This window comes from Bufo gargarizans, chromosome 6, assembly GCF_014858855.1.
Source record: "Bufo gargarizans isolate SCDJY-AF-19 chromosome 6, ASM1485885v1, whole genome shotgun sequence".
Taxonomy (NCBI): domain Eukaryota; kingdom Metazoa; phylum Chordata; class Amphibia; order Anura; family Bufonidae; genus Bufo; species Bufo gargarizans.
This window is the reverse complement of record NC_058085.1, coordinates 387,825,703-387,888,839: the sequence shown is the minus strand read 5'-3', so window position 1 is coordinate 387,888,839 and position 63,137 is coordinate 387,825,703. Positions and strand designations below refer to the sequence as shown.

General features: G+C 46.9%; 2 protein-coding genes and 3 non-coding genes across 6 annotated transcripts; 4 read left to right on the top strand and 1 right to left on the bottom strand.

The window, feature by feature from the left end:
- Positions 1-8,717: 8,717 nt before the first annotated feature.
- On the bottom strand, positions 8,718-41,735 carry LOC122940713 (phosphatidylinositol 4-kinase type 2-alpha-like). Its single transcript, XM_044297424.1, has 9 exons — positions 41,266-41,735; positions 27,888-28,088; positions 25,624-25,755; positions 24,069-24,222; positions 20,121-20,182; positions 19,936-20,035; positions 17,051-17,184; positions 12,144-12,203; positions 8,718-9,799 (listed from the first exon to the last, which is right to left on the bottom strand). The coding sequence occupies exons 1-9, from the start codon at positions 41,629-41,631 to the stop codon at positions 9,638-9,640; spliced, it is 1,371 nt and encodes a 456-aa protein (XP_044153359.1). The 5' UTR covers positions 41,632-41,735; the 3' UTR covers positions 8,718-9,637.
- An 820-nt stretch (positions 41,736-42,555) lies between these two features.
- On the top strand, positions 42,556-59,360 carry MORN4 (MORN repeat containing 4). 2 transcript variants are annotated; one of them, XM_044298711.1, is made up of 5 exons: positions 42,556-42,639; positions 50,014-50,111; positions 54,154-54,268; positions 56,421-56,530; positions 58,968-59,360. In XM_044298711.1, the coding sequence occupies exons 2-5, from the start codon at positions 50,045-50,047 to the stop codon at positions 59,123-59,125; spliced, it is 450 nt and encodes a 149-aa protein (XP_044154646.1). In that variant the 5' UTR covers positions 42,556-42,639; positions 50,014-50,044; the 3' UTR covers positions 59,126-59,360. The 2 variants fall into 2 exon arrangements, with proteins under 2 accessions (XP_044154646.1, XP_044154648.1); XM_044298713.1 differs by lacking the exon at positions 42,556-42,639 and adding an exon at positions 42,727-42,849.
- On the top strand, positions 47,146-47,218 carry TRNAA-AGC. The gene has a single exon. It is a non-coding gene; the product is annotated as a tRNA-Ala (tRNA).
- TRNAG-UCC lies at positions 47,528-47,599 on the top strand. The gene has a single exon. It is a non-coding gene; the product is annotated as a tRNA-Gly (tRNA).
- Positions 47,898-47,983, top strand: TRNAY-GUA. Its single transcript is given in 2 exon segments — positions 47,898-47,934; positions 47,948-47,983. It is a non-coding gene; the product is annotated as a tRNA-Tyr (tRNA).
- Positions 59,361-63,137: the final 3,777 nt, after the last annotated feature.

Below are 63,137 nucleotides of genomic sequence, written 5' to 3'. Positions count from 1 at the left end.
GACCTCCTGCAGATACAACGCTCTTCCGCACCAACGGGGATGAGCTCGCGGATGAACGAGCTCAGATCATCTACAACTACGCCGGAGACAGGCACGTTGCAGACGCCTTGATCAGCTCCGGAGAAAGAAGAGGAACAAGGGCTTTCGTTTATCGCATCAGAAACGGAGCGGTGATGGGATCGGAGGACTGTCTGTGCAAAACTTCAGTAAACTCTGGTAAGGGTCCTTTCTGTTGTCAGCCAGAATATCGTCTCTCTCTCCATTGTATCCTATGAAAGATATGGGAACAGTCGAGCAATAGAGGGACTGTACAAAACCAGCCAGGCACCCTTAGATCGGTGGGGTGATTTTAAAGGGGTTGTCTCACTAAGGCTACTTTCACATTCGCGTTTTGGCTTTCCATTTGCGAGATCCGTTCAGGGCTCTCACAAGCGGTCCAAAACGGATCAGTTTTGCCCTAATGCATTCTGAATGGATAAGGATCCGCTCAGAATGCATTAGTTTGCCTCCGTTCAGTCTCCATTCCGCTCTGGAGGCTGCCTGCAGCGTTTTGCTGTCCGCTTGACTAGACTAACCAAACGGATCCGTCCTGGCACACAATGTAAGTCGATGGAGGATGGATCTGTTTTCTATGACACATCTGGCACAATAGAAAAAAACGGATCCGTCCTCTATTGACTTTTAATGGTGTTCAAGACTGTCTTGGCTATGTTAAAGATAATACAATTGATCCGTTCTGAACGGATGCAGACGTTTGTATTATCTGAACGTATCAGTCTGTGTAGATCCATGACGGATCCGCAACAACGCGAGTGTGAAAGTAGCCTAACACTACCCTGATCCTATACGGGCTCTGGCAGACTCGGTCCATCACTGAATAAGACTACTTTCACATCTGCGTCGTCTTGTTCAGGATTTGAGATCCGATAAAGGATCTGAAACCTAAATTACATGGTTAGTATTCATCCATTATGTCCTGCCGCTGGATACAAAACCATTGCAAGCAGTGTTTTTGTGTCCGGTTTGCAAATGCAACTAACCAGATCTGGCATGAAAATCATTGAGTCAGTGGTGCCAGATCAGCATCTTTTGTTTTGTTTGGGGGGGGGGGGATAAAAACTAGACTTGTATTATGACGGAGCAAAACAGAATGCCTCTTACAGCCTTCCGTTTTGCATTCCGTCATAGAATTCCTGTTTAAAAGCAATCGATAACTGGATTCCTCCACTGCCCGACTGCCGAACCCATAAAGTTCAGGTTCGCTCATCTCTACTGATCACCAGGGGTTCCTGAAGCTGGACCTGTGGTCGATTTAACTTTCTAACCACCAGGAATTGTTCAAAAGCGGAGAAACTTTCTAAAAGCATTCTAACCTTGGGCATTTATAGAATAGCCCCAGGATATGCTGTTAACGTCTGGTAGATGCAGAAAGCTTCGGGACCAGAATTTTTGGAGACAACAAGGTTTCCCGGCCTGCCTGGTGAGGGGGCTGAGGATAAATGGAAAGGCGGGCCCCCATGTCTTTGTCGCTCTCCACACTTGTTCTACTGTTTTGTGTAAATCCCATAAAGTGAATGGAGGGGCCGCACACATGAAGCTGCTATCTCTCCCTTCATTCTCTGCCTATCCAGCTGGGTCACCCTCAACAGACATTTATGGCATATATCCTGTGGATGGATTTGTCATAAAGTAGGAATACCCCTTTTAATATTCATGATTGAACTGTGTGTTTTTTTTTGTTTTTTTTGTTTATTCCTCTCTCCTGAGAAGGGCTGACAGTCATTTTCTAATTCCCTTACAGCATTAAAGAAGATGGGAATTCTGGAGAGGAGGATCCCCCTCAGCCCGTCGGTGATGCTCAAGAGAGGCCAGCACTCTGCGGGGCCAAGAAATCCTCTGGAATCCACAGACAAAAGAATAAACTAAGACTGCACCAGAAGAGGCAGATCCCAGACTACCTGCACCAAATCAGGCGATGAACTGTGCAAGGTCCTGGGACGGTTGTCCCCGCTGCTGCTTCACAAACTGGAAACCTATGCAAGAACCAGCAGCTGGACGGCGACCACGACTGCTGCCTCTTATGTAATTCTGCACTACTGACACTAAATCCTTAGGTAACACTCCAAATGAGTAACTTTACATGGTGAAGATGTGGAACCATCCTGGCCGTTATTTATGGTATTTATTACAGGCAGCTATAGGGGAGCTGCGCCAGAGAAACACTATGTACCATTGATTATGGGCAACCTTCGAATTGCTGTCTATTGATCTCTAGGAAAGTTCTCATGGCCGAGTCTTTATAGTCCGATTGGGATCTGTCTACAGTGTTGTCCACCGCCGATATGATATCAGAGGTGCGATATCTCGCAGGAAGATATTTATTCAAAAGACAGGGATAAGTCTGTAGTCTGCTCATCCGAACAAAGATCCATGCTGAAGCTTAGTTATTACCGTAGATGGCGGCAAGTAAATAACCTTGGGAAAACCTCATCTCTGCTCGGACAATAAAAAGTAAAAGCATTGTCGCGTGTCTGACATTTTACTGCAAACCCTGTGTGAATGCATTAGGCCGTGTTCAGTAGAAATTTCTGCTGCAGATCCTTGAATGTTTATGTTGCTGCAGACTTACTAGGACTGCTGTTACACACGGGCCGCGTCTGGTGTTATACCGTTACACAGTTGGTCTGATGAGCTCATGGTGCGGTATCAGATACACTACTGAAACCACCCACTGAGCTGACTTGATTCTAGCCTAACCCAGTGGTCACACCGCCGCCGATCAGACACTATCCTGTGGCTGGGGGATAAGTTCTGGAAATGGGACAACCCCTTTAAATGACTCAACACAACTAATATAACAAGTTGTTTCTCAAAGTCCACACAATGTCACTTGGATTACTATAATCTCAGAATGATTCAACCCCTTCATGACTGTCTTTAGCACAGCCCCCTGCTTTTATGACCTTCTGCAAATATGATGTATAGCCAGACGCCAGCTCCTAGCAGTGTTCATGAGGACTCTTGGCCCATTTTTCATAGTTCACTAATATTCTTAAAGCTACATGCACACGACCGTATGTGTTTTGCGGATCTGCAAAAAACAGATGACATCCGTGTTTTTTTTTTTTTTTTTTGCACGGCTCCATTATAACAATGCCTAAAACGGACAATAGGACATGTTCTAAATTATTATTTTTTTGCGGGGCTACGGAACGGACATACGGATGCGGACCCATTGAAATGAATGGGTCTGAATCCTATCCGCAAAAAAAATGGAACGGACACTGAAACAAAATAAGTTCGTGTGCATGAGGCCTATTTCAGGTGAGCGCGTGCAGTGCAGGACTCGTGCGTGTGATCTTGATCCTCCATTCTGGACGCTGCTAGTCTTGCAGGAGCGCACTGCATTATACTGATTTATAATGCTGTGTGCTCTGCAGCACCTTACTGATACAGAATCATACTGACATAAAGCTGTCCCTCTGATCCTGTAGAAGTAAGGTCATGCAGAGGCACACAGCTTTATAAATCAGTATACGGCCGTGAGCGGTCCGTGGAACCGCGGCCTGGATTCCTGCTGAGAGCAGGAGTGCACAGCGTCATTGGTTGCTATGACGCCGTGCGCTCCCTGCTGCCGCCACAGTACAGTAATACACTGGTATAGATCATACCACTGTATTGGTGAGTGGCTTATTACGCTTTGGCCAAAATGTACACCAATGCCTTATTCAACATCCAGCATAAAGGCAGGGCAGAGTGCTGGTTGCAGTGTGCTATTGCATTGTGTTTTTGCGTTTGTATCTGTATTTCGCCATAGCACTCTGCACCTGCTAGGGGTTGTGCGGGCTGAATCCCCCATTATACTGTATTGCGGCAGCAGGGAGCGCACGGAGTCATAGCAACCAATGACGCCGTTCGCTCCTGCTCTCAGCAGGAATCCAGGCCGCGGTTCTACGGACCGTTCGCGGCCGTGAAAAACAGCCGTGTGCATTCGGCCTAAGGCCGTGAGCTCCTGCAAGACGAGCGGCATCCAGAACGGAGGATCACGGAGCGTGTGAAAGGGCCTTTAGGTTTGCATGCTGCAGCTGCCTTCTTCAACTCCCACCAAAGCTGTGGGTTCAAATCAGGTGCTTGTGACTCCTCTACAGAATCTTCTAGGACTTCTCCTGAATTCAAGCTTTGGTGGACTTTGAGGACTGCCTGGAATCGCTGTGCTATTGGAAGGTCCAATGACGCCCAAACTTTAGTTTCCTCACAGAAGGCTAGTTAGAATTTTCTTTTAGTAAGATTTCCTCATACTTGATTGAATCCATCTTGCAGGTTTCCAGTGTCACAGGAAGCAAAGTAGCCCCAGAGCCTCGTCATGTCACTGCAAGCAGCAAATGCTTCATTTTTCCTCCTCCAGGCATAGATAGATAGATCTGTAGGTCCAAAAGGTTCCCATTTAGTTTCATTGCTCCACAGAACATAATCCCAAACCTTTTGTGGCTTATTCATATGGCTTTGAGCATGTTGAAGCTGACTTTTCTTGAGGTTTTGGGGCAGTAGATGTGTACGTCTTGGAATTCAAGGATGGAGACCGTTGTTTAGTATTTGCCTCTTGCACATGACTGGATCAGTATTGAAGTCCACAAAATGCACATACTGTCTTTTCTCACTATAAGGCCTCTTTCATATGACTTATTTTTTTTCGTTTATGGGCCGTTTTTTGCATTCTGTATATGGAACCATTCGTTTCAATGGTTCCGCAAAAAAACTGAATATGCATTCAGTTTCCGTTGAAAGAACGTGTCCTATTATTGCCTTCAAGTCAATGGGTCAGCAAAAAAAAAACAGAACACATACGGAAATGTATCCGTTCCTGTGGAACCATCTATTGAAAATGTTTATGCCCTGTCCAATTTTTTTTTTCTATGTAATCACTGTATACGCCAAACGGAACCATGAAAAACGGACCACAAAACACTGAAAGCCATACGGTCGTGTGAAAGAGGCCTAATTGCAGATCCGCAATACACGGGTACCATTCCATGGGCATTCCGCATCATGGATGCGGACCCATTCACTTGAATGGGTCCGGAGATGCGGAACGGAACTACTACGGAGTGCTTCCGTGGGGTTTCGTCCCGCAAAAAGATAGGACATGTTCTATCTTTTTGCAGAATAGCCGGATCGCAGACCTATTAAAGTGAATGGGTCAGCGATCCCCTGCGGCTGCCCCACGGACAGTGTTCGTGCATTGCGGGCCGCAGCACAACCACAGGGCGCACACGTTTGTGTGCAGGAGGCCTAAATGCTCTTTGCAAAATGAACAGGAATAAGACCTGTTCTATAATTTGCGGGACGGTGACAAGGATGCAGATGGCACCTAGAGTGTGCAGTGTTTTTTTTGTTTTTTTTTTGGGAGGGGGGGGGGGAGAGACCCCATAGAAATGAATAGAACAGTGTCCCACCTGCAAAAATTGGGTATAGAACATGGATCTCAAATGTGGTTGTGTGAATGTGGCCTTACTGTTCAAACTGAAACCTCAGCGCCTGCTGTTAGCAAATCTTGCTGCTGGATTTTTGCAGTTACTTAAGGGTCTCTGACCACTTGCCTCCTCAGGAATCTGCCAACAGCCTCTGATAGCGTCCTCTTTCTGTCACGTCCAGGTAGTGTAGATAGTGGGGGTCATTTACTAACTCAAATGGCATATAAAGAGTTGCAAGACACACGTTTTCCAACTTAAATGCCCGTGCAACAATACTTTGTCACGTGCTGAGTTTTTATGCTGTCCTTGCCACTTGGGTGTAGCAGGGGCGCAGGGCAAGTTTGCTGGTACTTTATTAGGCCCCTTTCACACGGGCGAGAATTCCCCGCGGGTGCAATGCGCGAGGTGAAGGCATTGCACCCACACTGAATCTGGAGCCATTCACTCCAATGGGGCTGTGCACATGAGCGGTGATTTTCACGCAACACAGGCCCCATAGAAGTGAATTATTTTCACACATGGTTGCTAGGAGATAATCAGGATGGGGACCCGATCTTTATTATTTCCCCTTATAACATGGTTAAGGGAAAATACAGAATGCTAAGTAAATTGGGGATGGAGGGGTTCAAAAAATAAAATAAAAATTTAACTCGCCTCATCCAGTGGATGAGGGGAGTCTAATATTAAATTATATATATATATATATATATATATATATATAAAATTTAATATTAGACTCCCCTCATCCACTGGATGAGGCGAGTTAAATTTTTATTTTTTGAACCCCTCCATCCCCAATTTACTTAGCATTCTGAATTAAGAATGCTATTTTTCCGTATAACCATGTTATAAGGGAAAATAATAAAATCTACACAACGCCACTACCAAACCCGAACTTCTGTGAAGAAGTCTGGGTACCAAACATGCCGATTTTTCTCACACGCGATTAAAGCACTTTGCACTCGCGCAGAAAAATCACGCATTTTCCCGCAACGCCCGTGTGAACCCAGCCTTAGGCCCCATGCACACGGCCGTGTTTCACAGCCGTGTGCGGGCCGTGGAACCGCGGCCTGGATCCCTCCTGAGAGCAGGAGCGCACGGCGTCACTGGTTGCTATGACGCCGTGCGCTCCCTGCACAGTACAGTAATACACTGGTATAGATCATACCAGTGTATTACTGTATTGCGGCGGCAGCAGGGAGCGCACGGCGTCATAGCAACCAGTGACGCCGTGCGCTCCTGCTCTCAGGAGGGATCCAGGCCGCGGTTCCACGGCCCGCACATGGCTGTGAAACACGGCCGTGTGCATGGGGCCTTACACTGTGGGTTTTTCTGCAGGAGAATCTGCAATGGGTGCAGGTACCATTAGGGTACGACCACACGGTCAGGTTTCCCGATATCGTTTTGGAAACCAAAACCAGTATCGAATTAAAAAAAGAGGAGATGTTGGATCGGTTCTGTTTACTCTCCCTCTCCTTTTATGATCCGTTCCTGATTTTGGCTTTAAAAACTGCATAAAAGTTTTTTGGGGGGCGAAATCCAGCTTGCAGCGCTGAAGATAGGTTTATCAGCCAAATACAGGTCCTTTTAAAAAAAATTGCATATTGTGATAAAGTTCATTATTTTCTGTAATGTACTGATAAACATTAGACTTTCATATATTTTAGATTCATTACACACAACTGAAGTAGTTCAAGCCTTTTATTGTTTTAATATTGATGATTTTGGCATACAGCTCATGAAAACCCAAAATTCCTATCTCAAAAAATGTGCATATCATGAAAAGGTTCTCTAAACGAGCTATTAACCTAATCATCTGAATCAACTAATTAACTGTAAACACCTGCAAAAGATTCCTGAGGCTTTTAAAAACTCCCAGCCTGGTTCATTACTCAAAACCGCAATCATGGGTAAGACTGCCGACCTGACTGCTGTCCAGAAGGCCATCATTGACACCCGCAAGCAAGAGGGTAAGACACAGAAAGAAATGTCTGAACGAATAGGCTGTTCCCAGAGTGCTGTATCAAGGCACCTCAGTGGGAAGTCTGTGGGAAGGAAAAAGTGTGGCAGAAAACGCTGCACAACGAGAAGAGGTGACCGGACCCTGAGGAAGATTGTGGAGAAGGACCGATTCCAGACCTTGGGGGACCTGCGGAAGCAGTGGACTGAGTCTGGAGTAGAAACATCCAGAGCCACCGTGTGCAGGCGTGTGCAGGAAATGGGCTACAGGTGCCGCATTCCCCAGGTCAAGCCACTTTTGAACCAGAAACAGCGGCAGAAGCGCCTGACCTGGGCTACAGAGAAGCAGCACTGGACTGTTGCATGTCATTCGGAAATCAAGGTGCCAGAGTCTGGAGGAAGACTGGGGAGAGGGAAATGCCAAAATGCCTGAAGTCCAGTGTCAAGTCCCCACAGTCAGTGATGGTCTGGGGTGCCATGTCAGCTGCTGGTGTTGGTCCACTGTGTTTTATCAAGGGCAGGGTCAATGCAGCTAGCTATCAGGAGATTTTGGAGCACTTCATGCTTCCATCTGCTGAAAAGCTTTATGGAGATGAAGATTTCCTTTTTCAGCACGACCTGGCACCTGCTCACAGTGCCAAAACCACTGGTAAATGGTTTACTGACCATGGTATTACTGTGCTCAATTGGCCTGCCAACTCTCCTGACCTGAACCCCATAGAGAATCTGTGGGATATTGGGAAGAGAAAGTTGAGAGACGCAAGACCCAACACTCTGGATGAGCTTAAGGCCGCTATCGAAGCATCCTGGGCCTCCATAACACCTCAGCAGTGCCACAGGCTGATTGCCTCCATGCCACGCCGCATTGAAGCAGTCATTTCTGCAAAAGGATTCCCGACCAAGTATTGAGTGCAGAACTGAACATAATTATTTGAAGGTTGACTTTTTTTGTATTAAAAACACTTTTCTTTTATTGGTCGGATGAAATATGCTAATTTTTTTAGATAGGAATTCTGGGTTTTCATGAGCTGTATGCCAAAATCATCAATATTAAAACAATAAAAGGCTTGAACTACTTCAGTTGGTGTGTAATGAATCAAAAATATATGAAAGTCTAATGTTTATCAGTACATTACAGAAAATAATGAACTTTATCACAATATGCTAATTTTTTTAGAAGGACCTGTATGTAATGGGGGTTGAATAATTCTGTTTGCAGCTGCACACTCGCTAGTGGTTTGTGGAAAATTCCCAAGGCACGTAGTCAATGAACACAGATAACAGCAGGACCTTTAACTGGTTAACATTTATTTTATCTGCCATAGGGTTTGTGTTTAAAAAAAAAATTGTTTGTTTTTTTAACAGCCAGTTTTCCTTTCTGAACAAATCCACAAAGATTTGCCGAAATTATAAATAGCAGATTTTATGGAGAAGGCTAAAACACAACCGATGCTATCTGTACCTTTAAAAAATATAATACAACCCTCACTGAGGGTTTTGTAACTTAAACTTTGGAGCATGTGCAGGGATCACGAGCGTGTCACTGTGTGTATATCCCCTATACACACACACACGGAGCAAGAGGCTGGGAAAACAAGTTCCCCCACTGCCTTCATACAGACTGTACAACTACCAGTGCATGCAATACCACTGGCATCCATTAGGTGGCAGTCTGTACGATGCACTGTCCAGTAATCTAGAACATGCACATGTCATACCTATGCGGTACCTCTAGTTCTAGAAATTTCGTTGCAAGGCTGGCGTGCATGACTAGGTTATTTTAAAATCAGGTTTATGGAAGAGCCAGATCCGTGGAACTACAACTTCCAGCAATCTGCTCTAGGAGAAAGTGCACAGGTACTATATGTAGTAGTATCAGGTAGTGTGGACGTTTTACTGCTGGCTAGCATTTCTTGGATGGATTCGGTAATAATACAATTAAAGGGTAAAGCTTCATCTTGGCTTGAATTCTGTGATTACACGCGGTGTCGTATTGCATCCCTAATGCCGCATGCATGCACCCGGAATGGATTTAGTTTAGTATATATTCCATGGCAGTGAATTAGTCAATTATAATAGCGCTCCAAAAATCCAGACTAAGTTCTCTCCACTTGTCAGTTTTCATCTCGTTTGATGTCCAAGTAGTGGCTTTACAGCTGCAGACTGACACCTTTCTGGTGTTTCCGAAGCAAGTGGTTGTCTGTGTGTTACCACCAGGAAAAGAATGGCTTGCGGCTCTGGAAGCTCTGTGTATAGGACTCGCTGGTGCTCTTCTGATGGGACCGCGCCGTTTCCACTATGACAGGCGGAGTCTGGACCAACTGCAATGGGCTCTTTTCATCTTTAAGAGCTTGAGTCAAGTTGAGGATCTGGGGGGAAAAAAAAAAATTTAGGATCACATCTCATTTACAGAAAATAAAATTTTTTCTAAACATTCTTCCTATTATATATAAAATTTTACTCCCATCATGCCTCAGGATGGAGCACAGAATTCATAACTGCTAATGCAGCCCCCTGCATTTTGAATGTGATATGAAATGCAGTGGGGAAGGGAAGTGACAACTCCACTATAATATTGACACTAAAAATACTATAATACTGGTAGTATAAATTATAATGCTCGCACTAAATACTGCTACAAAATATTACAGTGTAAAATGTTAACTGCTAAATACTAGCGCAATAGTGAAACAATACTATAATTCTGTCACTAAATACTATAAAACTGCTAATAAATATGATAATGCCGCTGCTAAATACAATACTACTGGCACTAAATACTATAATACTGCTAATAAAAATTATAATACTGGCACTCAATACTAAAGATACTGCTACTAAATATTACAATGCCACTGCTAAACACTAATACCGCCACTAAAACACTATAATACTGGTACTAAATACTACCATGCTGTCACAAAAAATTATAATGCTGTAATACTGGCACTAAATTGATAAATACAGCTAGTAAAAATTATAATACTGGCACTAAAATACTAAGATACTGTTACTAAATATTTGAATTCCACTGCTAAATACTATAATAGTGCCACGAAATACTATAATACTGGTACTAACTATATTAATGCCGTTGCTAAATACCATAATAATATCATTAGCACTATAATGCTGTCCCCTATGCAGAAGGGTAATGCATTTTGAATATTAAAAGAAGAATTGTTGACTACACGCATCCAAAATGTAATGTACAAAGCAAATGACATCTTCTTGGCTTCCTCCGCCATCAAGTGACGTTTCGGGGGACTCGGCCCACCCTTACTCTTATAATTAACAGAGGCACACCCATACATAAATATATCCTTTCTCCGCGGGGGTGCAGGAGGCCAAGAAGATGATGTTGGGATCTGCGTCCTTCACATATTGGAATTTACCCGTGTAACCAGTGATTTTGTATGAAAGAGGACACGGGTCGGGAGTACAATATAATAGCATCAATTTCATGGTTGAAGTCCGCATGACTGAATCGCTGTGATTTGGGGGAGAGTGGAGCTCCTGGTGTGGCTATTTTGGACTGTGTTCATCCTTTCGTTATCTACAATTTTAGGGCCTCATCCACACAGCTGTTGTTCGGCCGTTCCGTGCAATTTGCGGTCCCCAATGCATAAGCAAAATCTCTGCGGATTCCACAGACAGGTCCAGACCCATTCACTGCTATGGGAGCGTGATCAACTATTTTTGGAAATCCCATAGTGGTGAATGGGGAGCACACTACACACGCATGGCCAACTCTCCATTCACTGCTATGGGACTGCCGGAAATAGCGGAGCGCTTTCACATGCGTGGTGTGCTCTCCTTCATTTAAAGGACCCTGTTCTGGAGATAGGAGTAGTTCCCATCTATCCTAGTGATATGCCATCAATGTCTAACAAGGGAATGCCCCTTTAAAGGGGTTTTCTGAGATATTTTTACTGATGACCTATACTCTGGATAGATTATCAGTATCTGATTGACACCCAGGACCCCGCTGTTTGAGAAGGCACCAGCACTCGCAGTAGCTTTTCCTAGGCCAGTGATGTCACGTTTATTGGTCACACGGCAAGCATAGCCACTGTACAATTGACAGCGCTGTACTTGGTGAGCTGAGAAAATGCAGCAGCGCTACTGCAAGCGCCGCTGCCTTCTCAAACAGCCTATTGGCGGGTCCCTGGGTGTCTGTCCCTCTCACATCAGATACCGATGACTTATCCAGAGAATAGATCATCAGTAAAAATATCTCGGAAAACCTTTTTAATTATCTGTACAAAAGCCACGCACACGATTACACATCTGCAGATCAGTGACAGCACTCAAAAGAAGACAGATAACATCATTATGCAGGTTTCCCAAAAAAAAAGCTGCTCCAGCACATAGCAGGTCCTATCAATTTTTTTCGGAAGATATGAAAATGTGTAATGACACAAACAATCCTCGATTGGTGGTCCACCTAAATAAAAGAATATGCAGACAGACCCCCCCCTAACTTAAGCTGCAATTGCACCCACTGAAAGACACCTTACAACAATACTACATGCCTTGTGGCCGAATGGCTGAGGGAGACCACGTGGCCGCATCAGTGGCACCTCTCTTAAGTAGGTCCAGGAGACGCGGCCATGGTCCCAATATGCCAAGTGGTCAGGTTATTACATACACAGCAAGTATATGCACCAGCGAGGACTGAAGGAGATGTACGAAGAAAGGTAAATCACTTACCTGCCCCCTCATAACGGCTATCTGCTTGTGGAACTGTCCTCGATCAAACCCCGGATCTTTCTACAGAAAACAGACATAAATAATGGGTTATTATGGCGCCCTCTTGATGAGGCTAAAGTCATATCCGTAATTACAATGCAGATGTCCAATGCAGAGTTCCTAGAGTAAAGATAAGAAGGGACAGGAGAAAATTTAAAAAAGGTGGTTCCGGAGAGGGGGCTTAGTCTGTCTGAGACCCCAACTAAAAGACATCAAGTGAGCATCATCTGCCACAGTGTACAGTCGTGGCCAAAAGTTTTGAGAATTACATAAATATTGGACATTGGAAAAGTTGCTGCTCAAGTTTTTATAATAGCAATTTGCATATACTCCAGAATGTTATGAAGAGTGATCAGATGAATTGCATAGTCCTTCTTTGCCATGAAAATTAACTTAATCCCCAAAAAACCTTTCCACTGCATTTCATTGCTGTCATTAAAGGACCTGCTGAGATCATTTCAGTAATCGTCTTGTTAACTCAGGTGAGAATGTTGACGAGCACAAGGCTGGAGATCATTATGTCAGGCTGATTGGGTTAAAATGGCAGACTTGACCTGTTAAAAGGAGGGTGATGCTTGAAATCATTGTTCTTCCATTGTTAACCATGGTGACCTGCAAAGAAACGCGTGCAGCCATCATTGCGTTGCATAAAAATGGCTTCACAGGCAAGGATATTGTAGCTACTAAGATTGCACCTCAATCAACAATTTATAGGATCATCAAGAACTTCAAGGAAAGAGGTTCAATTCTTGTTAAGATGGCTTCAGGGCGTCCAAGAAAGTCCAGCAAGCGCCAGGATCGTCTCCTAAAGAGGATTCAGCTGCGAGATCGGAGTGCCACCAGTGCAGAGCTTGCTCAGGAATGGCAGCAGGCAGGTGTGAGCGCATCTGCACGCACAGTGAGGCGAAGACTTTTGGAAGATGGCCTGGTGTCAAGAAGGGCAGCAAAGAAGCCACTTCTCTCCAAAAAAAACATCAGGGACAGATTGATCTTCTGCAGAAAATATGGTGAATGGACTGCTGAGGACTGGGGCAAAGTCATATTCTCAGATGAAGCCTCTTTCCGATTGTTTGGGGCATCAGGAAAAAGGCTTGTCCGGAGAAGAAAAGGTGAGCGCTACCATCAGTCCTGTGTCATGCCAATAGTAAAGCATCCTGAGACCATTCATATGTGGGGTTGCTTCTCATCCAAGGGAGTGGGCTCACTCACAATTTTGCCCAAAAACAGAGCCATGAATAAAGAATGGCACCAAAACACCCTCCAACAGCAACTTCTTCCAACAATGATTTGATGAAGAACAATGCATTTTCCAGCACGATGGAGCACCGTGCCATAATGCAAAAGTGATAACTAAGTGGCTCGGGGACCAAAACGTTGACATTTTGGGTCCATGGCCTGGAAACTCCCGAGATTTTAATCCCATTGAGAACTTGTGGTCAATCCTCAAGAGGCGGGTGGACAAACAAAAACCCACTAATTCTGACAAACTCCAAGAAGTGATTATGAAAGAATGGGTTGCTATCAGTCAGGAATTGGCCCAGAAGTTGATTGAGAGCATGCCCAGTCGAATTGCAGAGGTCCTGAAAAAGAAGGGCCAACACTGCAAATACTGACTCTGCATAAATGTCATGCAATTGTCGATAAAAGCCTTTAAAACGTATGAAGTGCGAGTAATTATATTTCACTACATCACAGAAACAACTGAAACAAAGATCTAAAAGCAGTTTAGCAGCAAACTTTGTGAAAACTAATATTTGTGTCATTCTCAAAACTTTTGGCCACGACTGTACACCTATAACACTGGGGTCCCTAAAAAGGATGTTAGGGGAGCAAATAGTATAGAAGATGGAGTATCCATCTCTCCATTGCCATCAGCTCCTCCTGTCTCAGGATAAAAAAGCCTTAAACGGAACCCGTCACCGGGATTTTGGGTATAGAGCTGAGGACATGGGTTGCTAGATGGCCGCTAGCACATCCAGAATACAGAGTCCCCATAGCTCTGTGTGCTTTTATTGTGTAAAAAACGGATTTGATACATATGCAAATTAACATAACAGTCATATCTTACTTGTGTGACCAGAGAAGAGTCATATTTTCAAGCTCTGACTCATCTCAGGTTAATTTGCATATGTATAAAATCAGATTTTATACACAATAAAAGCACACAGAGCTATGGGGACTGGGTATTGCGGATGTGCTAGCGGCCATCTAGCAACCCATGTCCTCAGCTCTATACCCAAAATCCCAGTGACAGGTTCCCTTTAAATTAAGGGGGGCGCCCAATTGTGTTCAATGACTGGCAATTGTCTACTACACAGCCTCCAGAAAATGTCTTAAAAAGGACATTCTTGACCCCCCCAGAGAGAGAAGTTCAAGAAGCTGCCCATGACCCTGCCAGAGGCAGCCAAAATGTAAAAAACATATCTGGGCATTTGCACCAAATATATACAGTCAGGCGCCCTGGCAATGCCAGCAAAAAGGAGAAACTAGTGCAGGAGATCTCGGCACCACTAACCACCATATTACCTTGAAATTCAGAAACCAAAAAGGAATAGATTACAGTATATATTCTGCTGCAACCACCTGTGAGACCGTACAGGCACTTGACCCCAACACACAATGCACACTAGGGTCAATTTTGTAGGTAGCCAATTTACCTACTTGTAACTGGAGTATCTGGAAAACCCAGGCAAACACGGGGAGAACACAAACTCCGGGCAGATGTCCCTGGTTAGACCCAGGACCCCAGCGCTGCAGGGACCACTGCTAATCACTGAATCTTTCATTCCCGCCCAAGGCCGTGTTCAGACCGACTCCTACAGATCTGTTTTACTGCTGCTTCTTTTCTTGTTGACGAACCACAAACGCTCATGAATTTTCACTGTAAACCACGGCAAATTGTATAAAGCGTGGGAAGGAATGTGACACACGAGTAACAGAGGCTCGTATTGTTACCCCGAACAAACACTTTCTTCATAACTTCTGGATTCTGCGTCACGTGTCTGACCCACAAACCCCGACCACTTCACATTACCTCTCATTCAATCCCCTCCCCCCAAAAAAAAAAACAAAAAAAAAAAAACTGGTTGTCTAAGATCACCTATCCCATGTGGTACATTAGGTCTATGGGTGTCCTAGAGGTGCGCTAATGTTCAGGAAACCCCTCTCTAATGCAGAGTAGTACCTCCTGGCCCATCCATGCGAATGCCTGACGTGTAGACACTACATATCTGTGCTGCACATGTTCGGCACATGTTTGGCCGGCTGCAGCTTCCAGTGCATCGAGGGAACATCTGATTGCTGGGAGTTCCAGAAGCTGAAAATGGGGCAAACCGATGACCCCTAGTTTTTTTTCATGATTAGACAACTTCTATAATATAAAGATACAAAACCAGGCGCGTTATATATGATATGTACCGTATTTTTCACCCCATAAGACACAACTTTTTCTCCCCAAAGTGAGGGCGAATAGTAACGAGTGCTCCCATTATGGGAGCGCTCATTAGTACGGGAGGATCGGGAAGCGGTGAATACAGCGCTCCTCGGGCTCTGCACTCACCACTTCCTGCTCCCCTGCTGCCGGCTGTACTGTGGCTGCGCACAATTTATATTGGGCTCTTATCTGAGGTCTGATTGGGGGGGCATTCACATTGGGGTCTGAGCTGAGGTCCGATTGTGGATCTGAGGTCTTATTAACATTGGGGTCTGATTGAGGGTCTTATTAATATTGGGGGTCTGATAAGTATGCTTGGGTGGAGGATTGTGTCTATGTGAAAGTTATTTGCTACAAGAAGAAATAAAGTGCAACAAAGTTTTATTGCGAGTGCTGGAACCGCTTCTTCCGGGTCTGACTGGTAGTCTGATCTAAAGTCTAATGAAAAATATATTTTCTTCCTATTGCCCTCCTCTAGCTGCGTCTTATGGGCCGGTAAATTCTATAGGGCGAAAAATATGTTAATTAAAGCGGCTGTCTGGGATTTTGATACTGATGGCCTATCCTCAGGATAAGTCATCAATATCTAAATCGATGGGGGTCTGACTCTTGGCACCCCATCGATCAGCTGCTTGAAGAGACAGTGGTGCTCTGGTGAGCGCTGCAGTCTTTTCCTTGGCCAATGCTGTCACGTTCATCAGTCACATCAGTAAATGGGACTGGGCTACAATACCAAGCACTGCCGCTATACAATGAATAGTGCGGTGCTTTGTAAGCAGTGAGGAGGCCGTAGCACTCACCAAAGTGCCACAGCCTCTTCAAACAGCTAAACAGCACAGGTGCCGGGAATCGGAACCCCACCAATCAGGTAATGATGACCTATCCCAGGCATCCTCAAACTGCGGCCCTTCAGCTGTTGTAAAACGACAACTCCCATAATGCCCTGCTGTAGGTTGATACCTGTAGGCTGTTCGGGCATGCTGGGAGTTGTAGTTTTGCAACAGCTGGAGGGCCGGCAGTTTGAGAATGCCTGCCCTATCCTCGGGGCGGGCCACGAATATCAAAACCCTGGACAAACCCTTTAAGGGTTTCTAGATCTATAGGAGGACAGCAGGGTGGCTGATATCAGTAGCACTTAAGCTTGCTGTATAGACAATGAAAGCTCCTGGCGTACATGTCAAACGTATCTATGGGGTTTCATTCAACAGATGGAGGTCAAAATACCTATTTCCCCCCCCCCTATATAGAAAAGCATAGCCGACCACGCTATGCTGGGAGTCAAAAAGTGACCTATACCACCGATGGAGTCTTATGTCAGAGGCAGTTCTCCCAATGTCTATATCTGATGGAAGGCTCAGACGGGGTGCAAACAGAGCCCTATGTATGTAAATGTATCTGGAGGTTCTCAGAAGTGGAGATATGCAAGATATCCAACCTTAAAAAGCTCATAGAGATCTTCCTCTAAATCTTTCACAAAATTGGGGTCTGAGATTTTCGGGAGGATGAGTTCTTTGATCTCCTGTGAAAATGGAACTTTGGCTTGTGGTAACCAGGCCCAGTAGAAAGGATCTAAGGAAGAGGGGGAAAAAAACAAAAACTAAATGGTCCAATATGTATCAGCAGCCAAAAGGGTAATGTTAGGAGCCGCAGTTAATATAGGAAGCCGCTCACGTAAGAGAACATCTAGAAAAGCCACAAAGAGGAGTCCCAGTATCATATCATTACCCATATTGGTCATGACCAGCACTTGGCTCCAGCGGCACCACAGCACAGGACACTAGATTTTCATTTTTTGCCTGCACTTAGCCCATAAAAGCTATGGACACCATTGACATATAAGATATGATTTTTACATGTTAGTGGTTACCTTGATTTAAAGAGGACCTTTCATGGGTTTTTAATGAATGAGATTATACCCCCCCCCCCTGCTAATTCTGCCACCCTGCTGATTCTGCACCCCACTGTGGCGGGGGGCAGGAGCGATATTTTAAAAAATAAGGCAGGGTGGCCGAATCAGCCACAAGTAAAAGGTATTTATCTCAATTAATAAAAAAAAAAATTGCACAAAATTTCAGTTTGCAATGTTCATTTCTTCATTCATTTTCAGACCCCCTGATATTCAGTTTTGCACCCTGCTCCTATGTCAGACTTTTCTCAAGTGGATGTTTCCCTCCCAATAATACATGTCTAATTAGTGTGTCCAGGATGCTGCTGCTTTCCCCTGCAAACTGCCCTATATCGGTTTTTGTTCCTACTCACAGCCCGTGTGATCTTCCACCCTTGGATCGTCACCCTCTCCACACTCCGATCTGCCCTATATAACCTCCTGCTGCTATCTCTCTATAGGTCCTCCATACACATTAGTGTATTATTGGATGAACCTGATGATGTTGGGGGAGAGAAGGATCGAGCAAAGTGAATTTGTTCGCACAATCCTTTTGTTCTCCCTGAAGGTAAGCTGCCACCAGAAGTGTATGGCAGCGGCTTTCGTTCGCCCTCTGCCCGATGAATACACATATACATTCGGCCAAACCGAACCTGTATGTATAAGGGTTAGTAGGAAGAGATATCTGTTGGATAAACCAAGCTATGCATCTGAGAGCTATTGAATGTCCATGGCAGCCTTAAAGGGGTATTCTGGGATCTTTATATCGGTGATCTATCCTCAGGATAGGTCATCAATATGAAAATCGGCAGGGTCCGACATCTGGCACCTCTGCTGATCAGCTATATAAAGAGTCTGTGGCACTCCGTGAACGCTTAGCCCTCCTAGGACATGTGACAGTCATATGGCCTAGGTCAGCTCAGTCACATTCTAAGGGGCTGAGCTGCGATACCAATACCAGCATTGTGTTTGGTAAACTGCGAGAAGGCCACTGTGCTCACCGCTGCTCTGGTGAGCGCCCTGGCGTCCTCCCGGGTATGCCGAGAGTCGGAACCCCATGATCTCATACTGATGACCTATTCTGAGGAATAAAATCTCTTTAAAGGGGTTGCGCAACGCTACAATATTGAGGTCTATCCTCAGGATAGGTCATCAATATCAGATCGGCGGGGGTCACGACTCGCGGCACCCCCGCCGATCAACTGTTTGAAGTGTCAAGAGGTGCCCAAATTACACTGCGCCGCCTCTACAAGTGAGATGACATGCAGGTAATTACACTACTATTGCTTCAAACAGCAGATTGGCCTGGGTGCCGGGAGTTGGACCCCCTGCCAATATAATATTGATCACCTATCCTGAGGATAGGTCCTCAATACTATAGCGCTGCACCACCCCTTTAACACAGAGAAGGAGAACTGAGAGAGACATCAGAAATAGGATCAGTCATGGCAGATTTATGTCAAATTCAGCAGGATCGACAGCCAGGTGAAGGACTCTGCAGATTTAAAATGGAAGAAATCTCTAAAGAAAACTATTTAGAAAGTTACTTAAAGGGAGTCTGTCATCAACATGTCACCTTTGTAACCCTTCCCATAGCTTTCTAGCAGCCTTACAGTTAATAAAAACGTTACCTTTATGATCAATCCTGGACTCATAAAACCGGCAAAAAACATCTTTGTAGCATATGCAAATGAGGTCTTGCAAGTGCCCAGGGGCGGAGTTACCCTCGTAGGTGCCCTGCTAGCTCAGCCTTTTCTTCGCTTCCCCCCGCCCCTTCCCTCTGACCGCCTATCTACTAACTTCTTGTTTCGCCGAGATCCCGCGCATGCGCACTCAGTCCAACGGCCGGCGCATGCGCACTGCGATTCCCATTCCTTGAACGGCATCACAGTAACTATTGCGCATGCGCCGGCTAACGGCGCGAAGACACAACAAAGGAGGCGGTCCATCGGCGCATGCGCATTAATTACTGTGATGCCGTACAAGGAATTGGCATCGCAGTGCGCATGCGCCGGCCGACGGACCGAGTGCGCAGGCGAGGGATGTCGGCAAAACAAGTTAGTAGATAGGCGGTCAGAGGGAAGGAAGGGGCGGGGGAAGCGAAGAAAAGGCTGAGCTAGCAGGGCACCTACGAGGGTAACGCCGCCCCTGCGAGACCTCATTTGCATATGCTACAAAGATGTTTTTTGCCGGTTTTATGAGTCCAGGATTGATCATAAAGGTAATGTTTTTATTAACTGTAAGGCTGCTAGAAAGCTATGGGAAGGGTTACAAAGGTGAAATGTTGATGACAGACTCCCTTTAATTGTGCGTTTAGGAAGCAAATAAACAAAAAAGTCAGTGAAAAGGTATTCTTAGAAAAACAATGACGGCCTATACGTAGGGCCCCTACTAATTGTTTGGCAATAAAGAAGATAGTTGGAGTACAGACATACAGGCTCTCCAGGAATCGGGATGCTTGAGCGGGAAGGCCAAACCATTGTCAATAGCAGCGATCTTGATGATGGGTTCTCTTACTAAGATCCAATCTGAATCCTAAGGAGAAGCAAATGGTTCAAAAACTCCTTATGACAGCTTTGATAGATGTTAGAACTGTCCCTAAAACCCTGCGAATACTGACCCTGGACGCTGCATTCTCCATGGGGTAGTCGTACTTTATCAGCCAGTTGTCATTGCCTCGATCTGAGGAAACAAGCGAATGCAGAAGTTTCAGTAAGTCGCATAATCCAACATCTACACATGTTTTATATGTAATTAGGCTTTGCCGTGCCTTCCTATATCATCCAGATGGAGGCCAAAGAACGCTCTTAAGGCCTCAGTCTGATGAATGGAGCCCTATGGATACTGTTGATGTATATGGTCGCCCACATGAGCATTTCTACAGGGATACCGGAGAATAAAAACTGATTTCAATGGAGTATAGGCCATGTACGGCCATGACGTGACTTGTAGCTGGAAAATCTTCCTGTAGGATTGGGTTACAGATGTCACATTTATAAATGTAAGAAACAAACAAACAGTATTATTGTCTTCTCTACCTCGAGTCGTTTTTCTCAGCACATTCTGCATTTTAATAGGATAATAGGATCAGGTGGCAATCTAATAACATCTTTGGGACCTGCCTGAGGCTCCACCAACGAGATGTGGAATTTTAACCCGTATGATACAATTGTTTTCCAGAGAAAAGTGGCACCACGGTTTGGGGGGGGGGGGGGGGGACTCGTGACCTCTTAAAGGGATTGAATGTGAGGGATCGGTCATGTCAAACAAATTTAATCAGTTTCTATGAGGAGGTAAGTTCTAGACTTGACAGCGGCGAATCAATGGATGTCGTATATCTTGACTTCTCCAAAGCATTTGACACTGTACAGCATGGAAGGTTAGTATATAAAATGAGAATGCTCGGACTGGGAGAAAACGTCTGTATGTGGGTAAGTAACTGGCTGAGTGATAGAACACAGAGGTGGTTATTAACGGTACACACTCAGATTGGGTCACTGTCACTAGTGGAGTACCTCAGGGGTCAGTATTGGGCCCTATTCTCTTCAATATATTTATTAATGATCTTGTAGAAGGCTTGCATAGTAAAATATCAATTTTCGCAGATGACACTAAACTGTGTAAAGTAATTTACACTGATGAGGACAGTATACTACTACAGAGGGATCTGGATAGATTGGAGGCTTGGGCAGATAAGTGGCAGATGAGGTTTTACACTGACAAATGTAAGGTTATGCACATGGGAAGGAATAATGCAAGTCACCCGTACATACTAAATGGTAAAACAATCGGTAACACTGACATGGAAAAGGATCTAGAAATTTTAAAAAACAGCAAACTAAGCTGTAGAAACCAGTGTCAGGCAGCTGCTGCTAAGACCAATAAGATAATGGGTTGCATCAAAAGGGGCATAGATACCGTGATGAGAACATAGTCCTACCACTTTACAAATCACTAGTCAGACCACACATGGAGTACTGTGTACAGTTCTGGGCTCCTGTGAACAAGGCAGACATAGCAGAGCTGGAGAGGGTCCAGAGGAGGGCAACTAAAGTAATAACTGGAATGGGGCAACTACAGTACCCAGAAAGATTATCAACATTAGGGTTATTCACTTTAGAAAAAAGACGACTGAGGGGAGAGCTAATTACTATGTATAAATATATCAGGGGTCAGTACAGAGATCTCTCCCATCATCTATTTATTCCCAGGACTGTGACTGTGACGAGGGGACATCCTCTGCGTCTGGAGGAAAGAAGGTTTGTACACAAACATAGAAGAGGATTCTTTACGGTAAGAGCAGTGAGACTATGGAGCTCTCTGCCGGAGGAGGTGGTGATGGTGAGGACAATAAAGGAATTCAAGAGGGGCCTGGATGTATTTCTGGAGTGTAATAATATTACAGGCTATAGCTACTAGAGAGGGATCGTTGATCCAGGGAGTTATTCTGATGCCTGATTGGAGTCGGGAAGGAATTTTTTATTCCCCTAAAGTGGGGAAAATTGGCTTCTACCTCACAGGTTTTTTTGCCTTCCTCTGGATCAACTTGCAGGATGACAGGCCGAACTGGATGGACAAATGTACTTTTTCAGCCTTATGTACTATGTTACAAGGTAACTGCCTCCTGAGCTGTGATAGGGAGATCATGGACAGGCCCCCTGAGCTGTCATTTTGATATAAATCCAGCAGAGCTATTAATGAGGAGATCTCTGGATCCATGTGAGGTACAGGGCTGGTTCTAACTTTGTTAGAAAGAGATGGGCATGTTCTATATGATGTCTGGTTTTCATTTTTTACATTGAGCATGAGAAAACCCCCCTTCAAAGGACCACAGGAATTATTTTTGTTTTTGCACAGCATTCAATCAGGCAGATCTTCTGTATATTTATGTCCATGTAGCTGTTTAGGGCAAGTTGCAGAGTCATTGTACATATCAGCCAATCTTTAAAGGGGTTTCCCCATGATTGATTTTCATTTTTTTTTTAAATCAAACATCATATAGACATGTCGGAGCTAGAACCAGCCCTGTGCCTCACATGGATCCAGTGATCTCCCCATTCATTGCTCTGCTAGATTTAGTTCAAACTGGCAACTCAGGAGGGGTGTCCTTTCAGCTGCAGCTCTCTTCCCATCATCGCTCAGGGGGAGTATCCTTTCTGCTGCAGCTCTCTCCAAATCTCAGCTTGGGGGGTGGGGGGGGGTGTACTCTCTACTGCAGTCCTCTCCTTATTACAGCTCAGTGGGTGCGTCCTTTCTGTTGCAGCTCTCTCTCTGTAACTGTCACAATTTCTAGCAGTAGAGATACCTGGTGGCAGTTGCACACTACTATATAGTTTAAACACCAGGCGGCGCCATTATAATGAACTAAAGAGAATATCTTACAACTGGAGCATTTTTTAACAGAAAGAAAATTGCAAAAATACTAGTTTTTCGTGTTGAAATATATTAAAACATTTATTGCTGCCACAACCCCTTTAATTTAGATACATTTTTTAGAATGGCAGAATGCATGAAAACATATTTCTGCTATAGTTTTTATTATTGAGAGTTTACCTAATATGTACGCTTATTACTAATTATTGACTTTTTTCTTTGAGTTGATATTTTACTTTATTGTAAACTTTTTTTTAATCATTTTAAACTTATTTTTTTTCTTTACAGTCCCAATACAAATTTTTAACAATGTTTTTTTTGTAATGTAATGTCACAGGGCTAGATGACATGACACCCTGCGCATGTAAAATGACTCAGGTACGCCTTTACTGGGGCTTACACTGGACGGTTCTGGGGACCCTATTGTAACATCCTGGCTGCCCCATCTATCAATGCAGGAGCTGGCAGTGAGGGGAAAAAGCGAACACCCCCCACCCCCCAGGTGATCGGGGGGTGGGGGGGGGGCACAGGCTCGGCGCCCTGCGCAATCATCTACATGTATGTACGGATGCTGGAAGGTATTACAAAAAAAAATTTTTTAAACGGAAACGCATTTCCTATTAGCGCTTTAATGGGTCACTTGATCTAATGTTTATTTGCTATAAAGCTAAAGAAAAAAAACTTCTGCTGTTGACCATTACATGATTTTGAGGGGGAAAACTGTCAGGAAGCGCAGTTGGAGTGACTGATGCCATGAACGTTTGCCATACATGACTGTGACGTGTGCTTTTGTGGTCAAGGATCTGGAGGGGTTTAACATGTGTCCACCTCGTATTGTACCGACAGGGGTTGTGCCAAGATCAAACACTGATTCTATATCCACAGGGGATGGTATAAGTACCAGATTAAAGGGGATCCATCCACCGATCATAATGGGGGTCCTGTGTCCCCCTGTATGAATGAGTGGCAGTCAAGCATGTTCCCTAACTCCATTTATCGCCTGCCAAAGAGAAGCCAAGTGCAACGCTATCTTTGGGAGTCCCACAGAGAAATGGGGTGGCACCACTTGATGCAGGGAGACCCAGGACCCCCGTTCTTGTCGGCCCTTTAGCAGTTGGACACTTATCCCCCTACCCTGCGGAGACATAATGCATGATTTTGGCACAACTCTTAACAAGCAGTGGTGTAAATGTACCTGTATTCCGGATTATGTAATCTAAGACCACCAGCCTCTCAAACTGTAACTGTAGTTGCCGGTTGGTATTTTCAGGAAGGGGTTCCGCCTCAAACCTCCGCAGCCAATAATCTGCATCCTTATAGCCTTTAACAAACAGCTGGAAGGAGCCAACCTTGAAAAAAAACAAAAAAACATAAAATCTAGAAATATAGAAACGCCTGCTCTCAGTGCACCCCTTATTAAAGATGTGGCCGCCACTCCTGCTCTGTTACATTCCTGTCTGTTCCTGTTGCCGGGACACAGAGGTCACGTTCTCGGCAGTCTGATCACGTGACCTGCTGCCCTGTACCATGTGACCACCCCCAGCCTTGCGATCACTCCGGCAGGCTCGGAGCATCACCCAAAGATATTTCAATCTTCAAGTTTCAAATGTAATGGTGACGCCCCCATTGCTCCTAGAGGCTAAATTGCATATATTAAAACCTTATTTTTCTCAGTAATGAGGACACATATGAACATGGGACCAACACAGATGCCTTCAGCTGCCAAGCGCACATGTAACAGGTCAGACAGTGTCATAGGTACGAAACTGCTGACAGATGCCCTTTAAGGAGTATTCTCATCTCGGACATTGGTGGCATATCGCTTAGCTCTTTGGAGAGGAGTTGTACTTTATGTAGCTTCCATTTCTTGGTACACAGACAGCGTTTCATTTATATGCATTTTTTTCTTTACAGTCAATCATAAATGGTTATAGATTTATCGCAAAGGTTGTTACAAGGCCAAAAAATGTATATTATTTTCAGTACCAGGACCTCTATTTAAAGGAGTTTTCACGTGGAGAAAAAAAAATTGGTGGCAGTGGACTGAGAGGGAAGTAAAAAGTATAAGAACCCATACTCCCTTCATTGATCCCCTGCCGCTCCCGTCGCCCGCTGGTCTCTACCACCCCGTCCTCTCTCGACAAACAGGAAGTTCCCACTTAGCCAATGACTGGCTGAGGCAGTAGTGATTGGCTGATTGGGCATTGTGTCGAGAGAGGACGGAGTGGTAGAGACCAGCGTGGACTAGTACATAGGTCAGGACATACCCGAGTGTGCCCTAACAACAGGAAGTATGGTCAGACAGGCCTGGGGCCCTTTAACAGACCAATGGCTGTCTGCCAATAGTAGACATGGGCCTTGATCACGTCACAGGGCTTGTTCTGCATTCTTGACCAAACTTATTCCTATTAAAGAGTTATTCCCATCACAGAAAGTTATGACCGATCTCTACAAGCAGCCGTTGTGACCCCTTCAATCTCAGAACAGGGTAAGTCCCTCCCCCACCTCCCAAGGAATAGCATGCCCCAGCAATATGCCATCAGTATCTGTGAAGAGGATGACCCTTTATGCATTTTTTTTACATTTTACAGAAAAGAAAACGAGCACTGAGACCTGAGGCCCCAACAGAACAAGATGTCTAATTATGGAGTGTTTTAATCAGATGCAATCCACCAAGTCAGCACTGCGCTCAACGGACAGCATGAACAGGCGGGCTGCATCCATACAAGCTATTGGTCCTTCTGCCTTACCTTAGGAGGCAATCCAATCCGATTAAACCGCTGACCAACTTTTGGCACTTTTTCCAACGCCAGCCGCTTCCCTCTGGACTTGACGCGGTCTATGGCGCTGTAATTAAATGTTTCACTGGATAAATATACAACCTGCAATAAAGCACAGGGCAGAGCTGACCATCTAGAAAGATTACAGGAATCGAGAGCCGCGTGAACAGATTACGTTTCTATAATGAATATGAAAGTACAATGTAGGGGGAGATCTGGCAGTGGTCAGGGCCCCTCATGGGCTCCCTAAGGCTACTTTCACACTTGTGTTGTTAATACCGGTATTGAGATACGGCAGAGGAAAACTGATCCGTTTTGATTTTGCACATCAGGATGCATCCGTTCCGTTAGGATGCGATTGTGTGAAATCAAAACGAAAAAAAAAAAAAAAAAACAGTCACCGTCACTAAATACATTGAAAGTCAATGGGTGACGGATCTGTTTTTTTTAGGCCAGACACAAAACCGCAGCTTTCAGCGGTTTTGGTTTCCGGTCACAAAACGGAATGCTGCTGGAACGGAAGACGTCCTCCTGATGCATCCGGAATGGATCTCTTTCCATTTAAAATGCCGGAGGACAAAACAGTAACTTTTTTTTTCCCCCCCGGTATAGAGATCCTCTGCCGGACCTCAATACCGGAAAGCAACAACGCAAGTGTGAAAGTAGCCTTACTGCGCAGCCATAATACACTTCAGCTGGGCGCCGCATTAAGTCGGACCAGCATTGATTGCCATTCAAAAAGTCTCTCTCACTCTGGAGGTCCAAGACCAAGACGACCAATGATTTCAATGGGATCTAATCTTTGCTTCCCCTAAAGGTGGAGCAGCAAGGAAATTGAGAACATGTACCTGGGCTTACAACTGATCGCTGGCATTCTCACCGGAGGAGAACCCGTGTGATCACTATTATTGGGGGCCCTTGCAACAAACAAAAAGAGACTGTCCAACATAGACAACCCCAATAAAGAGATTTGTAGATTGTAATCTCTTGTATGTAGGATTCTCCCCCCCTCTGTACCAGTCTGTTTATTGTATTTTTTATATTACGTATGTGTAACCCCCTCTTGATGTACAGTTCCATGGAATTGAAGGGGTTGTGCAGCGATTTCTATTAATGACCTATCCTCAGGACAGGTCATCTGTATCAGATCAGCAGGGTTCCGACACCCAGCACCCTCGCCGATCAGATGTTTGAAGAGGAGGCGGTGCTCCATGCAAGCACTGCTTCCTGTTCATCACCCTATAATGACGAGTACTCGGGTACTTGTAATCACACTACGCTGCCGCTCCACAAGAGACGATGCGTAGTGTAATGAAGAGGAAGTAGAGCTCGCATGGTGCGCCGCCTCCTTGTCAAACAGCTAATCGGTGGGGGTGGCCGAGGAGAGGTCATCAATATAAAATCGCTGCACAACCCCTTTAATGGCGCAATCAAATAAATGATATTAATAAAGAGGTTTTCTAGGATTTTAATATTGATGATGGTGACCTATCCTCAGGAAAGGTCATCAATATCAGATTGGCCAAAGAGGCCACAGCATTCCATGACAGCTTAGGCCTCTCTCTAGGACATGTGACATCGCGTTCATCGGTCACATGGCCTAGGTGAATAGGCCTGAGCTGCCATACCAAGCACAGTTGCTACCAAATGGACAGCGTTGTGCTTGGTAGGCTGCGAGGAGGCTCCGGTGAGCGCCGCAGTTTCCTCAAACAGCTGATGGGACAGGGGTGGCGGGAGTCGGACTCTGCCAATTTCGGATTGATTACCTATCCTGATGATAGTCCAAAACGGTACAAGATGGAGACAGCACATCCAATTGCAAAATTGGTGATCCTTTTTATTCCAGATGCGACTTTGCTTTGGATACCCAATTTTGAAATTAAAACGGATGTCTTAATCTTGTACAGTTTTGGACTATCCATTTATGTGGGGGAGTTGAATCTTACCCCTTGGGGGCGTGGCCCCCCCCCCCCCCCTCCTCTTCTTATCACTTGAAGTGCTGTCTAGATTGGAGTTTTGGATATAGGCCATCAATAAGAAAAATCGCAGAGAAACCCTTTAATGAGTTCCACATTTCATGAACAGACTGAGTAGCCGGTTCCAGTGGCCCTCAAGTCTAAACCGATCGTCCATTGTGGCCTTGTGCAATGTTACTGCAAATCAGAGGCGACGCCACATCTCCGTGGAGCCACAGCTGAATTCTAGCTGCCTGCATAATGGAGGAGTGAGATTACCCTAGTGCGAGGAACAATATTTAGCTCCAGTTTTTGGTCTACTAGACTGGCTCCGGCCTCGGACAGATATCCCTGGTTCAGAACAAGACAGTCCCGTCCGAAACAGCAGGGGCAGCACAGCTTCTGCAGCCACTTTGTCCACTTGGGGTTCAGCTGGCCGTAGGGCTCCTCTGTTTTTGGTTTGAAGACGGCAATGACTTCCTGGAAAATAAAAGAGAACATCATGCAGAAAATGCTTCATCAAGAGGTCAGGGAGACCTCACATTTCCATCCAGGACTTTCATCCCCATCATAACATTGTGAGACCAGTCACCCATTCCTAATGTGAACCAATGTCATCAGCGAACTGTTATTAAGGAATGGAAACTTAAAATTTACACTTCAGAAGTTCAGATCTGTGGGGGTCCAGGTGATCAGACCTCCACGTTTTGCTAAAAGGAAGGGGCAGAAGCGCTCGTATGAGCATTGCACCCCTTAGTTCCTGTCGGTTCTGCTCTCGGAGGAGACCTGAACAAAAAGAATGGGGGTTGAGCGTTTCTGTCCCTACATTTTAGAGATATATAATTTCAGACATGCCTCTACGACAGTGGTCATCAACCTTCGGCACTCCAGCTGTGCTGAAACTACAACTCCCAGCATGCTCCATTCATTTCTATGGGAGTTCTGAAAACAGCAAAACAAGTGTGCATGCTGGGAGTTGTAGTTTCACCACAGCTGGAGTGCCGAAGGTTGCTGATCCCTGCTCTATGAGCAATTTAAAAAAAAGGACACTTAACTGATGGGACACATAAAAATCCTAATTTAGGCTATCTTTACATAAGCGTTTTTGGCTTTCCGATTTTGAGATCTGGCAGAGGACCTCAAAATCGAGTCAAAACGGTTCAGTTTTGTCCCCATTCATTGTCAATGATGGATGCATCAGTTCCGTTTTGTGACAGTAAGCAGCAGTTTTGTGTCCGGTCTGTGAAATGGAAGAAACCGGATCTGGCATTAAAAAAACTGATCCGTCCGCCATTGACTTACAACGATTTTAATGCCGGATCCAGTTTGTTCGGTTTCAATATAATACAACCGCATACGAACGGATGCGTAGTGTTGTATTAACAAAAGCGGAACCTGAACAAAAAAAACGCTGATGTGAAACTAACCTTAGATTATGTGCATTTTACATAATAAATATAAATAACACACAACTACAGTGCACCGCATACTACTGGACCACGGAGACAAGCTTCCTCTTTTGCAGATGATGCCAGAATGAGAGTCCTAGAAGTCAGTTGCCTGACTCGTGATCAGTGTGAGGACCATTAGTCACTGGTCACCTCCATTGCTGGGACAAATGGGAGAAATATGAAGACCTAACATAAATGCTGACCAGGCAGACATAAATGTATGTGCCGCTCCACAGGGGCCACTGACACTCCTATGTACTGGACATTAACGGGGTCCTACACATTACCATGGAAGCCGGGGGCCTAAGGAAAGCTCCTAGGTCTGCTGTGAGCATCCGATGGATGGTCAGTAACACTGACAGGCACTAATACTGTATGCTGGAATTGCTATTCAACCCCTGCCCCCCAAACATTCCTCTTTTGGAATGCAGCAACACAAAAATTACTTTTAAAAGGTAAAAAGGGAAAGGAAGGGAGGAAAGGAGGTAAAAAGGGAAAGGAAGGGAGGAAAGGAGGTAAAAAGGGAAAGGAAGGGAGGAAAGGAGGTAAAAAGGGAAAGGAAGGGAGGAAAGGAGGTAAAAAGGGAAAGGAAGGAAGGAAAGGAGGTAAAAAGGGAAAGGAAGGGAGGAAAGGAGGTAAAAAGGGAAAGGAAGGGAGGAAAGGAGGTAAAAAGGGAAAGGAAGGGAGGAAAGGAGGTAAAAAGGGAAAGGAAGGGAGGAAAGGAGGTAAAAAGGGAAAGGAAGGGAGGAAAGGAGGTAAAAAGGGAAAGGAAGGAAGGAAAGGAGGTAAAAAGGGAAAGGAAGGGAGGAAAGGAGGTAAAAAGGGAAAGGAAGGGAGGAAAGGAGGGTAAAAAGGGAAAGGAAGGGAGGAAAGGAGGTAAAAAGGGAAAGGAAGGGAGGAAAGGAGGTAAAAAGGGAAAGGAAGGAAGGAAAGGAGGTAAAAAGGGAAAGGAAGGGAGGAAAGGAGGTAAAAAGGGAAAGGAAGGGAGGAAAGGAGGTAAAAAGGGAAAGGAAGGGAGGAAAGGAGGTAAAAAGGGAAAGGAAGGGAGGAAAGGAGGTAAAAAGGGAAAGGAAGGGAGGAAAGGAGGTAAAAAAGGGAATGGAAGGGAGGAAAGGAGGTAAAAAAGGGAATGGAAGGGAGGAAAGGAGGTAAAAAAGGGAATGGAAGGGAGGAAAGGAGGTAAAAAAGGGAATGGAAGGGAGGAAAGGAGGTAAAAAGGGAAAGGAAGGGAGGAAAGGAGGTAAAAAGGGAAAGGAAGGGAGGAAAGAGGTAAAAAGGGAAAGGAAGGGAGGAAAGAGGTAAAAAGGGAAAGGAAGGGAGGAAAGAGGTAAAAAGGGAAAGGAAGGGAGGAAAGAGGTAAAAAGGGAAAGGAAGGGAGGAAAGAGGTAAAGAAAGAAGGGCGGTAAATGAAAGAAAAAAGGAAAGGAGAAAAGAAAGAAGGTAAATGAAAGGAAAGGGGTGAAGGAAGGAGTTAAAGGAAAGGAAAGGAGGAAGGAAGTAGTAGTAGTAGTAATTCCATAACATAGACATCCAGGATGAAAGGCTTCATTCTACATCCCCTCCATTTCCCCTTCTCTGACATGGCAGAAAGCTGCACCCTGTCCCGATCAGTGCCTAACCCTATTGAGAGGATACTCCAGCCAGCCTATGGGTACACTAATTAACATTACGCTGCCCCCAACTTAAGTCTCTCTCCCATCAATGATGTAGGACGTGGTCATCTCTGATTATAAAGAAACCCAAACGTCTTCCATGGATGAAACAGAGGGGCAACAACCTCCAGAAACTGAAGACTGGGTCATACATTCACTGAAAACATCAAAGGGTAGGGAAGGATCTGCTCTGGAAAAATAAAATCGGTTCTTGATTATCAAGGGTCTACATGTCGTGGTAGATTTCTGTAGACTTTAGGATCCAGTTAGATAGTAATTCAGCTGGTGAATATGTTAAATTATTATTCAAAATGGCCACTGTCCGGGCCCATTACAGCCACTCCCCTCAATTACACACAATTAAAGATTGAGTGAATGAAAAGAACATGGGATGAAATCTAAACCACATACACGGCAGTAGTAAAGTGCAGAAAACAGCCGGGTCGGCTTCCAAATTCCTGGTTTCCTTTATTTAAACGTGAACGGCTGTTTTGTTATTCTAATAAGAGCTGTAGATAGTGAAGGCTCCGTTCCGGCTGAGATGATGGGCACCAACCCAAAATCAATAAGCAACCAACTGGTCTGATAGAAGAAAGGGAAAAAGAAACTCAGCAGATGCAGAAGACAGATAATGCGAGGACCCAACAACATTAGACGGGAAGATAACTGAAGCGAGGTGAAACGGGAGGACGGGAAAGGTGAGAAAGGAGGAGATAGAAATCTCCTGAACTCCAGAAATGACGAAATTGAGACAGGAAGGGAAGGTCCCAATCCGCTCTCGTTTCAGAGTGTGGCTCAAACTAAATGGTTCCGCAGCTCAAAATACAGGGACATGAAATAGAGAAAGTTCTGCAGTTATCACTTCACCAGATGCCCAGATACATTAGACATGTACTGCCTCATCCTGACAACCAACAAACTAATACCTTCTCATTCTTGAGGGCTTTCAAAAAATTGGCCTGTAGACCACTGACCGTAGTAAATGGTAGGCATCCCACCATAACGCATGTGTCAATGGAAGATTCAACCATTCACCTCAATGTCCAGCACTAAGGGTGCATCTAGCATGTTTCATCTATGTGACTGGCAGACCCTCGGTTGAGGGCTGTCGTCTAAGGGACTGGCAGACCCTCGGTTGAGGGCTGTCGTCTAAGGGACTGGCAGACCCTCGGTTGAGGGCTGTCGTCTAAGGGACTGGCAGACCCTCGGTTGAGGGCTGTCGTCTAAGGGACTGGCAGACCCTCGGTTGAGGGCTGTCGTCTAAGGGACTGGCAGACCCTCGGTTGAGGGCTGTCGTCTAAGGGACTGGCAGACCCTCGGTTGAGGGCTGTCGTCTAAGGGACTGGCAGACCCTCGGTTGAGGGCTGTCGTCTAAGGGACTGGCAGACCCTCGGTTGAGGGCTGTCGTCTAAGGGACTGGCAGACCCTCGGTTGAGGGCTGTCGTCTAAGGGACTGGCAGACCCTCGGTTGAGGGCTGTCGTCTAAGGGACTGGCAGACCCTCGGTTGAGGGCTGTCGTCTAAGGGACTGGCAGACCCTCGGTTGAGGGCTGTCGTCTAAGGGACTGGCAGACCCTCGGTTGAGGGCTGTCGTCTAAGGGACTGGCAGACCCTCGGTTGAGGGCTGTCGTCTAAGGGACTGGCAGACCCTCGGTTGAGGGCTGTCGTCTAAGGGACTGGCAGACCCTCGGTTGAGGGCTGTCGTCTAAGGGACTGGCAGACCCTCGGTTGAGGGCTGTCGTCTAAGGGACTGGCAGACCCTCGGTTGAGGGCTGTCGTCTAAGGGACTGGCAGACCCTCGTTGAGGGCTGTCGTCTAAGGGACTGGCAGACCCTCGTTGAGGGCTGTCGTCTAAGGGACTGGCAGACCCTCGTTGAGGGCTGTCGTCTAAGGGACTGGCAGACCCTCGTTGAGGGCTGTCGTCTAAGGGACTGGCAGACACTCGAGCAATTTCATCTAATGAACTGGCAGACCCTCGTTGAGGGCCTTCATTTATGGGACTGACAGACCTAAACTTTGTTGGTCTTTACATAAGGGTCTTGCAGACCGACATGGGAGAGAGGAGAGGCTTCACCAAACAGCTGAAAGACCCTTAACTGGAGGAGCTTGCACGATGGCGATATAACCATCTCCTTCTGACTGGAAGAAACACGCATAACATTGATGGAGTTGGTCAATCTTCAGCATCACTCCTATAACCAAGGGTAGTAAGATCCTCACACAAGTGCTTTTATCTAAGGCACTGGAAGACCCTAGCACAATATGAGTGCTGCACATGTTACCCTCCTCCTAAGAAGATGAATGTCACCTGAATTAATCTATTTAGGTTGGGAGGCTGAGGCTCTATCAAACAAAAGGCACAGCCTACCATCACCTCGGTGGATCTAAGCTGGTATCCATCATCAGTTCTGAATTGAGCAAGGGCAGCAAAACGCTTCATTATGGCTCCCACTAATGGCATAACCATAATTGACAGGACCCAGCCATTTTAGATACCAGAACCAAGGGCCCCTTGGTAAGGAGTAGGGTAGAAGGGGTTGATGTAGAACCCTATATTTGATCGGAGGATCCTCACAGTCCGACACACTAATTAACATAAACTTGTGGAATAGTAATGAAGTTATCTGCGGCCATTACTCCATCCTTCCACGTTAAAATGGGCACAGATGGCAATGGGTCTACAATGCAAGCGTCCACATCTCACCCGGGCAAAAAATATCTACGCTTTCTAAAGTGATCACTTCAGTACAAAAAGGAACTAAAACTAGAAGCCCTGAAAGAAGCGTACAGCAATGTACAGAGTGTATAAAGGATATAGGTCCATCACATCTCCTGGTGATGCCCCCTGTGCCCTCTGTACAGGATCATTATCGAAGCCATCAAAAAATCTCTCAGCCTAATTCTATTATTCTAAATTATAAATCTAATCCCACGACATCGTAACCTCATAAAAGCGTCTGAAGCCAGACAAATCTAATATACATGCCTTTCTGGTGACTGTTCGTCATCCGACCATGATACCCGGGGCATGTAGCAGGGGTTCTGCATCTGTGTAACATACGACCCACGCCGCAGGGGTCCCAGGGATCGGGCAAACGCACCCCTGTTGTCTGTGCAGTCCTTACTTTACCCTCTGTCCTAAGGTAGCGGGAACTGGCAGCGCTGAATAACTGGGAATGAGGCATCAAAGTGATGGAGGCATCAAGCAGAAGGTTGCAAGAATCCTTGGAATGTCAAGTATGCTATACGTGGAACATCTCCGCTCTGTCCTCCTTACACACTCATGTCAAGTGCACTGTACTGAGCGAGTACTATAAAAGAGTGCACTCAGAGATTAGGAAGTCCCACTGCAAGCATCAAAATGAAACTGCTGGTAATGGACCCCACTCCCCCTTCCATCCTGGAAAAGAATCAACAGGTCCTTTCTCATTTGATCCCCATCCGAGTTTGCGAATGCTGAGGTTTCGGTGGAGCCTGTACAGAGTCAACCCCTGAGGAACAGGGTCAACCCGAGTCAGGGCCTGCTTAACACTGCAGCCTCTGCAGAGCATGTATATAGCACGCGTGGAATTGCTCGTTATTTCTCACAGGAAACTGTCTGGAGGAAATTTATCAAGTGATTTGTGCCATTTTTGTGACTTAATAAAGTGGCAATATATGGAACAAGTGGCATTTTGAGTAAGAAGGCTTGGCGGGAGCGGGAACGGCCTCCTGCGGTCCGACAGACTTCTTATAAATTATGCTACAAGCTGGCATATATTATAGTAGGCGCACGGATGGTCATCGATAGAGGGTTATGTGACCGATCCATCTGGGCCTGCATTGACCTGCGCCAGCTTTCCCTGCAGAGAGGTTCAACGGTCTGGTCACCTCTTAATAAATTTGGCGCATCTTACTCCATGACAAGAAACTGGTGCAAAAAGCAACACAAATGTATGCGTATGGCAAGAGTGGAATGTTGGGAGAATTTATCAAAAAGTGGCACATTTCTAGCAGAAAAATGGTGCAACTTTTAGATTTTTAGATCTTAATAAATCTCCCCATTCCAAAAAGCAGCCCCCGGGTCCAATTCCTGATGGCGGCTCTGCGTCATACAGTCACAAGAGATTATAAAACCTCCTCATTCTGGATCCACAGCTGCATCACGGACCTCCCTTCCAGGATGTTTCACTTGCACTTAGCCGAAATCTTGAAAGCGTCTAAAGCTGAACACACACCACAGCAGTTTATTCGGCGTTCTGGCGTGCCGCCCCCAGGCACGGTCGACGATAGGTGGGTTCGCCTGATATTTCTCCAACGTGTATGGCGCCTTTACGATTTACAAACCAGCAAATATTTTGCAATGCTGCAACCGAGCGCCGTGGATCTCGCTACAGTTAAGGGTCTAGTCACACAACTGTATGCGTTTTGCGGTCCACAAATTGCGGAAACCAGCCCCATATGCGTTCCGCATTTTGCAGAAGGCATACGGCCAGCCCTATGTTAGAAATGCCTATTCTTGTCCGCAATTGACAAGGTGTGCTGTCGCCATCTTTTGCAGCCCCACTGAAAAGAATGGGTCACAAAATTGCGGGACAGAGGCAGACCCATAAATACGGTTGTGTGAATGTACCCTTAGGCCCCTTTCAGACGAGCGAGTGTCACGCTGCGGACTCGCAGAGCAGAACCTGTCCTGACCTCCCTAGCACTGCCGGGGTCGCATAGCATTATATTGATTTATGATGTTATGTAACCTTTAGAGGTCTGTAGTATTGGATAGGACTGACATGTACACAGCATAATAAATCAATATAATGCTATGTGCCCCGGCAGTGCAAGGGAGGTCAGGACAGGTGCTGCTCTGCGAGTCCGCAGCGTGACACTCGCTCATCTGAAAGGGGCCTAAGGCTCACAGTCCTCCCATCAGGCATCTGATCAAGGTAGATTTCAGCATTTTCCAATCTCCTTCAGAGGTCATATTACACAGCACGGCTTCTAGCGGAAAATAATTCCACAATACTGTGCCAAATAACGCACCATATAGAGACATATGGAGGGACTCTAGGGGCTTCAGTAATTTAAAGGGGACTGACAAACTGATCTATGACTCCCAGCAACTCCAATAATCATCTGTAAGAAGGGGCCGCAGCGCTAGGCGGAGCTCTGCAGCCTTCATAGTGCACCAAGCACAGCGCCATACATTGTACAGTGGCTGTGCTTGGTATTGCAGCCCAGGCCCATTCACTTGAATAGATCTGAGCTGTACATAGACCATGTGACTGATGGAAATTACGTCACAGACTGAGAAAGAGACCACAGCGCTCACCTAAGCGCTGTGACCTCTTCCAATTGCTGATCGGCCTGGGTGCCGGGAGTCGGACCCCCACTGATGACCTATCCTGAGGATAGCCCATCAATATTAACAACCTGGAATTCCCCTTTAAGTCCAATCCTTATTGCAATATCTCAGCAGATTTAGGCAGGCTCAATCACTTCCCCATTTTTTGTTTCTTTTTGCCTGAAATCAGCAGCTACCTCGGTTGCTGAATAGGAAAATTGCACAACTAGCAGTTGCCCAATATTATTAGACTATTGAGAAGCAGCAATACTAATACTAGACCTGATGGGAGTTGTAATCACTCGCCCCGTCTGGCGCGGCCATCTGCCCACGGATCATCTGCTGATCCCCGGGGGTAATATCAGTAAAGGTAACGGGGCAATGGCTGGCAGGCAATTCCGAGGTGCAGTAACATCCCATTCAGGAGCACTCCCCGGGGATGGCAGGCTTCCAGCATAAGCTGCGCAGTGACATTTACAGGACATTTTTGCATTTGACATTTGCATTTCCAGAATTTCGTGCTGGCAGTTGCTGCAGCACGCGGGATGAAAGGCCGCTATCATTTACGGGTGTCGTGTTGCGAGCATCGTGCAGTGCAGAAGACATACGAAGACGTGTGAAATCTGTGTGACATGGGCACACTTGCCAACTTCTATCTAGTATCTCACTGCCAAAGCATGCCACGTGCAATCACCTGCCAGCACTGCCGATGACACAGATGGCGGAGATGGGAAGCCACGTCTATAGAATGACAGGGGACGGGGTGACACAGCCGAGAAGGAAGGATTTACACCAATTATCTCCCCACATCGGTGTCTGCTACCATCTAGACGACAGGAGGCCGTGGGCGCAGTCGTGTGACCGATCTGTCACTGGCTAACCATAACGCGGATGTGAACACAGCCTTTATCCTCAGAACAGCCCGTCACTAGCTCATCGGCGGGGGTTTGACACCCAGCACCCCTGCTGATCAGAAAACTAAAGGGGAGCCCTGGACTTCAGTGTGAAAGGGGAACTCAGGAGCCTTGTGTTCTGCCATTTATTAGGGAACCGAGGAGTCCCACGTGTTGCCAGTTGTAGGGGAAGCTAGTGCCTCGTTTCCACTGAGAGGATCGGTTCGGGTCGGCTCAGTTTGGAAGATTTTTAATGGTCCGGTCTATTTAGGTGAGCGTTTCCACTGCAACTCGGGCCGCCGGGTCAATACGTGGTTTAGAAAAAAAATGCGTAGCGTGACGTCACACTAGTGCGACAACAAACGCGACGCTACAAACAACAAAGATGGAGGTCATCCAGCAGCTCGTGTTTTCACTACTTGCATTTTGGTGTTTGGTAGTTCCTGAGACGACCACAGCTTCTCCTATTATCTGTAGTAATGGCGGCGTGGTGTTTATGTTGCGCTTACGTTTGACGTTATTCAGGCCGCCAATCAGGAGAATGTATTGTGTGACGCAAGTAGCTGCGCCCTAACCGAACCGTTCCATTTTTCTATGGCCCTACATCTGAAGCAGGACCCTGAATGGTGCGGTACGGTTCGCTTGTATGGATCGCTTTCATAGTGGAAACACCCAAAATAGCGAACCGTACCGTACCAACCCGAACCGATCCGCTCAGTGGAAACGAGGCATAGGAGTCCTGGGGGCTCCAGCTAAGGCATCATTCAAACGTCCGCAAATGGGTCCACATCCGTTCCGCATTTGCGGAGCGCGGCCCCGATCTTCGGGTCCGCAGCTCCGCAAAAGATAGAACATGTCCTATTCTTGTCTGCAGCTGCGGACAATAATAGGCATTTCTATAGGGGTGCCGGGCGGGTGTGTTGCGGATCCGCAATTTGCACGTCCGCAACACACCATGGACGTGTGAATGGAGTCTAAAGGGGGACTCCAGCCCTGTTGTGCTGATAGGGAACTGGGGAGCATGAAGTGTTCCCAGCTAAAGGGGAACATAGGAGCCCCATGGACCCCCAGCTAAAGGAGAACATAGGAGCCCCATGGGCCCCCAGCTAAAGGGGAACATAGGAGCCCCATGGGCCCCCAGCTAAAGGGGAACATAGGAGCCCCATGGGCCCCCAGCTAAAGGGGAACATAGGAGGCCTATGTGTAAACAACTAAAGGGGAACCCCATCTACAGCCAGTTAAAGGGACCCTGTTGTGCAGTCATCTAAAGGGCTAACCCAGCACACAACTAAAGAGGACCCCAAGTCACCCCTCCACAAGCAGCGTCCTGACACATCCTGAGATCCAGAGCGCCTGTGACTCCAAGGAGCCTTAGACCCTCCTCCCCCGAAGCTCCAGCCATGACATCCTGGTCACATGTGGCCGTGTGACTCCGATCATGTGACCTCGCTGTCACGCCACCGACATCCGGGACTTTATCTTCTAGTCTACAGCTCTCCAAGACCCGTGACTCAAAGCCATGTGAACTGTCTTGGCGTATCTCTGCTTCCTGTCAGCAAATTACAACATTACCCTTGTTTTTACATTCAGAGACAGAAGAACTTGCTGGGCCAAGGCAGATTTGTACATCTAGATAAGGAAGTCCCGGGGCCATCGTTTGCCACCTGCTCAGGGAGGTTCCCGGGTGGTTTTAATCCTCCATCCAAATTCCCAAGGAACAAATCACTCCGGGGTTAAAAGATTTGCTCAAAATTACAAAAACATGGCTGCTTTCTTCCAAAACCAGCACCACCCCTGTCCACAGGTTGTGTCTGGAATTGCAGCTCAGCTCCATTGGAGTCAATGGGGCAGAGCTGCAATACCGCATACCCCCTGCGGACAGGGGTGGTGCGGTTTGGAATAAAAGCAAGTTTTTGTAATCCTGGACTGTCTCAGTATACAGTCTGGCAGCGAAGGGCCACACTATACAGAGAGGAGAATATAGGGCCCACCGCTGGGATCGTTTTTTTTGTTTGTTTTTTTAAGAGGTTGGTCCATCTCGTATATTGGCGGCATATTCCCAATCTCAGGTAGGTGCAGGTCCCCCCTCTGAGACCCACACCCATCTCTTCAACGGGCCTTCAAAGTGAAGGAGCGCGCATGCGCAGCGTGCACTCTATTCCTTTCTATAGGAGTTCTGTAAAAAGCTGAGTGAGCACGCTCAGGTATTTTCAGAAGTCACATAGAAATAGTGCACTGCGCATGTGCACCTGCTCTCTGCTCACTTTTGGTCAGCACATGCGCCTTTTGATACGCCGTTTTACAGTCTTTGTGAGTCTGAGGAATTAAAGGGGTGGTCTCCTCCGAGACGGTGGTTGCATATCGCTAGGGGTCCCGTTCTATCTCCTGAAGCGAGCACATGCGCAGTGCACTCTCCATTCATTTCCAAAAACAGTCATCATGCTCGCTTCCTTGGCTTTTTTCGGAACTCCCATAGAACTTAATAGAGAGCACCCCGCGGGCCCATTGTAGAGACGGGTGCAGGTCTCAGAGGTGGGACCTGCACCTACAGTGCTGCTCATAATTATTCATACCCCCGGCAAATTTTGACTTAAAGTTACTTTTATTCAACCAGCAAGTAATTTTTTGGCGGGAAATGACATAGGTGTCTCCCAAAAGATAATAAGACGATGTACAAGAGGCATTATTGTGGGAAAAAAGTGTCCAGTGCAAAATTATTCATCCCCTTCTCAATAATTAATAGAAGTCCTTTATTGGCTATTACAGCAATCAAACGCTCCCTATAATTGCAGAGCAGCTTTTTGCACGTCTCCACAGGTATTTTTGCCCATCCATCTTTAGCAATGAGCCCCAAATCTTTCAGGTTAGAGGGTCTTCTTGCCATCACCCTGATCCCTCCACAGATTCTCAATTGGATTCCAGTCTGGACTCTGGCTGGGCCGCTTCAAAACGTTAATGTTGTTGTCTGATAACCATTTCTTACCACTTTTGCTGGGTGTTTTGGGTCATTGTCCTGCTGAAATGTCCACTGGTGCCCAAGGCCAAGTTTCTCTGCAGACGCCTGATGTTGTCGGTGAGAATCCTCATTTATTGCTCTTTTTTCATGGTGCCGTTTACTGTGATTAGGTTCCCTGGTCCAATGGCCGAAAAGCACCACCGAAGCATTAGGTTCCCACCACCATGTCTGACAGTGGGGATGGTGTTCTTTGGGTTGAAGGCTTCTCCTTTTTTACGCCAAATGAAGGAACCATCATTGTGACCAAACAATAAAATTTCTGTTTCATCTGACCATAACACAGAAGACCAGAAGTCTTCTTCTTTGTCCAGATGAGCTTTTGCAAAGGCCAAGAGAGCTCTTGTCTGCCTTATCTGGAGAAGTGGCGTCCTCCTTGGTCTGCATTGTGCAGTGTCCGTGGATTGTCTGCCTTGAGACATTGCCACCAGCAGAGCCCAGATTCACCAGGATGGCCTTGGTGGTGATCCTTGGATTCTTTTTCACCTCTCTAACTATCCTCCTGGCAGCACAGGGGTCACTTTTGGCTTCCGACCACGTCCTCTCAGATTTTCCACAGTGCGGAACATCTTGTATTTTTTGCTCAAATGTAAATAAAAGCTGAGAAATGTTTTTCCCACAATAATGCCTCTTGTACATCGTCTTATTATCTTTTGGGAGACACCGATGTCATTTCCCGTTACTTTCTGGTTGAATAAAAGTAACTTTAAGTCAAAATTTGCCAGGGGTATGAATAATTATGGGCAGCACTGTACCCGACACTGGTGGCCTATCCTGGAGAATATGTGATCAGGTGAGACGACCCCTTTAATTCCTCAGACTCACAAAACTGCATTCGCTGACCTTCACCCGCGCTCGGCTTCTCCCGGGGCCCCTCATCTATATGTACTGGTCCCGGATTTGGGCTTACTTATTATAGGAGGAAGGACTGGATACCACTGTAGCAAACTCTCAGCTGTGAAACAGGCAAGGTCTCCACGGGATTGGAATGTAAACAAGACAGCAAGCTGACACTGACAGCAAGCAGAGGTCCAGTAAAAGGCAAAGAACTGAAATCCAAAGTGTATTAAAACGTTATAGAACGCAGGGGCCCCGCCACATACAACCAGCCTTTAGCAGGGGCCCCAGCACATACAACCAGCCTTTAGCAGGGGCCCCGCCACATACAACCAGCCTTTAGCAGGGGCCCCGCCACATACAACCAGCCTTTAGCAGGGGCCCCGCCACATACAACCAGCCTTTAGCAGGGGCCCCGCCACATACAGCCAGCCATTACCTGGGGCCCATGCCTAGTGGCTGCTGTAGGGGCCACAGGGGCCCGCGTCACCTCACCTCCTGCTCGTCTTTGACGAAGTAGCTGCCGCTGGAGCCCTGGTAGATCCTCTCCGGGAAGATGCCCCGGCTGATCGCCCTCTCCGCCCGCCTCACCACCTCCGTGAACTCCGGGTCGTCCGGGAAGCAGTTCTTGCTCCGGTGATGGCTGCGCTCCAGCAGCGGCTGCCTCTCCTCTGTGGGGGAGCCGGGGGGAGAAGGCGCCGGGACACACTGCGGGGAGGACTGCGGGATCCGAACCACTACCCCGGGCACGGTGCGAGCGGCGGGGCTGAGCGGTGCCGGGGACACCGGGGAAGGCTTAGACTGGAAGGTGTAGTCAGGAAGCTCCCGCTCCGGAGACACCAGCGGGCTGTTCTCGTCCATGGTGGAAATAGAAGAGCGCCCGGGCACTGCCGGAGGAAACGGCGACAAAAGCTACAGAACAGGTGACAAGCAGCTGACTCACAACTGCTACTGGAAACTTCCGGGACTGACAGCCAATGGGAGCGAGAGGGAGGGGACCAGCGAGCCCCGCCCAGTGTCACTACTAAACGCTGAGCTCGTTACTGTGCAATGGAGCTTTGCCCTTCTTAAAAATGGCCGCCATGAAGCCCGACACCGATATCACCACACGGTCTTGTCATACTATCCATGAGAGAGTGTAAACGTTAGAAGCGGTTCATGTCCACTTGACGTCTTTGCGAGGTGCGCTAATTAATTAGCAAAGAGTCACTCTAACTTTCATTTGTTTTCCCTCATTAAACATGGCTTCTATCCAGGTTTCCTGGTGTGTCCAATCACAGCGGTCAATGATGATCGTTGTCATGACAATAGTAGACACTCCCGGGACTCGACCAATGGTAGAAAAAGAGGGCGTGGTGAGCATCATTCCCCGTCAGTACGGATTGTCATTTTGAGGTAAAAGCATGGAGTGTATGGGCAGCCGGGAGGTCACGTGATTCATTAGACGTAGATCGTAGTTCCATGGCGCTCTGATGACGTAATGCCCGCTTCTAAAATGGCCTCCGAGACTTTCTGGTGTAATGCTCATAACATAACGTCAAAATCATTTTTCAACACAGACAGTAAAATATAGAAATATGAATTATCTTCGTTGTCTGTGTAGATAGTAAAAATGAACAATACAGCTGCTTAAACGTTACATTCACATTCTTTTTTTCCATCATTAAACATGGCGACTACAGTTATTTCCTGGTGCGTCTGTCCAATCATGGGCGTAGATGATCGGTGTTGTCATGACAACAGCCATCGGGGCTGATAGACAGATACCGGGGGTGGGGGGGATGAGACAGGACCACAGACAGGGCTGGGAGCCGAGCCAGAGTGAGCAGCGAGTTGTATGGGGAGCCCAGAAGGCCACAGCCTGGAACAGTAAGTGCTGCTCCCTCTCTACACTCATGTCATACACCCTGCGGCTACACAGCCGGCTCTAGCACTGCTACATTGGGCAGCTGTCAGTTTACTCACCTGTTTGCATTGTGTGCATGACTTGTGAAGCAGCTGATTCAGTGCAGGTAGCAGTGTCAGGCTCAGGGATAGTGCTCGTTCTGTCACCTGGAAGTTTGTTACAGCAGTTGTCAGGTAAGTCAGGCTGTCTGGAGCCTTGTTATGGGGCACTGGGGGGGCATGAGGCTTTTACGGGGGCTGGGCAAAGCTGGGGTGACTGCGGCTGGCTGTTCTGGGGTGACTGCGGCTGGCTGCGCCTGTTCTGGGGTGACTGCGGCTGGCTGCGCCTGTTCTGGGGTGACTGGGGCTGGCTGCGCCTGTTCTGGGGTGACTGGGGCTGGCTGCGCCTGTTCTGGGGTGACTGGGGCTGGCTGCGCCTGTTCTGGGGTGACTGGGGCTGGCTGCGCCTGTTCTGGGGGGACTGCGGCTGGCTGCGCCTGTTCTGGGGGGACTGCGGCTGGCTGCGCCTGTTCTGGGGGGACTGCGGCTGGCTGCGCCTGTTCTGGGGGGACTGCGGCTGGCTGCGCCTGTTCTGGGGGGACTGCGGCTGGCTGCGCCTGTTCTGGGGGGACTGCGGCTGGCTGCGCCTGTTCTGGGGGGACTGCGGCTGGCTGCGCCTGTTCTGGGGGGACTGCGGCTGGCTGCGCCTGTTCTGGGGGGACTGCGGCTGGCTGCGCCTGTTCTGGGGGGACTGCGGCTGGCTGCGCCTGTTCTGGGGGGACTGCGGCTGGCTGCGCCTGTTCTGGGGGGACTGCGGCTGGCTGCGCCTGTTCTGGGGGGACTGCGGCTGGCTGCGCCTGTTCTGGGGGGACTGCGGCTGGCTGCGCCTGTTCTGGGGGGACTGCGGCTGGCTGCGCCTGTTCTGGGGGGACTGCGGCTGGCTGCGCCTGTTCTGGGGGGACTGCGGCTGGCTGCGCCGGTTAGGGGGTCACCCGGGCTGGCTCACCACTAGCGCCAGGGACAGGAACATTTTTTCAGGCCTCCCCTTACGGCTCATGCACACAAATGTATTTTCTTTCCCCTTCCGTGTCTGTTCTGTTTTTTTGGGGACCGTATGCAGAACCATTAATTTCAATGGCTCCGCAAAAAAACGGATGTTACTCCATGTGCATTCCGTTTCCGTATGTCCGTATTTCTGTTCCGTAAAAAAATAGAACATGTTCTTTTATTGTCCGCATTACGGACAAGGATAGGACTGTTCTATGAAGGGCCAGCTGTTCCGTTCCGCACAATACGGAATGCACATGGACGTCATCCGTATTTTCTGCAGACCACAAACTAGGTACGGTCGTATGCAGTGCCGTACTCAGTGGTGTCAGCTAATTGTACCATGGAGAACATGGCTGTCGGATACCGCCGCCGCTGTGTCCCCAGGGTCTGTCGGTTGGAATAATTTACTTCTCTCAGGTTCACAGTGACCTCTGACCCCGCCTGCGGTATTGGAATAATTTATGACCTTGCGGTTTTCTTTTTCATGCAGATGTGCTGTCCTCAGAAGGGCCGCGGTGTTGTGTCTCTTACATTATTTATTTACTAAGGAGGGGACCGCACACTGTAATAAAAACGGATCTGAACAAAGTGACCGGCACCCTGTGCGACTACAACTCCCAACAGGCACTGGCAATCAAGCTAGATAGGAACCTGTCACCTCAAAAACGCATATAAAACCGCCAGCATTCTCTCATAGTAGCCCCTGTCTGTTAATAGTCATGTGTTTGATCCGGTAGTCTGATGCTCCATAGAGTAAAAAAACGATGTTTTGAGCGCCATCAGCGCTATCTTGCCGGTCAGCTTGAAGTCAAGGTAAGCACGCCCCCCCCTAACCGGGACAGCCTGCAGTGCGGTCGGGATCGCACAAGTCTTGCGCATGCGCGGTGCGCTCCTCGGTTAAGCACAATCCTGTCTCCAGCTGCAGCTGTTAGCCGGGTTTCAGAGGAGCACTGCGCATGCGCGAGACTTGTGCGATCCCGGCCAATCGGACAGGGGGCTACGATGAGGTAATGCTGGCGGTTTTTTAAGTGACGGGTTCCCTTTTAAGAATTGCTATGAATGCAGGTCCCTAATATGAAGGTTTGAAGGGTCTGTATAAGGGCTCATGCACACAAACGTATTGTTTTTTCCACGGAGGTGAAACCGCCACGGTAATGTAAGGGAGGCCTTTCATAAGGTGCAATCCAGAAGCGCGGTATGGCGGCACACAGTACGGAACCTTAGGGAAATAATGGGTAATTGTGAATGAAAAAAAATAATCCAAACCTGAAGCACTTTTTGTATTATTATTTTTTTTGTGCTCCTGATGGCCCACGTGTGGATGAGAGGGAAGGACATCGCCATGCGGTGGCTTTGTATCCCGGGGGGGAGGCTGGGGTACGGGGTGGGCTCGGTTGCCCTTCCTATTCTTTACTGTCATTAAGACAAGTGGTGTCCTGGGAATTTTGAGGCGATTGCCCGCTGACATCATCCACGAGGAGCGGCTGCAGCATCCATTACGCGATTAAATCATCCCGTCCGGCCGTCTGGACTTAATCACCTCTGTGCCGCCGCCGCCGCCTCCCTCGTTAAGGATTTTATGGCTACTGTAAAGGAAATGATATATTCAGCGCTGAAGTCAAGCAGAGATTTCATTCTATTATTGAAGTTGATTTATTTATATTTTTTTGCCATTTACAAGGGTTCTCCCATTCTTCCCTTTCTGTGGGCAGGCAGCAGCTCATCAAGCGCCTGCATCTGCCCTCGTTAACCCCTTCTTCCCCTACAGTAAAAATAGTCCCTAATATGAAGGTCACATGGCACTTAGGGGGGCTCATGGCGGTTAATTAAATTAGTTAATAAAGACATTAGTAATTTCCCCGCAGGTGGGTCTTAAGTCACTGACCACAGCCGGCAGCCTATACTGCAGCATCCATTGATTTCTATTGGCATGACATTGGTCTGTATAGCTATTCTTTGACATCCCCTTAAAGGCATGGTGCCCCTTTTCACCAGGCATGGATAAATGTCTGACTGGTGGATGTCCTACTATTAGGACCCCCACTGATCACAAGAAGGCCCCCCCCCCCCCCATAGGAATAGAGCACTGGTTGAGCATGCACGCTACCGATCCATTCATCTCTGTGGAATCGCCATAGTCGCCAAGCGCCGTACTCTGCTATCTCCAGCGGCCTTGTGAAGAATGGGACCCCTGTGTCGGGGCTCTGTGAGGGTCCTAACAGCCGGACCCCTCCTATAAGACTGTGCAACAGGGGACATGTTTAAATCTTGGCACGTCCCCTTTAAGTACCAAGTCTATAGTGGTGTTAAAGGGGTTGTCCCAACTCAACATTTGTGGTATATCGCTAGGACATGCCACCAGTGTCTGATAGGAGCAGGTCCCAGAGGTGGGACCTGCTCCTATCTGCAGAATGGGGTCCCTGAAGTGAGGTCTCGCTGCGCAAGCGCGGCCAACCTCCATTCACCACTCTGGCTAAGCGAGCGGTCAACAGAGGGCGGCTGCACATGGACTTTGGGGGGGTTCCCATTCTGTAGATACAAGCAAGTCCCAGAGGTGGGACCCACACCTATGTGACATTTGTGGCATGTCTTAGTGATATGCCACGAAGGTTGACGTGGGAGTACCCCTTTAAGGCCTGCAGGAACGTTTTAAGTTGTTTTTTTTTTCACCGCCATAGGCCCCTATCACACGAGCGTGACGGATTAGGTCCGGATGCGTTCAGTGAAACTCGCGCTATTTTGCAAGCAAGTTCAGTCAGTTTTGTCTGCGATTGCGTTCAGTAGTTCAGTTTTTTCTGCGCGGGTGCAATGTGTTCTGATGCGTTTTTCACGCACGTGTAAAAAAACTGAAGGTTTGCAAACAACATCTCTTAGCAACCATCAGTGAAAAACGCATCGCACCCGCACTTGCTTGCGAATGCGATGCGTTTTTCACTAAAGCCCCATTCACTTCTATAGGGCCAGGGCTGCATGAAAAACGCAGAATATAGAACAAGCTGCTATTCTCACGCAACGCAGAGCTGATGCGTGAAAAAAAAAACGCTCATGTGCACAGACCCATTTAAATTAATGGGTCAGAATTTAGTGCGGGTGCTATGCGTTCACGTCACGCATTGCACCCTCGCTCGTGTGAAAGGGGCCTAAATCTTTCGGGGGCAATGGAAAAACTAAAACAATTCCAACATTGATTTTTTTTTTTTTGTGTTTTTATATTTTGTGCTGTTCATAACTAAGGTATTTTGGGGCTGTACGATCACATCAATACCAAATGTCTTTATGTCGCCCTTGATGGAGCCTTCTGTGACCTAGCAACAAAACAGCCAATCAGAGCGCTGCTTTCAATGTTTACTCTGCTGAGATGCAAATGTGAAATGGCTTGTGATTGGCTGCTGCCATAAGCGATGTCTTCACAAGCTGCTGTGTACCGTTCTGTGATGTGCAGGGGGATTAGCTCAAATGGTAGAGCGCTCGCTTAGCATGCGAGAGGTAGCGGGATCGATGCCCGCATCCTCCAAGTTTATGTTTTTTCTTTCTTATTCCCTTAATTGATTGCATTCTATTGGTTAATTAAACGCTTTACTTTTCATGGCTATATATCACCCACATCAAATAAAAGTTAACCATTCTATAAGCTATTCGTGTATCCACATCAGTGTAAAATAGTAGGAAACCTTAGAAATACCGCAGGGGGGGGAAGCTGTAGCCACGTGTGGTCTAGTATTCGAACATTACAGGGTTAATTCTGTATCAGAACGAGTGGTTTATATCAATCTCGTGTATCGCCTCCTACTAGTAGGTGTGTCGCAGGCTGTGAGGTCGTGAAGCGTTGGTGGTATAGTGGTGAGCATAGCTGCCTTCCAAGCAGTTGACCCGGGTTCGATTCCCGGCCAACGCAAAGTTAAATTTTTATATGTATATATTTTTTTTCTTACGATATATATTTTTTTCAATTATATTGTGTAAACTTTATTATAATCTTTTTATTATAGTTATATGTTACATTTTTCATAATTATTGTGTGAGATGACTATTGAATAAAATGACTATAGCAGTAGTTGGTGGAAGTGTTTGGAGGATGATCTGTAATGAGAAGGGGGCGGTGACTTGTGGCAGCCTTATGGGTTGTGGGGAGGGCTGAGCAGCACCGTGCTTTGTAGCCACACATAGCCTGTGGAAGAGGCAGCTGGCAGGTTCCTTCGATAGCTCAGCTGGTAGAGCGGAGGACTGTAGTGGTGATGCGGTAATCCTTAGGTCGCTGGTTCGATTCCGGCTCGAAGGAAGAATTTTTTTTTTTTCTTCTTTAGTTTCACTCCATAATTGTGTTCGATGGTAACTTGGTGATTTATGAATAGTTTTATGGTTTTGGAATTTAACAGGAAGCGTGCTAAATATTTTTATATTATGTATTGTGCGTGTTATATTAAAATGTTCCCCAAATCGGACACTAGGTGGTGCTATTATGCTGCACAGAAGTAGAAATCTCCAATACGGTGAAAGATACTGGGACGCTTGACCACAATGTATTGGGATTTGGGTCATTTTAAATAATTGCCTCTGGGGTTATGGTCATTGTGCTTGCAACTACATAAGGGGCTAGTGCTTTTAGGTGACTTAGTATGGGGGGCACTGTAAGGGTACATTTGTGTATGGCCATACATAGGGGGCACTGTAAGGGTGCATTTGTGTATGGCCATACATAGGGGGGCACTGTAAGGGTGCATTTGTGTATGGCCATACATAGGGGGCACTGTATGGGTACATTTGTGTATGGCCATAAATAGGGGGCACTGTATGGGTACATTTGTGTATGGCCATACATAGGGGGCACTGTATGGGTACATTTGTGTATGGCCATACATAGGGAGCACTGTAAGGGTGCATTTGTGTATGGCCATACATAGGGGGCACTGTATGGGTACATTTGTGTATGGCCATACATAGGGGGCACTGTATGGGTACATTTGTGTATGGCCATACATAGGGGGCACTGTATGGGTACATTTGTGTATGGCCATACATAGGGGGCACTGTATGGGTTCATTTGTGTATGGCCATACATAGGGGGCACTGTATGGGTACATTTGTGTATGGCCATACATAGGGGGCACTGTATGGGTACATTTGTGTATGACCATACATAGGGGGCACTGTATGGGTGCATTTGTGTATGGCCATACATAGGGGGCACTGTATGGGTGCATTTGTGTATGGCCATACATAGGGGGCACTGTATGGGTACATTTGTGTATGGCCATACATAGGGGGCACTGTATGGCTGCATTTGTGTATGGCCATACATAGGGGTGCACTGTATGCAAATATTACCATACACAAATGCACCCATACAGTGCCCCTCCCCCATACATATTTGCATACAGTGCCCCCTCTATATGTATGAGGGGCATTCTATGGGTGCAGTTGTGTTAGGCAATATATAGGAGGCACTGTATACAACCACTGTTGGGGGCATTCCCTGGCACTGGTTAGGGGCACTATAGCTGGCACTGGGCCATTATGGGTGGCACTGTGTGCGGGCACATGGTGAGTGGCACACAGGAGCTACTGCAAACACCTACTATGAATCGTTTCATGTCATTCAGTCAGTAATTAATGTGAAGCTTCTGGTTTTTCCTTACAAAAGAGGTTCTGCAGCAGCTGAGGCATGCTTTATAAGAAGTAATGTATCCCTGCTATGATAGGGGTTTTCCTACAGTGTTAGATTTGATCAGTAAGGGTCCGACTACTGGCAGACCTGCAAATCGGCAGAATTAATTGCCGCCTCGCTCCAGTTTGCGCTGCGTCCCATTCGTTGCATTACGTGGCACAGCGCCATTCATATGGTTGTGGCTGTGACTGGTACTACTACTCTCATTCACTTAGCTAATTTACTGGGGTGTCGGGAGTAAGACCCCCATCAATCAAATATTTGATGGCCGGTTCTAAGGCCTCATGCACATGATCGTATGTATTTTGTGGTCCGCAAAAAATATGGATGACGTCTGTGTGCATTCCGTATTTTGCGGAATGGAACAGCCGGCCCCTAATAGAACAGTCCTATCCTTGTCCGTAATGCAGACAATAATAGGACATGTTCTATTTTTTTGCGGAACGGACATACGGAAACGGAATGCAGACGGAGTAACTTCTGTTTTTTTTTTTTTTTTTTTGCGGTCCCATTAAAGTGAATGGTTCTGCATATGGTCCGCAAAAAAAATGGAATGGACACGGAAAGAAAATACATTTGTGTGCATGAGCCCTTAACATGTATTTTGCATCTTTTTTTTATTTTTTCTTCTCTTTTTACAACAGGTTTCATCATTCTTTGTGAGCACCCGGAGTAATGACACTGATTAAAGGCTCCTTTACGTATTCCACCGGGGAGGAATATCATGGAGATTGGAGGGAAGGTAAGGACTAGGCTTTTAATTTTCTGCACTGCATTCACAGAAATGGCTGAAACTGCGGATGTACATTAATATAGGACAGGATCATATAAGGTGGGTATAAGAATGTTCACACTTTGTAATATATAACTTAAGATTTTTGACGGAACTCCCTCCCTAGCTGCTGCCCTCTCCCTCCTTTTTTTTTTTTTTACGGTATTCACCTAAGGCAGTGGTGGGCAAACTTTTTTGTCAACTGAGCCAAATATCGCCAAAACCACGATTGAAATTTCTTTCGAGAGCCACATTTTTAAAACCTATAATATTGCGTCAACAGTACCAGTGAGGACTGTTGCCATATTGCAGGCCGCATACGACGGGTCGGCAATACACGGGCACTGGCCGTGTGCAGCCCCGCATCAAGGACCCATTCACTTCAGTGGGTCCAGGATCCGGGATATGAGTGCTTCCGTGGTGCTTCTGGCTGTGCCTCCGCACCGCAAAAAAGTAGCGCATGCATTACTTTTTTGTGTGCAGCCCGCATCATGGACCCATTCACTTCAGCATGCGCTACTTTTTTGCGGTGCGGCCAGTCGGATGCGGATCGCGAACCCCATTCAAGTGAATGGGTTCGCGATCCTCATGCAGCTGCCCCATGGTCTGTGTCCGTGCATTGCGGTCCGCAGCACAGGCACGGTGCCCTTACATTCGTGGGCATGAGCCCAGAGTGTGTTTTTACATACTTTTATATGTACTTTCTTTTATTTGGATCTTGATTATTATTTCATTTTATCTTTATCATTTTTTACTTTTATTAAACTTGTCTGCAGATGTGGATGTAATGTGGATGACGCACTTATGGGGGATATCTGTGGATGACGCACTTATGGGGGATATCTGTGGATGACGCACTTATGGGGGATATCTGTGGATGACACATATATGGCATAAGATGCTATATATGTGTCATCCACAGATATCCCCCATAAGTGCCTTCTAGTAAGTAAAGTAATGTATTAGTGGGGGGAAGGGAGGTGGCAGGGACACTTGCGGCGGGGCCGGTGCAATGCCCGGTGCTGTGCAAACACCGGGGTCAGCTCCTATCTTTCTGCTTCAGGACATTTCGCTCCTCCTGAGCGGCGGCCTCTTCACCACTCCTCACATGGCCGGCAGTGGGCAGCCGAACTAGAGCGCTGCTGCCCGCCCTTCTGCTGCTGTGCGCAGCGTGACATCTCTCCTTCCATCATGCGCCTCCTGCCCCGCTTGCCTGCTTTATTCATAAAGTGGAAGGAGCAGACAGACTGGGCAGGAGGCGCATGACAGGCATTTTGCAAGCAGCTTGAGCGGCGCGATATGGATGCGCGACCGCCAGCCCGCACCAAAGAGCCGCATTGAAGGTTCTAACGAGCCACTTGTGGCTCGCGAGCCGCACTTTGCCGACCACTGACCTAAGGGGTTAGATCATGTGATATTTTTATAGAGCAGGTTATTCCGGACGCGGCGATACCTAATATGTATACTTTTTATTTATTTAATAAAAGTTTAAGTTTTACACAATAATATCATCATGTTTTAGTGTCTCCATATTCTGAGAGCCATAGTTTTTTCAGTTTTTGGGCGATTATCTTAGGTAGGGTACCATTTTTGTGGGGTGAGATGACGATTTGATTGGCACTATTTTGGGGTGCATATGACCTTTTGATTGCTTGCTATTACACTTTTTGTGATGTAAGGTGACAAAAAATGGCTTTTTTTTTTACACAGTTTTTATTTAAAAAAAAATTGAAAGTGTTTACCTGAGGGATTAGGTGATGTGATATTTTTATAGAGCAGGTTCTTACGGACGCAGCGATACCTAATATATATACTTTTTTTAACTTAAGTTTTACACAATAACATCATTTTTAAAACCAAAAAAACGATGTTTTAGTGTCTCCATATTCTGAGCCATAGTTTTTTTATTTTTTGGGCATTTGTCTTAGGTAGGGGCTCATTTTTGTGGGATGAGGCGACGGTTAGATTGGTACTATTTTGGCGGGCATACGCCTTTTTATCGCTTGGTGTACTTTTAGTGATGTAAGGTGACCAAAAAATTGTTTATTTAGCACAGTTTTTATTTTTTTATTTTTATGGTGTTCATCTGAGTGGTTAGATCATGTGATATGTTTATAGAGCCGGTAGATACGCAGCAATACCTAATATGTATACTTTTCTTTTTTTCCCTATTTTTCACAAAAAATGTATTACTTTATTTGGGGAAAATGCAGTTTTTTTTTACTTGAAACTTTAAATTTCTTTTTTTCACTTTCTTTTTTGTCCCACTTTGGGACTTCAACTTTTGGGGGTCTAATCCCCTTTACAATGCATTCCAATGCTTCTGTATTGGAATGCATTGGCTGTATGTGTAATACACTGTGTATTACTCATACAGCTTCCGGCCTGTGAGATCCAGGGGGCTGGATCTCACAGGCTCATCACCGGAAGGCAGCGCTCTGCCCTCTATGCCATTGGGTCCCCATCCGACATCGCAGCTCCGATCCCCGTCCGACATCGCACGTGCCACGGTCAGCGCTGACCGTGGCACATGAAGGGTTAATGCGCCGGCATCGGTGATTTCACCGACGCTGGCGCATGCAGCAGGGGTCCGGCTATCAGTGACTGCCGAACCCCTGCCGCTGATCGGGCGTGCACAGCTTCTGCACCTGCACGATCACCATGAAGTACATGTACGTCACGGGTCTTTAAGTCCTGGAAAGAAATGGCGTACATTCATTCCATAGCACTGTACATATAATAAGCGGTGCACATACAGTACAGACCAAAAGTTTGGACACACCTTCTCATTCAAAGAGTTTTCTTTATTTTCATGACTATGAAAATTGTAGATTCACACTGAAGGCATCAAAACTATGAATTAACACATGTAGAATTATATACATAACAAAAAAGTGTGAAACAACTGAAAATATGTCATATTCTAGGTTCTTCAAAGTAGCCACCCTTTGCTTTGATTACTGCTTTGCACACTCTTGGCATTCTCTTCATGAGCTTCAAGAGGTAGTCACCTGAAATGGTTTTCACTTCACAGATGTGCCCTGTCAGGTTTAATAAGTGGGATTTCTTGCCTTATAAATGGGGTTGGGACCATCAGTTGCGTTGTGGAGAAGTCAGGTGGATACTGAGAAGGTGTGTCCAAACTTTTGGTCTGTACTGTACATAACACAGACAATTGCACTAATCATAAACAAGACGAGTTACAGACTGGTACAGAAGGAGAGAGGGCCCTGCCCGTGAGGGCTTACAATCTACATGGTATGGGAGAAGGACACAGTAGGTGCGGGTGAAGCTGGTCATGGCGGTATAGAGGCAGCAGGGTCACCGGTTGTAGGCTTGTCTGAAGAGGTGGGTTTTCAGGTTTCTTTTGAAGGATTCCACTGTAGGTGAGAGTCTGATATGTTGGGGTTTACATTTCCCCCTTATAGTGCAAGCTTTTATAAATGATTATCATTTAAAGGGATTGTTCACTCCGGGTGCCTTTCGGACAGACCCCTTAACATGGCTGGACCTGTGGAGGGAATCATACTTGCCTGCCCCATGCCGCTGCGCTCCGGCTCCTTAGCTCCCCCGCCGCCACTGCAGCTCTCCAGTCTCCTGCAGCTAATGTCATGTCACTGGATCACGTGACACGTCACCGCTGCGGCCTGTCATTGGCTGCAGCAGTCAAACCGGATGTTGACGCAGGGGGACCGGAGAGCTGCAGCCGCAGCGGGGTAGCAAAGTAGCTGGAACCCAGGGCTGTGGAGCAGGTAAGTATGATTCCCACCTCAGGTCCAGCCTGAGAGGCCTCTCGGGGGATGAATGACCCCTTTAAGTAGTGTTGCCCTGAACTGTGAAATTAGCCCGGTCCTGGGTTTCCAAAATCAGCACCGTTCCTGTGCACAGGTTGCAGGACAAACTCATTCACTTCAATGGAGCTGAGCGCAAAACGGCAACATTCTGCTGCAGATTCAGTAAAGGCGCTACATGTACACCTGACCTAAAGCGCACCTCGCTCTCCCCTCCGCAGGTCGGCGGCACGGCCTTGGTCAGTTATTATTTGCAGATGGAGCCATCTATGTGGGACAGTTTGAGAACGGACTTTTCAGTGGCTACGGGGTGCTGACCTTTCCTGATGGCTCAAGGTAAGACATCTGCTCGTGGCCATGAACTGAGCATGTTCTGTGGACACCAATTCACACCACTGTCCACGTCTCATTTATTTCATTCCATTCGGCGTAAGCAATGTATAGGCCAGGTGTACGCAGCTGTATATATTATAGGACCTCTAGATTAAAAACTGTAGTCAGTCACCCAATTGTTCACCCCTGCCCATCCCATTGCCTTCCCGATTGGGATCGCAACTATTTCTACGACAGTACAATTGCTTCCTGCATTTATTGTGTAGCAGGCATAGAAGGTAAGTCATCGGTCCGAGCAGAGCTGTCTTAGATGGTCACCATAACTAATGACAGTTAAAGGGATTGTCCAGTCAGTAATAATTCCGACAACCCCAGCTGCTTCCGTTCTGACACCTCCCGGGTCCCCTGCCAGTCTGTATTTTTCCTGGACCCCCTCAATACAGTAATGTGATTACTTCGCCAGTCACTGACCACAACCAGTGACGGGGTCAGCATCCTCCTGCATGCCAGCTGCTGTTAAACTACAACTCCCAGCATGCTGCATTCACTTCTATCATAGTTTCAAGATCAGCTGAGCAAGTGTGCATGCTGGGAGTTGTAGTTTCACAACCGCTGGAGTGCCGGAGGTTGCTGACCCCTGGTCTATGTCGAGAGGGACCAAGAAGCACAAACGGGAAGTGTCAGGATGGGAGTGGCTGGTTTCTGAACCCTGCACGCAAATTGTTTCATCATCGCTTTCCAAGACCTATAACTTTTTTACTTTTTTTTTATCAATGCACCTGTGTGAGGGCTATGTTTTGCAGGACAAGTTATATTTATTAATGCAGCATTTTGGGTACATATAATCATTGATTAAAGCCAGCTGTGGGCCCTAAAAAAGGCGTATCAGTGGTCACTAAGGAGTTAAAGGCTATGAACACCTTTTGGGGGCAATAATCTTTATGATTTCATTTTACTCATTTTGAGCTAAACTTTTTTTTTTCAATTGGTCTTTATTATTTTTATTCATAAAAATTGCTGAAATATTTTAATAAAGATTTCAGCAATTTTTATGATAAAGGGTTAAAGGGATTTTTTATATTTTTTTACTATTGATGACCTATCCTCAGAATAGATCATCAATATCAGATCTGCGGGGGTCCGAAACCCAGCAGCCCGGCCGATCAGCTGTTTGAAGAGAAGGCAGCGCTCGTACGATCGCTGCCTTCTCTGCTCTGTTCACCTGCTCGCCGCAGCAATTGCAGTGGTGAGCGGATGTAATTACAAGTATGGCGTCCCCATTGACTTCTATGGGCGGCTCTATCTGTTCAAGTGAATAGGTCGGATCCACTGCCTTCTCTTCAAACAGCTGATCGTGGGGGTGCCGGTTGTCGGACCCCCGCACATCTGATATTTATGACCTGTCATGAGGATAGGTCATCAATAGTAAAAGGCGGACAACCCCTTTAAGTTTTAGCCTAGCTGTGAGCATCTTACTTTATCTGACGGTTATGTATAGCCCTTATCTCTGAACTACTAACAGCTCATAACTACTTATTTAAGCTAGTTTTACACTAGCTCCTAATATCCGACAGGCTGTTTCAGCATATTTGCCAGGTTGCGGCCCAATCTTCGCTGGATGGGGTCGGACGACGGCGCTTTAGCTTCCGGCAATGGCGGAATGCAGAGAACAGCCTGACGGATATTAGCACTAGTGTGAAACAAGCCTTATCAGTCAGATAAGAACTAAGCTCTAATGAATGTTTATGAGCTGTCAGGAAATCAGAGATAAGAGCTACACATGAGCCGTCAGCTGTCGGGACACAATGTAAACTCAAAGCCTGCTAATAGAGAATCTCAAGGGGGTAAAGAATTTTAGGAAACCAACCAGACCAACTGAAAAAATAATTTTTTTTAGCTCAAAATGAGTACAATGTCATAATAATAAAAAATTGCTCCCAAATGTGTCCATAGCCTTTAAAGGATTGACAACCCCTTTAAGGTGCTCATCTTTGCCCCTGGAAACATTAGCTCGTCGGCATGGTTAGGACCATACATTAAGTAACCAAGGGTTTTGGGGTTGTTTGGGAGCAATCTCGGAAAGGTTGAGTTTTTGGTATTTGTTTTTTCTTTGTAAAATTGATGCATTTTTTCTTTTATCTCTTACATATATAAGGTACGAAGGGGAGTTCGTTCAAGGAAAATTTCAAGGAGCGGGTGTATTCACCAGATATGACAAGATGAAATATGAGGGGGAGTTTAAAGGGGGCCGCGTTGAAGGCTATGGTAAGGCAATGGCTGTCGGTAGGACCGGTTTTTTATTGTGTTATTTCTTCCTTGAGCTTTGAGAAGCTGAGCCGGGGTTCGCACGTTTAGAATGTATTCATCTGGGGAGGGGTACTGCTTCTCACCGAAGAGACCCAGCAGTCCATGGAGGCTTATTTTCAGGCAATGCTCCATGGGAAAGAAAGTATGCAAATTGAAGGAGTTGTCCCATTAAGACAACCTATCCCTTATCTCCAGTGGTCGATGGTGGTCCGATCGCTGGGGTCCCCACTGAATGGGGGCCCATGCTCTCCTTTTGAATGGCACATGTGTGTCCTCCATTCAACTCTGGGACTGCCAGAGATAGCTGAGTACAAGCTCTCGCTTATGTCCGGTAGCCCGATAGAGCTCAACGGAGAGGCAACGGGCATATGCGACCGCCGCTTCATTCAAACTGGGAAGCACAGGCCCCCGTTCTCATGATCGACAGGACCCGGCAGTCAGACCCCTCTCAGATCTGACACTGGATCAGGGATAAGTTGTCTTAAAGGGATAACCTCTTGGTGGCATATCACTCGGATATGCTACCAATGTCAGATAAGTACGAACCCCCGAAGTGAGTGGAGATCAGCCGCGCGTGCGTAGCCGCCTTCCATTCATTTCCATGGAACTGCAGAGAACAGCCGAGTGCACTCGCTCAGCTGTTTTCGGAACTCCTATAGAAATGAATAGAGAGCACGCAATGCATGCTGTTGGCTCAACTATCTTTGGCAGCTCCATAGAAGTTCATGTAGCGGTGGCCGCTCTTGCTCTGTGTGCTTTTCCATTCATTTCTATGGGACTGCCGAAAATAGCTGAGTGCACTCGCTCAACTGTTTTCGTAACGCCCATAGAAATTAATGGAGAGTATGCTGTGCATGCATGGTGCACTCTCCTTCACTTTCAGGGACCGGTTCTGGAGGTAGGTGCGGGTCTCGGAGAAGGGACCGCACCTTTTGTGACTCTCTGACGTCATTTTTGTGGCATAAAACCTGGGTCAAATGTGCCCTCTTTAAATCTCTTTGTACAACTGTGCACTGAGCTGGAGCACCTAATTGTCACGGCTGAGGATGGGGGAAACCCTCAGCCGTGCGATGGTGGAAGATGGTCGCTGCTTGACCAGGACGACAGGATTAGGGAGCAGGTCACCTCCTATCGCGTCCCTAACCTGACCCTAACTCCTAGCTGCATGGGCCGACCTTTAAGGTAGGAGGACCCATGCTCAGGAACCTCGGAGCCCTAACTCACCCTCCGACCGGTCCCTGGACTAGGAGTCAGGGTAAGACAACCTGTTCCTTCTGGATACGGAGGAACAGGAGTCTCACTGGCCAAGCTGCAAGGAAGAGAGAACAAATACAACCTATGGCAATGGCAGGTACTGGCCACAAACATAACACTCACCTGCCACAGACACAAAGCCTGGAACCCATGTGGAAGTACAGCCCACAGACAACAGGACTCAGCACACAACACACGGGAACCCAGGACCATAGGTGCAATAAACAAGCATAAAACCAAACACATCTTCTAGACACCAAACAACATTATATTTGCTATGACCAGAAGGATGGCCCCCACTGGCAGTTGGTAAGTAACCAGGAGGATGTCTCCAGCAAGCATGGCTGAGGCACCCTCCCTGACTACTGCCTACAACTGAGGCTTTACAGAGCCAAGAGGCAACACCCATCAGTCAGACACACCCCGTGACTCACACACACAGAAAGGGAGTTAACCCTTCCAAAACCACAGAAGGGAAAACACAACTAAAAGGGGAAATGTCCAAATCCAGCACACACTGTGGCTGTTGCCGCAGGCAACGACATGGGTGGCAACCGTGTCCTGGAAGTCAGCCCGAAGGCCGGGACACTGCCACCACATGTACACTATGCAACCAAACGTTGCCACGGGCAACCACAGTGAGGGGAAGATGTAAGTGCACACCACACATAACACAGACATACCAAACTGCATTAAAACGTGCACACAACTCCAAGGGAACCGCACACATAGCTGTTGTCCGCGGCAACCACACTTGAGGCCAACAACATTATGCCTCCAGCTGCGGTTGACACTACAACCCAAACCGCGGGCAACTGTATGCGGCTCCCAAGGAGTCACAGCCATAAACATGGTCGTGACACTAATAATGCTGTAGGGTGAACTATATGCACATCCTTTGGACCCCTATCATCAGACGCCACACCTGACCACAGGTCGTGCGTGGTATTACAGCTCAGCCCGATTCACTCCATTGAAGCTGTGCTGCAATACCAGACCCAACCCATGGACAGGGGAGGCGCTGTTCCTGGAGGGCAGCAGCAATGTCTAATCGTTTCAATCTTTTTTCTTTTTGTGTGACATAATTTTTTTGGGTTTTCTAAGAACCATTTCCAATGTTAACGCTCCGTATTCTGCGCAGGTCTTTTCACATTTTCAGACGGTTCCCATGGAATGCCAAGAAACGAAGGCCTCTTTGAGAACAACAAACTGGTAAAGCGAGAGAAGTGTCAGGCCGTAATCCAGCGGGCCGTAAGTGCCTCCAAAGCGTCCTGCTGCCTGGCCGCCAACCAAGGCTGAGAGGCCGATGTCACCCTCCGAGGGCGGACGTGTCACCGATCACAGTCTACAAGTGCACTCACCTGTTTTTTTCCCCCCTCTTTTTTGGCTTGTTTACACTGCTTGCTGGTAAAAGCAGACGGACCGCTGTAGTCAATAGCGCTATAGAAATATATATATATATATGTTTATTTATTACGGGACATACGCTGCTGCTTACCCTTCCAAGTGCAATGGAACTGAATACAGTGCCTCCTTCAGTGAAAAAAAAGCCCAGCAGCTTTCAACGAATACAATTCCTGCAGTACATTCTGACACTATCCTCTTTGCAGGGTTTTTTTTATTTTATTTTGTCTTTACGCAGTATCAAAGCTAGTTGCATGGGCATTATATATTAAGGACTGAAAGGCGATTCACAGGTCGTCACGGAAGAGAAATACGTAGTTAAACGCTCCAACATCATCACGGCCTTGATGAGAACGTGGACTGCCATTTCTCTTAGAGGTACTCTGGTGCACCCAGGCATAGGTATGTCCCATCCTCCTTCCTCGTGGGTGCTGGGGTGCTGTATAGGACGACTCTCTCAATGATGAAGGAACTGGCCCAAGGTTTATAACGCCCTTGATCTGAGACAGGAGGGCATGGCGGCATTAAACAGGGGGCCTCGGATCCTTCCATGTATGTGCACCATTGATTTCTCCCTTATATGGTTAATATCCCTAGCTGGCCATACACATTAGATGTGTCAATCAAACCTGCCTTTCGCGTTGGGGCTGGCCAACGTCTCATGTGTATGGGGACCTCCCGACTCTACCTGACGGCAGATGTTATCAGGAAAGATAAGGGTGGGGCTGTTCGATTTTCAATATGCCCGATCTTCCTGTTCTCAGGCAGATAAGTCCCTGCCAGAGGAGTCTGCCAGCAGCTTACCCTCCCACATGCATGTGTGTTGGGAGAGATGGCTGTCCGCCATACAAGCGTTCTGCTAACATCTGAAGTGCATGGCCAGCTTAAAGGGCATCTGTCAGCAGTTTTGCACCTATGACACTGATTGACCTGTTACATGTGCGCTTGGCAGCTGAAGGCATCTGTGTTGGTCCCATGTTTACATGTGCCCGCATTGCTGAGAAAAATGATGTTTTAATATATGCAAATGAGCCTCTAGGAGCAATGGGGGCGTTACCATTACACCTAGAGGCTCTGCTCTATCTGCAGCTGCTGTGTCCTCTGCATGACATGACCAGGTGTGATAACGTTTGCACTGCCTGGCCCTGTCAAAGTGCAGGGGGCACGGCAGTTACAGACAGAGCAGAGCCTCTAGGTGTAAGGGTAACGCCCCCGTTGCTCCTAGAGGCTCATTTGCATATATTAAAACATCCTTTTTCTCAGCAATGCGGACACATAGGAACATGGGACCAACACAGATGCCTTCAGCTGCCAAGCGCCCATGTAACAGGTCAGCCAGTGTCATAGGTGCAAAACTGCTGACAGATGCCTCTTTAAGTATCGCATTGGTATTATCAGCAATAATTGGGTGCACCTTTTTGTTGCACGGTATAAAAGGCGAGTATTTGCCTGGGGTGTGTTCAGGTTATGTATGTGCGGGCTTGTTCCCGGCATACTGTGGTGTGAGATAGCTGACAGTCATCATGTGGCAGAATCCCTTATACTTTTTCAAGCATGATTGAGTCTGTGGATAGAAGCCGTAACATCCAACGTATTGTGCCCATCGTAGATTGGGGGGGGAACGACTCACACAGTCGAACTACCTTGACCAGTCCATATAGATATAATGCAGCAAACTAAAGCTGGCTGAACACTTGTCTGATCACCAGCTATTCCTCACAACTTCCCCGTGTACATAAGCCAAGCGTGCACGTGTCCTCGGTGGGGAGAGGGGAATATAGACACCTCTGGCGGATGTGACACATTAAAATCCAAAATGCCCGGTCCTTCTTCCCCTTGACATCTGCCGTCAGGGAAGAGTCTGGACACCCCTTGCCCCAATCGCCTGTAGACTGGATGGTTGAGCAGTCCTGGCAAAATCAGCAGGCTCAGCTGATGTGTGTGGTTGTCCTAGGAGAAAGTCCCAGCCTACAGCTCTCTCCTGACTCCCCCTTACACATAGACACCCATTTCAGCCAGGCATCTAAATGTGTTCAATGGGGAGAGACTAGAAAGACACCGCCAAACCCCTCTAGCAAAACTTATCACCCAGAGGAGCTAAAGGATTGGGCATTGAAGGGAAACGTTCCCAACCCTCCTGTCCCCGAGACGTCATCTGTCAGGGGAGAGTCTGGAGCTACTCGTATAGGTTGGATTGTCAGCCCCTCCTGCTGAACTCATCGGGTTCAGAGAGTCTTAAAAAGGATGTCTTACCCCCAAGACAAAATGAATTATCACGGGTGAAAAATGGTTAAAAAGGCCACTCACTTGTTCACCAGCACTCTGCTTCGGTACCGAGGGTCCCATTGCCGCTGCTTCCAGTCCCCAGTGGATCCCATCCATGGTTACTCACTGGTCTCAGTGGTGACGTGTTCCTAAGCAGCATGTGACTCCAGAGGCTCATTGGTTACATATCACTCAGGAACATGTCACTGCGGAGGCCAGTAAATGGCTGCAGCAGTTCATGTAACCATTGAGAGGATCCACTGTGGACTGAAGGCAATGGAGATGGGACTTGGTGCTAGGCAGAGCAGCATTCAAGAGGTGGATTTTTTTTTTTAAATTACTTTACACACATTCCCAGCGGTAGTTCATTTTGGTTTAGAGGTTGGACCACCTCTTTAACTACAAGAATGAAAACTAGACTACAGTATCTTTATTATGACAGGAGAAAAGATTGCAGTTTACTGTGACACATGCTCTACAACTCCGGGAGCCAAGGGTAGCACTATCCCTTTAAATAGGCTAAGTTCTGCTCACTACATACTCCCGTTTCAGCCTGAAGAAGTCCACCAAAATCTCACTGCTCGGTTCTGATTAACGGTTGAGAGGGCGCACTATTGTCAGCTGGCTGTTTTGGGGCCCGCTGGTTTTGTGGGTGGGCATACCTGCATCCACTAGTTCTGTGATATAGGAGCACCCACAAGATGTCTAATACAAAGGGACCTGTCCTGGTGACAGGTTCTCCATGAAATATATGTTTGCATCTTAGTCTACATCACGGCAAGGTGGCACCAAAGTGGGGTTTAGGCTTCATGTTGCCATCTAGGCCATTGGGTCCAGTAAGGTGTAGAGCATACTGGGAGCTGTGCTGTCAGATACGTCACTTGAACTGAATGCCAATTGGTGCAAAGAAGAACGGTCTTGTCAGTGGTAACCATTGATATACCAGCTGACTACTTATGGGTTTTCTTCTCCGCTACCTTTGTATTCATGGTGCCCATTTGGCCTTCTGTGCAGTAGTCTTGGTATATGTCTGTGTCTCCCGGACAGGTTGAATGTATTTCACTGCATTGTTCATTGACTGTCACTGAATGTTAAATGTAACGCTTGTCCTTACTCTGCACATAAAGAACTTTAGAGTACAGTTGGCCATCGATGGCCAACAGTCCTTAGACATGTCTGTAACCTGCTCATGATGACTGTGGTGGTTACACCATGCATCTTCGGGTGTCTATACTAACCAAAAACTGGAAATGACTTTGACAGGAGTACAATTTCGGCTTCACTTTGTCCTCACAAACACTGGTTAGATGCCTTCTGCTTTACCATGTGCATTTCATGCTTTTTCTCATGAATGTTTTGTTTAACAATACTCACCCAGTAGGCCAATACAATGGACGACACATGGAAAGGTTGACGTTCAGACAGATGTTGGCCACCAGTCTTGCAATGTTCATTTTGCCAAAATTTGACCTTCCGATCGTCCAAAAGTGACTTTTCAGACACGTCTGTGGCCTTTAGTTCCACTCTCAGCATGTACTGCTGCACAGCCATTTTCCTGGCTCAGTAATCATACTGGGGGACAGAACCTACTCCAAGGCAAAAGTTAAAAAAATGTTCCAACCCCGTGAATTTTATACTACAA

Coding starts and splice junctions, on each gene's coding strand:
- LOC122940713 (XM_044297424.1), bottom strand. CDS start 41,631: ATGGACGAGAACAGCCCGCTGGTGTCTCCGGAGCGGGAGCTTCCTGAC. Junction 20,183..24,068: donor TTACATAATCCGGAATACAG/GTACATTTACAC, acceptor TTGTTTCCTCAG/ATCGAGGCAATGACAACTGG. Junction 20,036..20,120: donor TGGAGAATGCAGCGTCCAGG/GTCAGTATTCGC, acceptor GCTTCTCCTTAG/GATTCAGATTGGATCTTAGT.
- MORN4 (XM_044298711.1), top strand. CDS start 50,045: ATGACACTGATTAAAGGCTCCTTTACGTATTCCACCGGGGAGGAATAT. Junction 50,112..54,153: donor TCATGGAGATTGGAGGGAAG/GTAAGGACTAGG, acceptor TCCCCTCCGCAG/GTCGGCGGCACGGCCTTGGT. Junction 56,531..58,967: donor GGGCCGCGTTGAAGGCTATG/GTAAGGCAATGG, acceptor TATTCTGCGCAG/GTCTTTTCACATTTTCAGAC.